This window comes from Hordeum vulgare, chromosome 6H (assembly GCF_904849725.1).
Source record: "Hordeum vulgare subsp. vulgare chromosome 6H, MorexV3_pseudomolecules_assembly, whole genome shotgun sequence".
Taxonomy (NCBI): domain Eukaryota; kingdom Viridiplantae; phylum Streptophyta; class Magnoliopsida; order Poales; family Poaceae; genus Hordeum; species Hordeum vulgare.
In genome coordinates this window covers 473157531-473229619 of record NC_058523.1, presented here as the reverse complement: position 1 = coordinate 473229619, position 72089 = coordinate 473157531, and the positions used below count along the sequence as shown (strand labels likewise).

At 44.5% G+C, this 72089-nt stretch overlaps 2 protein-coding genes across 3 annotated transcripts; one reads left to right on the top strand and one right to left on the bottom strand.

Moving 5' to 3' along the window:
* Nucleotides 1–44061: 44061 nt before the first annotated feature.
* Nucleotides 44062–46741, top strand: LOC123401009 (diacylglycerol O-acyltransferase 2D-like). Its single transcript, XM_045094725.1, has 9 exons — nucleotides 44062–44533; nucleotides 44635–44709; nucleotides 44804–44889; nucleotides 45057–45163; nucleotides 45281–45436; nucleotides 45530–45616; nucleotides 45783–45880; nucleotides 46008–46095; nucleotides 46351–46741. Exons 1-9 carry the CDS (start codon nucleotides 44334–44336, stop codon nucleotides 46450–46452), a joined length of 999 nt encoding a protein of 332 aa, XP_044950660.1. The 5' UTR covers nucleotides 44062–44333; the 3' UTR covers nucleotides 46453–46741.
* Nucleotides 46742–46928: 187 nt separating this feature from the next.
* LOC123401010 (RNA-binding protein 24-like) lies at nucleotides 46929–50914 on the bottom strand. Of its 2 annotated transcripts, none has more exons than XM_045094726.1 (8): nucleotides 50575–50914; nucleotides 50317–50440; nucleotides 49716–49848; nucleotides 48842–48884; nucleotides 48517–48757; nucleotides 48162–48282; nucleotides 47983–48075; nucleotides 46929–47768 (listed from the first exon to the last, which is right to left on the bottom strand). In XM_045094726.1, exons 1-6 carry the CDS (start codon nucleotides 50818–50820, stop codon nucleotides 48203–48205), a joined length of 867 nt encoding a protein of 288 aa, XP_044950661.1. In that variant the 5' UTR covers nucleotides 50821–50914; the 3' UTR covers nucleotides 46929–47768; nucleotides 47983–48075; nucleotides 48162–48202. The 2 variants fall into 2 exon arrangements, with proteins under 2 accessions (XP_044950661.1, XP_044950662.1); XM_045094727.1 differs by having other exon boundaries at nucleotides 48848–48884; nucleotides 50575–50913.
* Between the last annotated feature and the right edge of the window lie 21175 nt (nucleotides 50915–72089).

Sequence of the window (72089 nt, the reverse complement as noted above, 5' to 3'; positions counted from 1 at the left end):
TCAGCTCAAGGATGATGGGTCCGAATTTGTTGAAGAGGACTATCAGCGAGTCGTCAAGGACTCTCGGCTGGCTGCGACTCAACTTGCTGCAAGCCTTGACCTAATAAAATACCAGGCGGCTTATGATAGCAGAAACAAGAAGGTCAGCCCGCCAACCTTCGTGACGACCAGTCTAACTCCTTGGCGACCCAAGAATCCTTTCGACTTGGAAGCAGACCTGGCATCAATTCTGACTGATGAAGATGACTTTGCTGCTTTGGCCAAGTGCAATTGGGTATTGGGTGACTTGCAAATCGAAGTCGGCCAGAGCACACATCAGGATGATCCCGAGGCGTCAGCAAAGTAAATTTTATTGAGTTTGGCCTGAGAGCCATGTAATAGGTCCCTTTTCCATAAGTCAGTACTGTTTTTTATGATACCTCTTGCAAGAACCTTTATATCGCCCTTAAGGCGATTTGAAATATTTGACCCGCCTTTTATAAGAGTCTTTTATAGCGCTTAATTCGCCATGGATGAAACAATTCTTATCACCCTTCTGTCTTAAGCCTTGAGAATAGCATATGTGAAAGCAAACAAACTATAGATATTTTCAACAAGCATCAGAAAGAAAAGGCTTAAAACCTTCAGGGCTATGTCACAACGAAAAATAGCAGTAGTAATTTCGTCGGCTCATAAGGTCGGAACAGGGGGGAGGCGAGTCAAATAGCTCGTGACCCCACCCTAAATGCAAGTTTCGTCGGCTCATAAGGTCGCGACAGGGGGAGGCGAGTCAGAAAGCTCGTGCACCCACCCAAAATGCAGGTTTCGTTGGCTCATAAGGTCGCGACAGGGGGAGGCGAGTCAGAAAGCTCGTGCACCCACCCTAAATGCAGGTTTCGTCGGCTCATAAGGTCACGACAGCGGGAGGCGAGTCAGAAAGCTCGTGCACCCACCCTAAATGCAAGTTTCGTCGGCTCATAAGGTCGCGACAGGGGGAGGCGAGTCAGAAAGCTCGTGCACCCACCCTAAATGCAGGTTTCGTCGGCTCATAAGGTCGCGACAGGAGGAGGCGAGTCAGAAAGCTCATGCACCCACCCTAAATGCAGGTTTCGTCGGCTCATAAGGTCGCAACAGGGGGAGGCGAGTCAGAAAGCTCGTGCACCCACCCTAAATGCAAGTTTCGTGGGCTCATAAGGTCGCGACAGGGGGAGGCGAGTCAGAAAGCTCGTGCACCCACCCTAAATGCAGGTTTCGTCGGCTCATAAGGTCGCAACAGGGGGAGGCGAGTCAGAAAGCTCGTGCACCCACCCTAAATGCAGGTTTCGTCGGCTCATAAGGTCGCGACAGGGGGAGGCGAGTCAGAAAGCTCATGCACCCACCCTAAATGCAGGTTCCGTCGGCTCATAAGGTCGCTACAGGGGGAGGCGAGTCAGAAAGCTCGTGCACCCACCCTAAATGCAGGTTTCGTCGGCTCATAAGGTCGCGACAGGGGGAGGCGAGTCAGAAAGCTCGTGCACCCACCCTAAATGCAGATTCTATCGACTCATACGGCCGCAACAGGATGACACAATTTGCATTTTAATAAAGAAGCCCCCAAGTCGGGAAATATTTTATTACTTCATAATGAAACTGAAAAACTTACAAAGTGTAAAGCTTAAGAGCTTAAGTGTAGTAAGGTCGCAAATGGGCAATATTCCAGGGGCGAGTTGACTCAGCCTCCGTGGTCGGTCGATTAGGCCGAAGATCCACCAAATAGTAAGAGCCATTGCGGAGGTTCTTGCTGACGACGAACGGCCCTTCCCAAGGGGGTGACAACTTGTGCATGCCTGCTCGATCTTGTATTAGATGAAGCACTAAGTCGCCTTCCTGAAAGGTCCGACTCTTAACCCGGCGACTATGATAACGCCGCAGATCTTGCTGGTAGATAGCCGAACGGGCCGCAGCCAGGTCACGTGCCTCCTCCAAGGCATCCGAAGAATCTTGACGCGCCAGCTCATTATCTTGCTCCACATATGCGGCGACTCTAAGGGAGTCATGCCTTATGTCCGTAGGAAGAACAACCTCTGCTCCATAGACCAAAAAGAAAGGGGTGAATCCCGTGGACCGGTTCGGGGTAGTCTGAATACTCCACAGTACCGAAGGTAACTCTTCAACCCAACACCATGGAGTCCTTTCCAGGGGAACCATGAGTCGGGGCTTGATCCCTCGCAAGACCTCCTGATTCGCCCGTTCTGCTTGCCCGTTAGATTGCGGGTGAGCGACCGCAGAAATATCAAGTGGGATATGTTCTCGACGACAAAAATCCTGCTTCGCCCCTTGGGACAAGTTAGTACCATTATCAGTAATAATACTGTGCGGATATCCAAACCGGAAAATCAGCTTCTTCAAAAATTTGACCGCTGTCTCCGCATCGCAAGCTCCAACAGGTTCCGCCTCAACCCACTTGGTGAATTTATCAACCGCCACCAATAGGTGGGTCTTCTTGTTTGAGGACATTTTAAAGGGACCAACCATGTCCAGCCCCCAGACTGCAAAAGTCCAAGTAATGGGAATCATTCTCAATTCTTCAGCCGGTACATGAGCCTGCCTCCCATAACGTTGGCACCCTTCGCACCGACGAACTATGTCTTCTGCATCTGCATGAGTCGTCAGCCAAAAGAAACCATGACGAAAAGCCTTTGATACCAAAGAACGTGACCCGGCGTGATGTCCACAGTCTCCGGAATGAATGTCATTTAGGATCGCGCATCCTTCTTCGGGGGAGACACATCGCTGAAAAACCCCAGAAGCGCTCCGTTTATACAACTCGCCATTAATGATGACCATGGATTTGCTGCGCCGAACGATCTGGCAAGCCAAAACTTCGTCGGTGGGTAACTCGCCGCGAGTGAGATAAGCCAGATAAGGGAGAACCCAATCCGGAATGACATGGAGAGCTGCCACGAGCTGAGACTCGGGATCTGGTATCGCCAATTCCTCCTCTGAGGGTAAAACCACGGATGGTTTGTGCAAGATATCCAGAAAAACATTAGGGGGAACCGGTTTTCTCTGTGAGCCGAGTCGCGAGAGGGCATCAGCTGCCTCGTTGAGGCGCCGGTCAATATGGTCCACCTGATAGCCATGAAAATAACCCGCCACGTCAGACACAGCTCGTCTGTAAGCCGCCATCATGGGATCCCGAGAGTCCCAGGTACCCGAAACTTGTTGCGCCACCAAATCGGAGTCGCCAAAACACCTGACTCGTGTTAGGTTCATCTCTTTTGCGAGTCGCAAGCCATGAAGCAAAGCTTCATATTCCGCTGCATTTTTAGTGCAGGGAAACATGAGTCGGAGAACGTAACAGAACTTATCTCCTTGAGGGGATACTAACACCACACCAGCCCCCGAGCCTTCCAGCTGCCTAGATCCATCAAAGTAAATAGTCCAGTAGGTAAGGTCAGGCCGGTCTTCCGGAGCCTGTAGCTCGGTCCAGTCGTTAATGAAATCAACTAGTGCCTGGGATTTGATAGCTGTGTGGGGAGTATATTGTATGTGATGAGACCCAAGCTCTATCGCCCATTTGGCGATTCGCCCTGTTGCCTCCCGATTCTGGATAATGTCACCAAGGGGAGCCGAACTAACCACTGTGATCGGGTGCTCCTGGAAGTAATGCTTAAGTTTTCGACTCGCCATAAACACCCCATAAACCAGTTTTTGCCAATGCGGGTATCGCTGTTTGGAAAGAGCTAACACCTCGCTGATAAAATATACTAGGCGTTGCACTGGGTATTCCTTCCCTTCTTCCTTTCTTTCAACGACCACGGCCACACTTACTGCCTTGGAATTCGCCGCGATATATAGAAGCATAGGCTCCTTTTCAGTCGGGGCTGCCAGGACCGGCGGGTTAACCAATTGGCGTTTCAGGGCCTCAAGTGCCTGGTCTGCCTCATTTGTCCACGCGAATCGATCAGACTTCCTTAATAATTAATCAAGAGGAATCGCCTTTTCCCCTAGGCGACTCACAAAACGACTTAAAGCCGCAATGCGACCTGCCAGCCGTTGAACTTGATTAACATTCGCCGGCTTTCCAAGAGAGGTAACCGCTTCAATTTTGTCCGGGTTAGCCTCGATGCCGCGCTCCGATACCAAGAAACCCAGCAATTTTCCTGCAGGTACACCAAAAACGCAGTTGGTAGGATTTAACTTCATCTGATATACCCGTAAATTATCAAAAGTCTCCTTAAGGTCTTCCAATAGTGTCTCCCCCTGGCGGGTCTTGATCACAATATCGTCGACATAGGCATGGACGTTGCGACCAATTTGGTTACGAAGACAATTCTGGATACAGTGTTGATAAGTCGGCCCCGCGCTTTTGAGTCCGAAAGGCATGGACACATAGCAAAAGGCCCCAAAGGGGGTTATGAAGGCCGTCTTCTCCTGATCTTCCATGGCCATCTTGATCTGGTGATATCCTGAATAGGCGTCCAGAAAACACAATCGTTCGCATCCCGCCACCGAGTCAATGATTTGATCGATGTGGGGAAGAGCGAAGGGATCTTTGGGACAAGCTCTGTTGAGGTCTGTATAGTCAATGCACATATGGAAAGTGCCATTCTTCTTGAGTACCAACACCGGGTTAGCCAGCCATTTGGGGTGAAAAACTTCCACGATGAACCCGGCGGCTAAAAGGCGGGCGACTTCTTCTCCAATCGCCTTGCGTCGTTCCTCGTTGAATCTGCGAAGGTACTGCTGGACAGGTTTGCATTTTGGGTCAACGTTAAGATGGTGCTCAGCGAATTCTCTCGGTACACCAGGCATGTCAGAAGGTTTCCATGCGAAGATGTCCCGATTCTCACGGATGAATTCGATGAGCGCGCTTTCCTATTTGGGGTCCAGACCCGTCCCAATGGTGAACTGCTTGGATGAATCGCCAGGCGCGAAATCGATTGTCTTAGTGTCATCCGTCGGCTTGAACTTGAGGGGCGACTCAGAATCTGTAGTCGGCTTCTTGAGTGGTGACATGTCAGCCGGGTCAACATTGGCCCGATGGTGCTTGAGCTCTTCCGCCGCACAGGCGACTTCCGCATAAGCCGCGTCCCCTTCTTCACATTCCTTTGCGATCCTTCTATCTCCATCAACCGTGATGGGTCCTTTAGGACCAGGCATTTTGAGCTTGAGGTAGACATAGCACGGGCGGGCCATGAAGCAGGCGTAAGCCGGTCGCCTGAACAGCGCATGGTATGGGCTTTTCAGCTTGACCACCTCGAAGATTAGAGACTCCGACCTGTAATTCTGCGCAGTTCCAAACGCTACTGAGAGCCTGACCCGACCTATGGGATAAGCCGACTTGCCCGGGACAATTCTGTGGAAAACCGTGGTCGAAGGCATCAAGTCTTTCTCCAATAGATTCATCCTCTGGAAGGTGTCGAAGTATAGGATATCGATGCTGCTGCCACCATCCATTAATACCTTTGATAGGGTGTAACCCCCCACTTGGGGAGCCACGACCAATGCCAGGTCGCCCGGGTTATCTATTCTTGGCGGGTGATCCTCCCTGCTCCATGTTATGGTCTGCTCAGACCAGTGGAGATATCTGGGAATCGCCGGCTCAGTTATATTGTACGCCCAGTGACTTACCTTTTTATCATGCCTGCAAGCATTAGTGGTGAAAACGTGGTACTGCCCATTACTTAGCTGTTTGGGATTGCTGCGGAAGCCCCCATTGTCATCCTGGTCCTGTGGAGCCCCCTGTGGGGGCGGCTGCTGGAAAACTCCCGACGGGTTGTACCGCCGCTGGTGGTGCACCGGGTACTGGCCGCCGCCTGGTTGCGGGCCTCCCTGAGCCCCCTGTTCGGGAAAGCCGCCGAAGGGGTTCTGTCTTTGGTTGGACGCGGCAAGTTGGTCCTGGCGCCGGTTTGGATCTTCGTTTTGGCTCTTCTTGATTGCCTCCGCCCGAAATTCTCGCATCACGAAACAGTTTTCCCAAGAATGAACCGTCAGCCGTGCCGTGGTGCGGGCAAGGGCCCTTGAGTAACTCTTCATAGTTACGCGGCCTTTTCCCACTGAAGCCTCGGTTCTTCTTTTTGCCATCATTAGCATTGGTGTTGGCGACCAAGTCCGAGGGCTCCTCCTGCGGTCTACGCTTGCCATTGGTCCCCTGATTGTGACGGTTGCGCCCCTGGAAACGGGTATGATTTTTGAACGACTCGCCCTTTTTGGGCGAGTTAACCTTGCCATCCTCGCCGGGATCCTTAGTATCATCGGCCTCGGCATACCTAGTGAGGGTGTCCATTAGTTCGCCCATGTCTTGGACCTTCCGTTTGTGTCGCCCCAACTTCTGTACTAAGGGCTCGTAATGACAATTGTGCTCGAGGATGAGCACAGCTTGAGCCGCCGTAATACCATCTGACGAATAAATAATTTCTGCCACCCGCCGCGACCAATGGTGGGCCGATTCGTCCGGGCGCTGAACACAGTGTTGTAGATCGACAATCGTCATTGGACGTTTGCAGGTTCCCCGGAAGTTTTTGATGAAAAGCTCTTTTAACTCGGCCCAGGACTGGATGGAATTGGGAGGCAAGTTTTTCAACCAGGCGCGTGCCGACCCCTCGAGCATCATCATGAAGTATCGGGCGCAAACCGCCTCGTGCACGTCGAGCATGTCCATGGCAATCTCGTAACCCTCGATCCATGACGTTGGTTCGAGGTCTGGTGTATAATTAGGCACTTTCCTTGGTCCCTTAAAGTCCTTGGGCATCCTTTCGCTCCGAAGGGCCGAGGATAAGCATGGTACCCCAACTCGCCCTCCGCCCCCTACGAGGGGGGCCGGAGCGTCTTGGATATTCGGGAGATCTCGGCCCGGCGGGTTCCGCTCGGGCGGGTTGTCCTGCGGGAGGTGTCGCGGCCCACTGTTTACGGCAAGCTGGTCCTCCGGCCTGCTCCTAGTATAACTTGCCTGAGGGGTGGAGTGCAACCTCTCGAGGCTATGCGAGAATTGGGCGTTTTGAACCACCGCTGTTTTCAACATCTCGATGGTGTTCCTCGCTTCAATCTCAGCTGGGGTGTTGCCGTGAATCGGAAGGGACTCCAGGTGGCGAGTTGCGGCAAGCACGTTATCCACCGGGTTGGAGAACTGGCCTTGAGGGGTCCGGAAACGAGGAATTTGACCCTCAATCGGCTGAACCGGCGGGTTAGGTGGGCGGCCCGGTCCTCCTGCCGGGGCGGCTCCCATCCCGGGGGTTCGTGGAGTGTCGAACAGACGGGTCGGGTTGAGGTCATGGGGCAGGCGACCCTGGTGTCTCCGCTGATGGACGGCATCGGACGCGCGCTGCTGTCTTTCGAGCCGCCAATTGTCAGTGTTTAATCGCATCCTTTCGGCCGCAATTTGGGCTTGTCGAGTCTCGATCCTGGCGGACTCCATCTCAGCATCCTGGTGGGCCTTTGCCACCGCCTCTCTGATCTTTGCTAACTCTGCGTTTATCTCCTCTTGGTTCTCTGGTGTGAGGGGAGTCGCCATTAGTCTCGTGATTTCCGCCACTAAATCCACCAGGACTACGGATGCACTTCTGGATGTCCCGCCGGTCCCATCGCCTCCGGTAGGGTTTTGTGCGGGTTGAGTTGCCCCAGCCATGTAGATGGCGATCTGGCGGCGGGTTCGGTCATGGACTTCCGGATCCATGGCCATCGACAAGCCTCCGAGACCGTCCCCATGGAGAGACCGGATGGAATCTGAGTCGCCCATGGATGACTCGTCGTCAGAGTTGACCGGGGTAACTTCCTGAGTCGCCAAGTGTTCTGGTTCCTCAGATCCCTGCGTGAACCCCACAAAGACCGGGCGAGTTAAATTATGTGTTATGACTGGGCGGACGTACCTGGCCGGCTCGACGATGTCGGTGGAGATGTCCGGCTCAGGAACGGATGATCCGATCATGCCGACGAAGATGTTGATCTTGCTGAAGGGGACCCTGTAGCCAGATTCAATCGAATTCGCTTCAGGTCCCCATCGCTGGTTGTCGATGTAGGTTATCCCGCGGCGGCTCCGAGTCATGAGCGCCGTCGCATAACTCCCAAACCCTGGTAGGGCTCCCTTTGAGAACTCAACTCCACCGTGCGTAGGCCCCACGGTGGGCGCCAACTGTCGTGGTTTTTTCACGGCAGGTGTCCTCGTGAAAGGACTTAGTACTGGAGCCATCGCACCTTGGTGGCGACTCAAAGGGGTTAAACGGGAGAGACACGACGATTTACCCAGGTTCGGCCCCTCTGAGGAGGTAATAGCCTATGTCCTGCTTTGGTGTGTATTGATATGGATTCGATTACAAGGAAGGCATAACTCGCCTAAACCTAGCACTCGATGATTTCTAACCCGTTCTCTGTCCCCCAGGACCTTGCCTTTATATACAGGTCGACTCCCTAGGGTTTTGCAAGGATTCCTTCCTTCTTACAACTCGTGACCATTGCGATCTCTAAATCGCCATCTTCCAAAGATGGGAGACCCACCAAGAGCCATACTCGTCATGCGACCTTGATTCGACCAAAATGAGGCCCAACTAAACACTTAGATGAGTCGCCCAATGGATAACCCGGCCCAACTAGGGCGGGTCATCCACAGGTTACATCCCCAACAGCTTGTGTGTGATGTTGTATTACCGAGTGGGCCCCGAGATACCTCTCCGTCACACGGAGTGACAAATCCCAGTCTCGATCCATACTAACTCAACGAACACCTTCGGAGATACCTGTAGAGCATCTTTATAGTCACCCAGTTACGTTGCGATGTTTGATACACACAAAGCATTCCTCCGGTGTCAGTGAGTTATATGATCTCATGGTCATAGGAACAAATACTTGACACGCAGAAAACAGTAGCAACAAAATGACACGATCAACATGCTACGTCTATTAGTTTGGGTCTAGTCCATCACGTGATTCTTCTAATGACGTGATCCAGTTATCAACCAACAACACCTTGTACATAATCAGAAGACCCTGACTATCTTTGATCAACTGGCTAGCCAACTAGAGGCTTGCTAGGGACAGTGTTTTGTCTATGTATCCACACATGTATATAAGTCTTCATTCAATACAATTATAGCATGGATAATAAACGATTATCTTGATACATGAATTATAATAATAACTATATTTATTATTGCCTCTAGGGCATAATTCTAACAGAGGGGCCTTGCCTTGAGGCTCAAGGAGCCCCAATGGGGTCGGACGAAGGGGGGAGGAGGATTCCTCCTCCAATCCTAGTCCAACTAGGATTGGAAGGTGGAGTCCTTCCCTTCCTCCCCACTTCCCCTTTTTTCTCTTTGATTTCTTTTATTCCACCGCAGGGGACTTCTTGGGCTTTCCCACCAGCCCACTAAGGGCTGGTGCGGCAGCCCTAAGGCCTATGGACTTCTCCGGGGTGGGCTGCCCCCCCCCCCCCCCCGGTGAACATCCGGAACCCATTCGTCATTCCCAGTACATTCCCGGTAATTCCGAAAACCTTCCGGTAACCAAATGAGGTCATCCTATATATCAATCTTCGTCTCCGGACCATTCCGGAAATCCGCGTGACATTCATGATCTCATCCGGGACTCCGAACAACATTCGGTAACCAACCATATAACTCAAATACGCATAAAACAACTTCGAACCTTAAGTGTGCAGACCCTGCGGGTTCGAGAACTATGTAGACATGACCCGAGAGACTCCTCGGTGAATATCCAATAGCGGAACCTGGATGCCCATATTGGATCCTACATATTATACGAAGGTCTTATTGTTCGAACCTCAGTGCCAAGGATTCATATAATCCCGTATGTCATTCCCTTTGTCCTTCGGTATGTTACTTGCCCGAGATTCCGTCGTCAGTATCCGCATACCTATTTCAATCTCGTTTACTCGCAAGTCTCTTTACTCGTTCTGTAATACAAGATCCCGTAACCTACACTAAGTCACATTGCTTGCAAGGCTTGTGTGTGATGTTGTATTATCGAGTGGGCCCCGAGATACCTCTCCGTCACGCGGAGTGACAAATCCCAGTCTTGATCCATACTAACTCAATGGACACCTTCGGAGATACCTGTAGATCATATTTATAGTCACCCAATTACGTTGCGACGTTTGATGCACACAAGATATTCCCCCGGTGCCAGTGAGTTATATGATCTCATGGTCATAGGAACAAATACTTGACACGCAGAAAAACAGTCGCAACAAACTGACACGATCAACATGCTACGTTCATTTGTTTGGGTCTAGTCCATCACATGATTCTCCTAATGATGTGATCCCGTTATCAAGTAACAACACTTGCCCATTGTCAGCAAACCTTGACCATCTTTGATCAACGAGCTAGTCAACTAGAGGCTTACTAGGGACAGTGTTTTGTCTATGTATCCACACAAGTATTGTGTTTCCAATCAATACAATTATAGCATGGATAATAAACGATTATCATGACCAAAGAAATATAATAATAACTAATTTATTATTGCCTCTAGGGCATATTTCCAACAGTCTCCCACTTGCACTAGAGTCAATAATCTAGTTCACATAACCATATGATTTCAACGAATCCAACACCCATGTAGTTCTGGGGTCTGATCACGTCTTGCTCGTGAGAGAGGTTTTAGTGAACGGTTCTAAATCCTTCAGATCCATGCGTGCTTTACAAATCTTTATGTCATCTTATAGATGCTGCTACTATGTGCTATTCGGAAATACTCCAAATATCTACTCTACCATACGAATCTGTTTTACTACTCATAGTTATTCGGATTAGTGTCAAAGATTGCACCGTCGTAACCCTTTACGACGAACTCTTTAACCACCTCCATAATCGAGAAAAATTCCTTAGTCCATTTAGTTACTAAGGATAACTTTGACCACTGATCAGTGATTCAATCCTGGATCACTCTCTGTACCTCTCAACAGACTTTGAGGCAAGGCACACATCAGGTGCGGTACTCAGCATGGCATACTTCAGATTCTACGGCCAAGGCATAAAAGACGACCTTCGTCTATTCTCTTTATTCTGCCGGGGTCGGGTTTTGAGTCTCACTCAAATTCACACCTTACAACACAACCAAGAACTCCTTCTTTGCTGATCTATTTTGAACTCCTTCAAAAACTTGTCAAGGCATGCATCTTCTTGAAAACCTCTACTAAGCGTTTCGATCTATCTCCATAGATCTTGATGCTCAACGTTCAAGTAGCGCAATCCAGGTATTCCTTTGAAAAACTCCTTTCAAACAACCTTTTATGCTTTACAGAAATTCTACATTACTTCTGATCCACAATATGTCAACCACATATACTTATCAGAAATTCTATAGTGCTCCCACTCACTTCTTTGGAAATACAAGTTTCTCATAAACCTTGTACAAACCCAAAAGCTTCGATCAACTCATCAAAGCATATATTCCAACACCGAGATGCTTGCACCAGTCCATAGAAGGATCGCTGGAGCTTGCATACTTGTTAGCATCCTTAGGATCGACAAAACTTTCCGGTTGTATCGCATACAACCTTTCCGTCGAGGAAAACAATGTTTTGACATCCTATGTGCAATATTTCATAAATAATGCAGCAAGTTCTAAGATAATTCCAACAGACTTTTAGCATCGCTACGAGTGAGAAAGTCTCACCATAGTCAACTATTTGATCTTGTCGGAAACATCTTTGCGATAAGTCGAGCTTTTCTTAATAGTGACTTATCACCATCATCGTATGTCTTCCTTTTAAAGATCCATCTTTACTTAATAGTCTTACTACCATTAAGCAGTTCTTCCAAAGTCTACACTTTGTTTTATACATGGATTCTCTCTCGGATTTCATGGCCTCCGGCCATTTGTCAGAATCCGGGCCCACCATTGCTTCTCCATAACTCATAGGTTCATTGTTGTTCAACAACATGACCTCCAAGACAGGGTTTCCGTACCACTTTCTAGTAGTACGCGACCTTGTCGACCTACGAGGTCTGTAGTAACTTGATCTCATGCTCAATGATCACTATCATCAGCTTCCACTTCAATTGGCGTAGTCGCCACAGGAACAACTTCCTGCGCCGTGCTACAGACTAGTTGAAGTGATGGTTCAATAACCTCATCAAGTTCTATCACCCTCCCACTCAATTCTTTCGAGACAAACCTTTCCTCGAGAAAGGACCCGTTTCTAGAAACAAACACTTTGCTTCCGGATCTGAGATAGGAGATGTACCCAACTGTTTTGGATATCCTATGAAGATGCATTTATCCTCTTTGGGTTCGAGCTTATCAGACTGAAAAATTTTCACATAAGCGTCGCAGCCCCAAACTTTCAAGAAACAACAGCTTAGATTTCTCTAAACCACAGCCTATACTGTGTCATCTCAACGGATTTACGCGGTGCCCTATTTAAAGTGAATGTGTTTCTCTAATGCATAACCCATAAATGATAGTGGTAATTCGATAAGAGACATCATAGTATGTACCATATCAAATAGGTCGCGGTTATGACGTTCGGACACACCATCACATTATGGTGTTCTTGGTGGCATGAATTGCGAAACAACTTCCACATTGTCTTAAATGTGTACCAAAACTCGCAACTCAGATATTCATCTCTATGATCATATCGTAGACAACTTATCTTCTTGTTACGACGAACTTCACTCTGAAACAGAATTGAACTTTTCAATATTTCAAACTTGTGATTCATTAAGTAAACACTCCTGTATCTACTCAAACCGTCATTGAATTAAGAACTCAATGATATCCACTGTGTGCCTGAGCACTCATTGGACGACATACATCAAAATGTATCACTTCCAACAAGTTACTTTCTTGTTTCATCTCAATGAAAACAAGGCCTTGCTCATGTGGTATGATTTGCACGTCTCAAGTGATTCAAAATCAAGTGAGTTTAAAGATCCATTAGCATGGAACCTTTCATGCAATTTACACCAACATGACTCGGGCGGCAGTGCCGCAAGTAAGTGGTACTATCATCATTACCTTGTATCTTTTGGCACCAATATCATGAACATGTGTAACACTACGATCGAGATTTCAATAAACCATTGAAGGTGATTATTCAAGCAAATAGAGTAACCATTATTCTCTTTAAATGAATAATCGTATTGCAATAAACACGATCCAATCATGTTCATGCTTAACGCAAGCACCAAATAACAATTATTTAGGTTTAACACCAATCCCGATGGTAGAGGGAGCGTGCGACGTTTGATCATATCAACCTTGGAAACACTTCCAACACGTATCGTCACCTCGCCTTTAGCTAGTCTCCGTTTATTCCGTAGCTTTCATTTCGTGTTACTAATCACTTAGCAACCGAACCGGTATCCAATACCGTCGCGCTACTAGGAGTACTAGTAAAGTACACATCAACATCATGTATATCAAATATACTTCTTTTGACTTTGCCAGCCTTCTTATCTACCAAGCATCTAGGATAGCTCCGCCTCAGTGACCGTTCCCCTCATAACAGAAGCACTTAGTCTCGGGTTTGGGTTTAATCTTGGGTCTCTTCATTAGTGCAGCAACTGTTCTGCCGTTTCACGAAGTAACCCTTCTAGCCCTTGCCTTTCTTGAAACTTAGTGGTTTTTACTAACCATCAACTATTGATGCTCCTTCTTGATTTCTACTTTCGCAGTGTCAAACATCACGAATCGCTCAAAGATCATTGTATCTATCTTTGATATGTTATAGTTCATCACGAAGCTCTCACAGCTTAGTGGCAGTGACTTTGGAGAACCATCACTATCTCATCTCGAAGATTAACTCCCACTTGATTCAAGCGATCGTCGTACTCAAACAATCTGAGCACACGCTCAACGATTGAGCTTTTCTCCTTTACATTGTGGAAAAAGAATCTTGTCGGAGGTCTCATACCTCTTAACAAGGGCACAAGCATGAAATCACAATTTCATCTCTTTAGAACATCTCTTATGTTCCGTGACGTTTCAAAACATCTTCGGCGCCTTGCTTCTAAGCCATTAAGTATTGCGCACTGAACTATCACGTAGTCATCAGAAACGTGTATGTCGGATGTTCACAACATCCATAGACGATGCTCGAGGTGCAGCACACCGAGTGGTGCTTTAGGGACATAAGCCTTCTGCGCAGTAATCGAGGACAATCCTCAGTTTTACAGACTCAGTCCGTAAAGTTTGCTACTATCAACTTTCAACTAAATTTTCTCTAGGAACGTATAAAACAGTAGAGCTATAGCGCAAGCTACATCGTAATTCGCAAAGACCATTAGACTATTTTCATGACAATTAGTTCAATTAATCATATTACGTAAGAACTCCCACTCAAAAAGTACATCTCTCTAGTCATTTGAGTGGTACATGATCCAAATCCACTATCTCAAGTCCGATCATCACGTGATTCGAGAATAGTTTCAGTGGTAAGCATCTCTATGCTAATCATATCAACTATACGATTCATGCTCGACCTTTCAGTCTCATGTGTTCCGAGGCCATGTTTGTACATGCTACGCTCGTCAAGTTTAACCCGAGTGTTCGGCGTGTGCATGTAGCGACCCGACTCAAGACGAGTCAAGCCTCTGTGTTTCTGTGCCATCCCTGGATCAGTATGCTGGCACACACAGTACATCAATGTATATATCAAAGTGCAATCACATGTAAATAGCGTAAAACTGATATATACCTTAATTATTTCAGCGGAAGCGGTCAAGGGAGTGGAGTCCCAATAAACACCAACGGCAAGTTGAGTGTAGACCGTAACCCTGAATCGTACTCTTACTCGTCGAAGAAAAATATCTGCAACATAAGACGTTGCAGCCGTGTAGGTCAGCATATTGAATATGCCGGCAAGTCACATAAGAGAGGGGAGAAAAGTAATCATCTATACTATATACATATATGGCAGGTGGGGCTATAAGTTTTTAGCGAAAAGCAAGTTTTATCCTACATCAAGAGAGGGCTAAAAGCAAAATGTTACTACATTGTTGGTTGTTAACGAGATGGTTCCACCAACCAATTCTCGTACCCATGTTGTCAATAATACCCACATAAATATTATTATTTGTGTTGAGAATTTCAGATAACTTCAGTTCCTTTGGCTCAAGTTGTCCATGACCGTGGACACGGCTAATCGATTAGGTTTGAGTACTCTGCACAGTTTTGCACACGTTCCCCACAAGATTTGATCGCCTTCGAGTATGTCCTCACACTTCAGGGTGTTTGAAGACCGGATGATCAAAACATGGTCTTTCAACGGGTCCCTCTGAATCCCTGTCGGTGCCCATCCATTCCTACCGTTCGTCTACATCTGCTAGCACCGCCTGTCCAGAGTCGCCGCGTTGTCCAACCAAGCCAGAGCCCATAATGACTTGTGGCTGTGCAGGTAAGCCTTGGGTCTTGAAAATATCCGTCCATCTCTTTGAGCCTGGGTGAAGCTTTCCGCAGGATGACATGGCCTCTCCAGCATCCCGGGCATCCACTGGGTTTTCCAGGGAGCCGATCAACCGTCCTTCACCCAGTGTTGCATTGCGTCCGAGGTCTTGAAAATCTTGTCTTAGTCCGGTCTTGATTATTATATCAACCTCGCATCACTCGTGGTATACACTCAACCGATAACCCGTCTACACAAGCATAGCATTAAGAAATTGTCGTCCCGGGGCCAAGTATAGGGGTTGTTGTGTGCCTACCACATGATACTACAATCTATACTAAAATTTCCAAGTACCTACTCAGCATGCAATTGGGCATAGGATGGTAGAACTACGATGCATAAAATATAGGTGATAGTATGATCAAAGTGACTTGCCTGGTGATGTTGACGAAGAAGAATTTCTCGAGAAAATAACTTGATAGACTACTCGTCACTCTCCGATGAAATCTATATAACAAACATATCATTCACATAAGCACTCACACTAGCAATCATTCTAGCAATCAATTAACAAACAGCAATAAAAGTTGATGCAATCAAAAATCAATAAGAGAGAGCGGATAAAAATCCAAAGGAAACTTCAAAGAAGCTACGAAGCCTTCGACTACATCAAACACTATATAGTTTTTGTTCTAACTGAAAATAAAACACTAAAATAGAAAAAATAACAGAAAACAAAATATAAAATAACTAAGATAACAGAAGTAAAATTTACAAAACAATACTATTTTATAAGTATTTTCAAAATAGGAAATCAAACTAGCAATGCAATCAATTCGCAAGTTAGTATAGAACCAGAATTGATTCCATGCAAACAAATAAGAATAAATAAAATAAAATTTAGTTGTTGTTGAAAAGATACTGGTAAATATCAGAAAACAAAATATAACTTGACAAAAGAAATAGCAAGAAAACAAAAAAGACTAAAACAGAATCTGTTTTGCTTAAACCCATAAGTAAAATTATTTAAAAAATATTGAAACTTAAACTACTGAAAGATATGATCAATAGGAAGCAGCAGCAGAAAGAATCAAATTAAAAGCTACTTTTAAACTCCCGGAATAAGCAAAACAAGCTTTAATTCAAATCTGATCTAACTCAATTTTTATTAATCCAAACATAGAAAAATTATATATCTCCATAAACTGCATAAAATTTGTGATCCAACGCAAAAAGAATCACCTAATTCGGAGTTATAGACTAATAGATATGAATTTTCTAAGATTGCAATTTTCTGAAAAAAACTGCAATACGGGATTTCGTGAATCTCACCGGAGTTAGTCGCCGGAGTTGGAGAAGACGATGGGAAGGTGGCTCCGGTGGCCGGCCGAGGCAGCGGAGGGGTCCAGGCGGGGGAGGAGGGCTCCGGCCGAAGGTTGGTGGTGCCGGCGGGGCGTGGGGCGACGGGGGGAGGCAGCAGGACCTCCGGCGAGTTCCTGTTGAAGATGAACTCCGGCGAGGCGGGGGCTGCGGCTAGAGGCGAGGAGAGGTATGGTTCTTGGGGAAAATGGATAGAGGAGGGTGTGGGGGTTCTTATAGGGGCGACGGGAGGTGTTGGGAGGGAAAGAGCTTCGCGAATCCCGGAGGTGGGGATTCCTGTGTCCATGGAAGGAAAAATTTGTGTGACGTGAGAGAGACAAAGGAAGAAGATGATCTCCTGTTGGGCTAGAATAGAAAAGTGCTTAATGGGCCAGATCTTATTTCCATTTCAAAGTGATTCCTTTCCTATTTTTAAAACTAGGAAACTAAAATGATAAAAAGGAAAACAAATCAATTCGAAATAAAGAGTTTCTATATACTAAAATTATCAGAAAAATAAAATATAGATGATGGGCATTTTTCCACGGCAAAAATAAAAACTTCAGAAAAAAATTATTTTCACAAAATTGCCTAAAAGGTTTATTTTCTTTTGCAAATAATTTTCAAATGACCCTCTAAGTTTTAGGGTTCAAACAACTTTCAAAATGCCCGTGGGTTTGAGGGTCATGTTCCTCCTCTCTTTTCTGTTTGACAGAAAGTATTTCCCGGCATTTCTTGCACGAAGAAAACAAATAAAAATGCAAGAGAATTCAAATGCAAATATCTCCGTTCAAATTCTTTATAGTTGAAGAAGTCATGTCATCTTCTCTCGTTGCTTTTAAAAGATTGAATTTGAATTCACCGGAGAAGGGGAAAGTCATTTTATTCCCTCTCATTCAAAAGTTTCGAAGATTTTCAAATTTCACGAACTGTCACAACGGTGCATAGTCGGGGAGAACACAATTTCGTCTTGAAATTTTAGAGAGAGATCACCTCATAATGCTACCGTCGTTCTAATCAAGATAAGGTGCATAAAGGATTAACATCACATGCAATTCATAAGTGACATGATATGGCCATCATCATGTGCTTCTTGATCTCCATCACCAAAGCACCGGCACGACCTTCTTGTCACCGGCGTCACACCATGATCTCCATCATCATGATCTCCATCAACGTTTCGCCATCGGGATTGTCGTGATACTCATGCTATTACTACTAAAGCTACGTCCTAGCAATATAGTGAACGCATCTAAAAGCACAAACGTTAGTTTAAAGACAACCCTATGGCTCCTGTCGGTTGTCGTACCATCGACGTGCAAGTCGATATTAACTATTACAACATGATCATCTCATACATCCAATATATCACATCACGTCGTTGGCCATATCACATCATAAGCATACCCTGCAAAAACAAGTTAGACGTCCTCTAATTGTTGTTGCATGTTTTACGTGGTTGCCATGGGTATCTAGTAGGATCGCATCTTACTTACGCAAACACCACAACGGAGTTGTATGAATTGCTATTTAGCCTCTCTCCAAGGACCTCCTCGGTCAAATCTGATTCAACTAAAGTTGGAGAAACCGACACTCGCCAGTCATCTTTGAGCAACGAGGTTGCTCGTAGCGATGAAACCAGTCTCTCGTAAGCGTACGAGTAAGGTCGGTCCGAGCCGCTTCGATCCAACAATACCGCGGAATCAAGAAAAGACTAAGGAGGGCAGCAAATCGCACATCACCGCCCACAAAAACTTTTGTGTTCTACTCGAGATAACATCTACGCATGAACCTAGCTCATGATGCCACTGTTGGGGAACGTCGCATGGAAAACAAAATTTTCCTACGCACACGCAATACCTATCATGGTTATGTTCATCTACGAGAGGAGATTTCTGATCTACGTACCCTTGTAGATCGCACAGCGGAAGCGTTAAGAAACGCGGTTGATGTAGTGGAACGTCCTCACGTCCCTCGATCCGCCCCGCGAACCGTCCCAGGATCCGTCCCGTGATACGTCCCACGAACCATCTCGCGATCCGTTGCACGAACCGTCTTGCGATCCATCTCACGATCCGTTCCGATCTAGTGCCGAACAGACGGCACCTCCGCGTTCAGCACACGTACAACTCGACGATGATCTCGGCCTTCTTGATCCAGCAAGAGAGACGGAGAGGTAGATGAGTTCTCCAACAGCGTGACGGCGCTCCGGAGGTTGGTGGTGATCTAATCTCAGCAGGGCTCCGCCCGAGCTCCGCAGAAACGCGATCTAGAGGAAAAACCGTGGAGGTATGTGGTCGGGCTGCCGTGGAAAATTTGTCTCAAATAAGCCCTAAAACCTCCGTATATATAGGTGGGAGGGGAGGGGCCTTGCCTAGAGGCTCAAGGAGCCCCAATGGGGTCGGCCGAAGGGGGGGAGGAGGATTCCTCCTCCAATCTTAGTCCAACTAGGATTGGAAGGTGGAGTCCTTCCCTTCATTCCCACTTCCCCTTTTTTTCTCTTTGATTTCTTTTATTCCTGCGCAGGGGCCTTCTTGGGCTTGCCCACCAGCCCACTAAGGGCTGGTGCGGCACCCCTAAGGCCTATGGGCATCTCCGGGGTGGGCTGCCCCCCCCCCCGGTGAACATCTGGAACCCATTCGTCATTCCCGGTACATTCCCGGTAATTCCGAAAACCTTCCGGTAACCAAATGAGGTCATCCTATATATCAATATTTGTCTCCGGACCATTCCGGAAACCCTCGTAACGTCCGTGATCTCATCCGGGACTCCGAACAACATTCGGTAACCAACCATATAACTCAAATACGCATAAAACAACGTCGAACCTTAAGTGTGCAGACCCTACGGGTTCGAGAACTATGTAGGCATGACCCGAGAGACTCCTCGGTCAATATCCAATAGTGGGACCTGGATGCCCATATTGGATCCTACATATTCTACGAAGATCTTATTGTTTGAACCTAAGTGCCAAGGATTCATATAATCACGTATGCCATTCCCTTTGTCCTTCAGTATGTTACTTGCCCGAGATTCGATCGTCAGTATCCGCATACCTATTTCAATCTCGTTTACCGGCAAGTCTCTTTACTCGTTCCGTAATACAAGATCTCGTAACTTACACTAAGTCACATTGCTTGCAAGGCTTGTGTGTGATGTTGTATTACCGAGTGGGCCCCGAGATACCTCTCCGTCACACGGAGTGACAAATCCCAGTCTTGATCCATACTAACTCAACGGACACCTTCGGAGATACCTGTAGAGCATCTTCATAGTCACCCATTTACGTTGCAACGTTTGATGCACACAAGATATTCCTCCGAGGCCAGTGAGTTATATGATCTCATGGTCATAGGAACAAATACTTGACACGCAGAAAAACAGTAGCAACAAAATGACACGATCAACATGCTACATTCATTAGTTTGGGTCTAGTCCATCACATGATTCTCCTAATGATGTGATCCCATTATCAAGTAACAACACTTGCCCATGGTCAGGAAACCTTGACCATCTTTGATCAATGAGCTAGTCAACTAGAGGCTTACTAGGGACAGTGTTTTGTCTATGTATCCACACAAGTATTGTGTTTCCAATCAATACAATTATAGCATGGATAATAAATGATTATCATGAACAAAGAAATATAATAATAACTAATTTAGTATTGCCTCTAGGGCATATTTCCAACACATGATAGGTCTTCGTGCGTGTAGGAAAAATTTTGTTTCCCATGCGATGTTCCCCAATAGTGGCATCATGAGCTAGGTTCATGCGTAGATGTAATCTCGAGTAGAACAGAACGGGTTTTGTGGACGGTGATGTTCGATTTGCTGCCCTCCTTAGTCTTTTCTCAATTCGGCGGTATTGTTGGATTGAAGCGGCCCGGACCAACATTATTCGTACGCTTACGAAAGAGTGGTTTCATCGCTTGACATGCAACCTCGTTGCATAAAGATGACTGGCGGGTGTCGGTCTCTTCAACTTTAGTTGAATTGGTTTTGACCGAGGTGGTCCTTGGAGAGGTTAAATAGCAATTTGCACATCTCCGTTGTGGTTTTTGCGTAAGTAAGATGCGATCTACTAGATACCCATAGCAGCCACGTAAAACATGCAACAACAATTAGAGGACGTCTAACTTGTTTTTGAAGGGTATGCTTGTGATATGGTACGGCCAATGACGTGATGTCATATATTGGATGTATGAGATGATCATGTTGTAATAGTTAAATATTGACTTGCGCGTCGATGGTACGGCAACCGGCAGGAGGCATAGGGTTGCCTTTAAACTAACGTTTGTGTTTGCAGATGCGTTTACTATATTGCTAGGACGTAGCTTTAGTAGTAATAGCATAAGTAGCATGACAACCCCGATGGTGACACGTTGATGGAGATCATGGTGTGGTGCCGGTGACAAGAAGATCGTGCCGGTGCTTTGGTGATGGAGATCAAGAAGCACATGATGATGGCCATATCATGTCACTTATGAATTGCATGTGATGTTAATCCTTTTATGCACCTTATTTTTCTTAGAACGACGGTAGCATTATAACGTGATATCTCACTAAAATTTCAAGACGAAATTGTGTTCTCCCCGACTGTACACCGTTGCTACAGTTCGTCATTTTGAGACACCACGTGATGAACGGGTGTGATAGACTGAACGTTCACATACAACGGGTGCAAAACAGTTACGCACGCGGAACACTCGGGTTAAGCTTGACGAGCCTAGCATGTGCAGACATGGCCTCGTAACACATGAGACCGAAATGTCGAGCATGAATCATATAGTTGATATGATTAGCATAGGTATGCTTACCACTGAAACTATCCTCAACTAACGTGATGATCGGACTTGAGCTAGTGAAATTGGATCATGTACCACTCAAATGACTAGAGAGATGTACTTTTTGAGTGGGAGTTTAGCAAGTAATTTGATTAGTTAAACTCTAATTATCTTGAACATAGTCTAAGTCCACTTTGAAAATATTTGTGTTGTAGATCTATGGCTCACGCGACAGTCACCCTGAATTTTAATACGTTCCTAGAGAAAGCTAAGTTGAAAGATGATGGAAGCAACTTTGTAGACTCAGCTCGTAATCTTAAGTTGCTCCTGCAAGCTGGGAAGAAGGTTTATGCCCTTAATGTTGCGCTAGGAGATGAACCACCCGTCGCGGCTGACCAAGATGCTAAGAATGCATGGTTAGCACGCAAGGAGGACTACTCAGTAGTTCAATGTGCAGTCTTGTATGGCTTAGAGCCGGGACTTCAACATCGCTTTGAGCGTCATGGAGCATATGAGATGTTCCAGGAGTTGAAGTTTATCTTTCAGAAGAATGCCTGGATCGAGAGGTATGAGACCTCCTATAAATTCTATGCTTGCAAGATGGAGGAGAATTCGTCTGTCAGTGAACATGTGCTCAAAATGTCTGGGTACTCAAACCGTCTAGCTGAGCTGGGGATTGAACTCCCGCAAGAGGCTATCACTGACAGAATTCTTCAATCACTGCCACCAAGCTATAAGAGCTTTGTGTTGAACTATAACATGCAAGGGATGAACAAGTCACCCGGCGAGTTATTCGCGATGCTAAAAGTCGCAGAGTCAGAACTCCATAAAGAGCAGCAAGTGTTGATGGTGAATAAGACCACTAGTTTCAAGAGAAACAGCAAAGGAAAGAAGGGTAATTCAAAGAAGAGCGGCAAGCCTGTTGCCAATCCGACGAAGAAACCCAAAGCTGGACCTAAGCCTGAAACGGAGTGCTATTATTGCAAGGGTATGGGTCACTGAAAGCGCAACTGCCCCAAGTATCTGGCTGATAAGAAGGCGGCCAAGGAAAAATCAGGTATATTCGACATACATGTTATTGATGTGTACTTAACCAGCTCTCGTAGTAGTGCCCCGGTATTCGATACCGGTTCTGTTGCTCATATTTGCAACACGAAAAAGGAACTGCGGAATAAGCGAAGGCTGGCGAAGGATGAAGTGACGATGTGCGTGGGAAATGGTTCCAAGGTTGATGCAATCGCCGTCGGCACAGTTTCACTTCAGTTACCATCAGGATTAGTTATGAACTTAAATAAATGTTATTTAGTGCCTCCGTTAAGCATGAACATTATATCCGGATCTTGTTTATTGCGAGACGGTTACTCGTTTAAGTCAGTGAATAATGGTTGTTCTATTTCTATGAGTAATATCTTTTATGGTAATGCACCCAATGTGAGAGGATTGTTCATATTCAATCTTGATAGTGATAATACACATATACATAACACTGAGACCAAAAGAGTTAGAGTTAACAATGATAGCGCCATGTTTTTATGGCATTGCCGCTTAGGTCATATTGGTGTAAACGCATGAAAAAACTCCATACCGCTAGACTTTTGGGGTCACTTGACTTTGATTCACTTGACACGTGCGAACCATGCCTCATGGGCAAGATGACTAAGACTCCGTTCTCCGGAACAATGGAGCGTGCAAGTGACTTGTTGGAAATCATACATACCGATGTATGTGGTTCGATGAGTGTGGAGGCACGCGACGGATATCGTTATTTTCTCACCTTCACTAATGATTTGAGTAGATATGGTTATGTCTACTTGATGAAGCACAAGTCTGAGACGTTTGAAAAGTTCAAGCAATTTCAGAGTGAAGTTGAAAATCATCGTAACAAGAAGATCGAGTTCCTACGGTCTCATCGTGGATGTGAATATCTGAGTTTCGAGTTTGGTGCTCACTTAAGACAATGTGGAATTGTTTCATAGTTGACACCGCCTAGAACACCACAGCGTAATGATGTGTCTGGACGTTGTAATCGTACTTTATTAGAGATGGTGCGATCTATGATGTCTCTTATCGATTTGCCATTATCGTTTTGGGGTTATGCATTAGAGACAACTGCATTCACTTTAAATAGGGCACCATCAAAATCCGTTGAGACGACACCATATGAACTGTGGTATGGCAAAAGACCAAAGTTGTCATTTCTTAAAGTTTGGGGATGTGATGCTTATGTCAAAAAGCTTCAGCTTGAAAAGCTGGAACCCAAAGCGGAAAAGTGCGTCTTCATAGGTTACCCAAAAGAAACAATTGGGTATACCTTCTATCTCAAATCCGAGGGCAAAGTGTTTGTTGCTAAAAACGGAGCTTTTCTTGAGAAGGAGTTTCTCTCGAAAGAATTGAGTGGGAGGAAGATAGAACTTGATGAGGTTGTTGAACCTCTAATTCCTCTTGATGGTGGCGCAGGGCAAGGGGAAACATCTGTTGTTGCGGCGCCGGTTGAGGAACAAGTTGATGATGATGATCATGAAACTTTGGATCAAGTTACTGTCGGACCTCGCAGGTCGACAAGATCACGTACTGCTCCTGAGTGGTACGGTAATCTTGTCTTAACGATTATGTTGTTGGACAACAATGAACCTGCGAATTATGAGGAAGCAATGGTGGGCCCGGATTCCAACAAATGGATGGAGGCCATGAAGTCCAAGATAGGATCCATGTACGCGAATAAAGTGTGGACTTTAGAAGTACTACCTGAAGGCCACAAGGCTATTCAGAACAAATGGATCTATAAGAAGAAGATAGACGCAGACGGTAATGTGACCGTTTATAAAGTTCGACTTGTGGCAAAGCGTTTTTCACAAGTTCAAGGAATTTACTACGATGAGACTTTCTCACCAGTACTGATGCTTAAGTCTATCTGAAGCATGTTAGCAATAGCTGCCTTTTACGATTATGAAATCTGGCACATGGATGTCAAAGCAGCGTTCCTTAACGGTTTTATTAAGGAAGAGTTGTATATGATGCAACCCGACGGTTTTGTCGATCCAAAGAATGCTAACAAAGTATGCAAGCTCCAGCGATCCATTTACGAACTGGTGCAAGCATCTCGGAGTTGGAATAAACGCTTTGATGAGGTGATCAAAGCATTTGGGTTTATACAAGTGGTTGGTGAATCTTGTATTTATAAGAAAGTGAGTGGGAGCTCTGTAGCGTTTCTAATATTATATGTGGACGACATATTGCTGATTGGAAACAACGTGGAGATTTTGGAGAGCATAAAGGATTACTTGAATAAAAGTTTCTCTATGAAGGACCTAGGAGAAGCTTCTTACATTCTAGGCATTAAGATCTATAGGGATAGATCAAAACGCCTGATAGGACTTTCACAAAGCACATACCTTGATAAAGTTTTGAAGAGGTTCAAAATGGAACAGTCCAAGAAAGGGTTCTTGCCAGTATTACAAGGTATAAAATTGAGTAAGACTCAGTGCCCAGCAACTGCGGAAGATAGAGAACAAATGAGTTTCGTCCCCTATGATTCAGCCGTAGGTTCTATCATGTGTGCAATGTTTTGCACTAGACCAGACGTCAGCTTGGCCATAAGTATGGCACGCAGGTTTCAGAGTAATCGAAGAGTGGATCACTGGACGGCGGTCAAGAATATTCTGAAGTACCTGAAAAGGACTAAGGAAATGTTTCTCGTGTATGGAGGTGACTGATGACCCACAAGTATAGGGGATCAATCGTAGTCCTTTCGATAAGTAAGAGTGTCGAACCCAACGAGGAGCAGAAAGCTCTGATAAACGGATTTCAGCAAGGTAATAACTGCAAGCACTGAAAGTAGCGGTAACAAGTGATTGTGTAGCGAGGTGAAACGTAGCAAGCAAAGAGTAACAAGTAACAAGTAGTAGCAACGGTGCAGCAAGTGGCCCAATCCCTTTTGTAGCAAGGGACAAGCCTGAAGAAAGTCTTATAGGAGGAAAACGCTCCCGAGGACACACGGGAATTTCTGTCATGCTAGTTTCATCATGATCATATGATTCACGTTCGTTGCTTTGATAGTTTGATATGTGGGTGGACCGGCGCTTGGGTACTGCCCTTACTTGGACAAGCATCCCACTTATGATTAACCTCTCTCGCAAGCATCCGCAACTACAAAAGAAGAATTAAGACAATGTCTAACCATAGCATTAAACTAGTGGATCCAAATCAGCCCCTCACGAAGCAACGCATAGACTGGGGTTTAAGCTTCTGTCACTCCAGCAACCCATCATCTACTTACTACTTCCCAATGCCTTCCTCTAGACCCAAATATGGTGAAGTGTTATGTAGTCGACGTTCACATAACACCACTAGAGGAAAAACAACATACAGCATATCAAAATACCGAACGAATATCAAATTCACATGACTATTATCAGCATGACTTATCCCATGTCCTCAGGAACAAAAGTAACTACTCACAAGACATAATCATAATCATGACCATAGGTGTAATGAATAGCATCAAGGATCTGAACATAAACTCTTCCACCAAGTAATCCAACTAGCATCAACTACAAAGAGCAATCAACACTACTAGCAACCTTAAAAGTACCAATCGGAGTTGCGAGACGAAGATTGGTTACAAGAGATGAACTAGGGATTGGAGAGGAGATGGTGCTGATGAAGATGTTGATGAAGATGCCTCCCCTCCGACGAGAGGAGTGTTGGTGATGACGATGGCGACGATTCCCCCCTCCGGGAGGGAAGTTTCCCCTGCAGGATCGTCCTGCCGGAGCTCTAGATTGGATCTGCTCAAGTTCCGCCTCGTGGCGGCGGCGAAGCCACGAAAAAGCTCCCGATTGATTTTTTTTTTCCAGACCAGGACGCTTCATATAGCAAAATAGGGGGGCTAGTGGGCCTTCAGGCAGCCCACAAGCCTGCCCTGCGCCACCAGGGGGGTGGTGGCGGTGGGCAAGCTTGTGGGGCCCTGGTGGCCCCCCTCCTGTAGTTCTTTCGCCGAGTATTTTTAATATATTCCAGAAAAAATCCACGTAAATTTTCAGGGCATTTGGAGATGTGCAGAATAGTGGACTAGGATTTGCTCCTTTTCCACTCCAGAATTCCAGCTGCCTGAATTCTCCCTCTTCAAATAATCCTTGCAAAATAAGAGAGAAAAGGCATAAATATGGTACCACAAGTAATATAACAGCCCAGAAAGCAATAAATATCAACATGAAAGCATGATGCAAAATGGACGTATCAACTCCCCAAGCTTAGACCTCGCTTGTCCTCAAGCGAAAACCAAGTTCCATAAACATGTTTGGGGAAGAAGGTGTCGATAAAACATAGTACGGACATGAGGGCATCATGATCACACATAGAACAGCAATATATCATAAAGATTCTTATGGGAAAGTAACTATTCCTTCACAAAGCAAAGCATGAAGCAAAAACCTTACCGAGAAGTAACCAACAATAGTCCATAGTCATTGAAGCAATTGCAATTTATCACAACATCGGAAAGAGTCAAATAAGAGCTTGTAAGGCAAATCCACATACTCAATCATCTCTTTTGTTTTCTACAATTGTTACAACTCACGTGGTACTCATGGTGTCAAAGTTTCAGCTGGACACAGAGGAAGATAGGGGCTTATAGTTTGCCTCCCAACCATTTACCTCAACAGTAAAGTCAACAACAATAAAGCATAAGTACTCAACTCCAAGTTGATATATGAATATAGATCTTTCCCAATCATGTGACGGTAGCCAAGACAAAGGCAAAAAGGGAATTGGTGAAGATCACCATGACTCTTACAAGGGTAAAAAGTAAAGGTACAAGATAGGCCCTTCGCAGGGGGAAGTAGAGGTTGTCATGCGCTTTTGAGGTTTGGATGCATGTCCTCTTAGTGCGGAGGAACGTCACTTTATATTGCCTCCTGTGATAAAGAACTTTATTATGCAGTATGTCGCTTTTATGTCTTCCTCACCACAGGTTCGTACAAAGCTTATTTTCCACACACTAATAGACCATACATATTAGAGAGCAATTTTTATTGCTTGCACCTATGACAACTTACTTGAAGGATCTTATTCAATCCATAGGTAGGTATGGTGGACTCTCATGGCAAAACTAGGTTGGAGGTTTATGGATGCACAAGTAGTATCTCTACTTGGTGCGGGAGTTTTGGCTAATATGAGGTGGAAGCAATCTCACATGCTAAGGGATCTCTAATCATATAACATTGTTTGGAACCAAGCAAACACAATTCATTATGTTATCTTCCTTGTCCAACATCTACTCCTAAGCATGTAATAGTTTGGTGAGTGCTCACAATTGCAAAAAGTGTCTAAGATGATATATTTATACGTGAACCTCTCTTTCCTTATTACTTCTTATTAATTGCAACAATGACTAATGTCTATGTTGATTTATTCTCAACAAGTTTCAATCATCATACGTGTCATAAGTGAAGTTATCACTTTCCATAAGATCGTCTCATGATCTTTCATGCTATCGTTCTTTTCATACTTTTAATCATGGCACAAAGCAGAGCCCTTGACTAAGATGCTCTTTATTATATAGCTCGTAAGCTCGAATACATCGGGGGAGAGACAAAAGCAAAAGACTCAAACTAAAAACTAAAGACTTATTCCTCTAAAAGAAGAAATAGAAACTCGAAAGGAAATAACTAAAACAAAGGTAAAAGCAAAAGATATAAAGGTGATACGATACCAGGGCAACTCCCCCAAGCTTGGCAGAAACCAAGGGGATTGCCCATACCAATGCTTAGTTGTCTTCCTTTGGTGGTGATGGTGGTGGTGTTGTCGCCTTTGATTCCAAGAGAGCTAGCAATCTTTGATTTATACCTTTGAGATCTGGGACATGGTTTTCCAGCAAAACAACTTCACGAGAAAGCAAAACCTTAAGAGTTCAATCAAGGATGGAGACAACACGTGGAGGAAGGGTTGGAGAAAATCTACTCCTTCAACGTCTTCAATGTTGAACATAGGTTGAACTTCCTCCCTAGCTTGTGTTTTCTCCTTAGCTAGGTCCCTGGCTTCCGTGACTTCTACTCTTTTCAGATCAGCATCTACTTCCTCATGAACTTGGTGAAGATCATTCTCCCCAACAGATTCCTGAGACATCTTTGCTCTAAATCTGCGGCAGACAACAAGCTCAAAACGAAAACAGAGGAAAACTACGCGATACGGAGATAAAAACCTTCGGGCAACTATATATTGATTTTTTCTGGGCCAAAAGGAGTCCTCCGCAAGAAAACGGAGTCCGGGAGGCACACGAGGTGCCCACAAGCTTGCCCACCGCCACCAGGGGGTGGTGGCAGAGTGGGCCCTTGTGGCTGCCTCGTTTGCTCTCCGGACTGCTTTTTATTTTTCTAATTTTCCAAAAATTCCAAAACTGAGGAAATTTCCTATTGGAAAAGTATCGCAGTCCAATTTCTTGCCGAAACAGATACATCTTCGTTTTCAAGGTCTGAAACAGGCTGATAAACATCCCTTATGTACTCCTCTGGAGTTATGACATTGATGATATTGGTCTCAACATTTATGGGAGTACCAGAGATGTAATGCTTGATTCTTTTCCCATTTACCACTCTAGGAAAATTTCCTTCCGTGTTATTGATTTTGATGGCACCAGAACGATATACTTCCTCGACAACATAGGGACCTTCCCATTTAGAGAGAAGCTTGCCTGCAAAGAATCTCAAACGAGAATTGTGTAGCAAGACATAATCACCTACATTGAACTCTCATTTCTGTATTCGTTTGCCGTGCCATCTCTTAACCTTTTCCTTGAACAACCTGGCATTATCGTATGTGTGGGCTCTCCATTCATCTAACGAGCTGATATCAAACAACCGCTTCTCACCGGCAAGTTTGAAATCAAAGTTGAGCTCTTTGATTACCCAATAAGCTTTGTGTTCCAGCTCAAGAGGTAAATGACAAGCCTTACCGTAAACCATTTTATACGGTGACATGCCCATGGGATTCTTATAAGCAGTCCTATAAGCCCATAGTGCATCGTCAAGTTTGCTAGACCAGTTCTTTCGAGATCTATTTACGGTCTTTTGTAAGATCAACTTGATCTCCCTATTACTCAACTCCACTTGACCACTAGACTGAGGATGATAAGGAGATGCAACTCTATGGTTGACATCATACTTAGCTAGCATCTTGCGGAAAACACCATGAATGAAGTGTGAACCGCCATCAGTCATCAAGTATCTAGGGACTCCAAATCTTGGGAATATGACTTCTTTAAGCATCTTAATAGATGTGTGGTGATCAGCATTTTTAGTGGGGATAGCTTCTACCCACTTAGTAACGTAATCCACAGCAACTAAGATGTGAGTGTACCCATTGGAACTCGGGAAGGGTCCCATATAATCAAAGCCCCAGACATCAAATGGTTCAATGACAAGTGAATAGTTCATAGGCATTTCTTGACGCTTACTGATGTTCCCTATCCTTTGGCATTCGTCACAAGACAAGACAAACTTACGGGCATCCTTGAAGAGAGTGGGCCAATAGAAACTTGATTGCAATACCTTATGGGCAGCTCTATCTCCAGCATGGTGTCCTCCGTAAGCTTCAGAATGACACTTCTGCAGGATCCGTCCCTGTTCATGTTCAGGCACACAACGTCTAATAACACCATCTACTCCTTCCTTATAAAGGTGAGGATCATCCCAAAAGTTGTGTCTCAAAACAAAGAAGAATTTCTTCTTTTGTTGATAGGTGAAACTGGGTGGTATGTATTTGGCTACGATGTAGTTTGCATAATCGGCATACCACGATGCACTATGAGAAGTGCGGATGACGTTTAATTGCTCATCAAGAAAGCTGTCATCAATTGGTAGTGGGTCATCAAGGACATTCTCTGGCCTAGACAAGTTATCTGCTACAGGGTTATCACCACCCTTTCGGTCAACGACGTGCAAATCAAATTCCTGTAGCAGGAGAACCCATCTGATCAGCCTAGGCTTAGCGTCCTTCTTCTGCATAAGGTACTTAATAGCAGCATGATCAGAGTGAATAGTGACTTCAGAGTCAACTATGTAAGATCTGAACTTTTCACATGCAAACACGACTGCTAAAAATTCCTTCTCCGTAGTGGCATAGTTTCTTTGGGCACTGTCTAGAGTTTTACTAGCGTAGTGAATGACATTCAACTTCTTGTCAACTCTTTGTCCTAGAACAGCACCAACAACATAATCACTAGCATCACACATGATTTCAAAGGGCAAGTTCCAGTGAGCTGGTTGAACAATAGGTGCGGTTATCAAAGCCTTCTTAAGTATTTCAAAGGCTTCCTCACAATCCTCATCAAAAACAAAAGGAACATCCTTCTGCAAGAGGTTGGTAAGAGGCCTAGAAATCTTCGAAAAGTCTTTAATGAACCTTCTATAGAAACCAGCATGACCTAGGAAACTTCGTATACGCCTGATATCTATGGGGCAAGGCATTTTCTCAATTGGATCAACCTTAGCCTTATCAACTTCAATGCCTCTCTCAGAAATTTTGTGTCCTAAGATGATACCTTCAGTAACCATAAAGTGGCACTTCTCCCAATTGAAGACGAGGTTGGTTTCTTCGCATCTCTGTAAGACTCGATCAAGGTTGCTGAGGCAATCATCAAAGGAAGACCCGTAAATGGAGAAGTCATCCATGAAAACCTCGACAATATTTTCACAAAAGTCAGAGAATATAGCCATCATACATCTTTGGAAGGTGGCAGGTGCATTACATAAGCCAAAAGGCATACGTCTATAGGCAAAGGTACCGAAAGGGAAGGTGAAAGTGGTTTTCTCTTGATCAGATGGTGCAACAGGTATCTGTGAGAAACCTTAATAACCGTCTAGAAAGCAGAAGTGTGTGTGCTTTGATAGCCTTTCTAGCATTTGGTCAATGAACGGCAAAGGATAATGATCTTTCCTGGTTGCCTTGTTCAGTTTCCGAAAGTCTATCACCATTCTATAGCCGGTAATAATCCTTTGTGGGATTAGTTCATCCTTATCATTAGGAACGACGGTGATACCTCCCTTCTTAGGTACGCAATGTACTGGACTTACCCAATCACTATGAGCAACAGGATAAATGATTCCTGCTTCCAGAAGCTTTAATATTTCTTTTCTAACGACCTCTTTCATCTTAGGATTCAATCTCCTTTGATGAACAGCAACTTGTTTAAAGTCAGGATCAGTTTTAATCTTGTGCTGACATAGAGTAGGACTAATACCCTTAAGATCATCAAGAGTATATCCAATAGCAGCGTGGTGCTTCCTCATAGTTTTTAGTAACTTCTTCTCTTCACGCGCTGAGAGGAGAGCACTAATAATGACACGATATATCTCCTCATCAAGATAGGCATACTTAAGAGTATCAAGCAACTGTTTAAGCTCGAACACAGGATCACCCTTTGGTGGGGGAGGATCCCCAAGCAGTTCAACAGGCAGATTATTCTTGAGAATAGGATATTGTTCTAAGACAATTTTATCTATCTCATCTCTCTCCTCCATATGCATATCATTTTCATGCTCAAGCAGATATTGCTCTAAAGGATCCGTAGGAGGTACGGCAATAGAGGCAAGAGCAATGATTTCATCTCTACCACACAACTCTCTTTCATGGGGTTATCTTCCAAACTTGGAGAAGTTAAATTCATGAGACACACCCTCGAAACTTACCGTGGCAGTCTGCTTAATGCAATCAATGTGAGCATTGACAGTGTTGAGAAAGGGTCTACCAAATATGATGGGACAAAAGCTATCTTGTGCAGTACCAAGGACTAGAAATCAGTAGGATACTTCGTCTTACCACAGAGGACTTCTACGTCTCTCGCAATTCCGAGAGGGCAGATAGTGTCTCTATTAGCTAGCGTAATAGTGACATCAATGGGTTCTAACTCAGCAGGTGCAATCTCACTTTGATTTCATCATATAGAGAATGGGGTATTGCACTAACACTAGCTCCCATATCACATAAACCATGGTAACAGTGATCTCCTATCTTAACAGAAACAATGGGCAGGCCAACTACAGGTCCGTGCTTGTCTTTCGCGTGAGGTTTAGCAATTCTAGCGGAATCCTCACAGAATTTGATAACATGCCCATCTATGTCTTCGGCTAAGAGATCTTTGATAATATCAACACTAGGTTCAACTCTAATCTCCTCAGGGGGTGCAATTGGTCTAATGTATCCCCTACGTATCACAGTTGGAGCTTTAGAATAATCCTTCATCCTAGCAGGGTATGGTGGTTTCTCAGTATAAGCACAAGGAACAAAAGGATCACTAAAAGCTATGATTTTCTCCTCAACTAGATTGGTTTTGGCTATGTTGCTCTCTATAGGAGGATGATATTTAAACCACTTCTCTTTGGGAAGATCAACATGAGCAGCAAACGATTCACAAAGAGAAGCTACTATCTCAGAGTCAAGTCCATACTTAGCGCTAAAATCTCTAAAAGTGTTTGTCTCAACAAAAGATTTAATGCAATCAAACTGGAAATTCATACCTGAGTCCTTACCTTCCTCCAGCTCCCAATCTTCAGAGTTGCGTTTGATTCTCTCCAATAAATTCCACTTGTGATCAATATCCTTCTTCGTAAAAGAACCGGCACAAGAAGTGTCAAGCATGGTACGATCTTCATGAGAAAGCCGGGCATAAAAGTTTTGAGTGATGATTTATCTTGAGAGCTCATGATTGGGGCATGAATATAGCATTGATTTAAGCCTCCCCCAGGCTTGAGCTATGCTTTCCCTGTCACGAGGCCAAAAGTTATAAATAAAGTTCCAATCACGATGTACTAAATGCATAGGATAGAACTTTTGATGAAATTCCAATTTCAACCGATTGTAGCCCCATGATCCAGCATCATCACATAACCTATACCATGTCAACGCCTTATCCTTCAAAGATAAAGGAAAGACTTTCTTCTTTACCTCATCCTCGGGCAAACCTGCAAGCTTAAATAAACCACAAACTTCATCTACATAGATTAGATGAAAGTCTGGATGTGAAGATCCGTCTCCTGTAAAAGGATTAGCCAGCAGTTTCTCAAGCATACCCAAAGGAATTTTATAAAAGATATTTTCAGTATGTACCTCAGGTTGAGGAGCAACTCCTCGTGCTTCCGTTCGTGGTGAAGATACCCTGAACAAACTCCTCAAAGGAAGAGTTTCCATAGTGACAAGTGACAATAAATTTCAGCACAGTATATAAATGTTTCCTTACCAGTTTACACTTACCAAAGGCGCTTCACTCCCCGGCAACGGCGCCAGAAAAGAGTCTTGATGACCCACAAGTATAGGGGATCAATCGTAGTCCTTTAGATAATTAAGAGTGTCGAACCCCACGAGGAGAAGAAGGCTCTGATAAATGGATTTCAGCAAGGTAATAACTGCAAGCACTGAAAGTAGCGGTAACAAGTGATTGTGTAGCAAGGTGAACCGTAGCAAGCAAAGAGTAACAAGTAATAAGTAGTAGCAACAGTGCAGCAAGTGTCCCAATCCCTTTTGTAGCAAGGGACAAGCCTGAACAAAGTCTTATAGGAGGAAAAACGCTCCCGAGGACACATGGGAATTTATGTCATGCTAGTTTCATCATGTTCATATGATTCGCGTTCGATACTTTGATCGTTTGATATGTGGGTGGACCGGCGCTTGGGTACTGCCCTTACTTGGACAAGCATCCCACTTATGATTAACCTCTCTCGCAAGCATCTGCAACTACAAAAGAAGAATTAAGACAATGTCTAACCATAGCATTAAACTAGTGGATCCAAATCAGCCCCTCATGAAGCAACGCATAGGCTGGGGTTTAAGCTTCTGTCACTCCAGCAACCCATCATCTACTTACTACTTCCCAATGCCTTCCTCTAGGCCCAAATATGGTGAAGTGTTATGTAGTCGACGTTCACATAACACCACTAGAGGAAAACAACATACAGCATATCAAAATACCGAACGGATATCAAATTCACATGACTATTATCAGCATGACTTATCCCATGTCCTCAGGAACAAAAGTAACTACTCACAAGACATAATCATAATCATGACCAGAGGTGTAATGAATAGCATCAGGGATCTGAACATAAACTCTTCCACCAAGTAATCCAACTAGCATCAACTACAAAGAGTAATCAACACTACTAGCAACCTTACAAGTACCAATCGGAGTTGCGAGACGAAGATTGGTTACAAGAGATGAACTAGGGATTGGAGAGGAGATGGTGCTGATGAATATGTTGATGAAGATGCCTCCCCTTCGACGAGAGGAGTGTTGGTGATGACAATGGCGACGATCCCCCCCTCCGGGAGGGAAGTTTCCCCGGCAGGATCGTCCTGTCGGAGCTCTAGATTGGATCTGCTCAAGTTCCGCCTCGTGGCGGCGGCGAAACCACGAAAAAGCTCCCGATTGAATTTTTTTTCCAGACCAGGACGCTTCATATAGCAAAAGAGGGGGGCTAGTGGGCCTTCAGGCAGCCCACAAGCCTGCCATGCGCCACCAGGGGGTGGTGGCGTTGGGCAAGCTTGTGGGGCCCTGGTGGCCCCCCTCCGGCAGTTCTTTCGCCCAGTATTTTCAATATATTCTAGAAAAAATCCACGTAAATTTTCAGGGCATTTGGAGATGTGCAGAATAGTGGATTAGGATTTGCTCCTTTTCCACTCCAGAATTCCAGCTGCGTGAATTCTCCCTCTTCAAATAATCCTTGCAAAATAAGAGAGAAAAGGCATAAATATGGTACCACAAGTAATATAACAGCCCAAAAAGCAATAAATATCAACATGAAAGCATGATGCAAAATGGACGTATCAGTGACAAAGAGCTCGCCGTAAAGGGTTATGTCGACGCAAGTTTTGACACCGATCCGGATGACTCTAAGTCACAAACCGGATACGTATTTATTCTTAGTGGGGCTGTGGTAAGCTGGTGCAGTTCCAAGAAGAGCGTCGTAGCAGATTCTACATGTGAAGCGGAGTACATGGTTGCCTCGGAGGCCGCAAAGGAGGGTGTCTGGATGAAGCAGTTCATGACAGATCTTAGAGTTGTGCCAAGTGCACTAGATCCATTGACTCTGTTATGTGACAACACTGGTGCCATTGCCTTAACAAAGGAACCAAGGTTTCACAAGAAGACCAGGCACATCAAACGACGCTTCAACCTCATCCGCGACTACATCGAAGGACATGACGTGAATATTAGCAAAGTGCACATGGATCTGAATGTAGCAGACCCACTGACTAAACCTCTTCCACGGGCAAAACATGATCAACACCAGAACTGTATGGGTGTTCGATTTATTACAATGTAAAATCGCATGGCGATGTGAGGACTAGATTATCGACTCTAGTGCAAGTGGGAGACTGTTGGAAATATGCCCTAGAGGCAATGCTAAATAGTTATTATTATATTTCCTGTTTAAAGATAATCGTTTATTATCCATGCTATAATTGTATTGAATGAAAATAAAGATACATGTGTGAATACATAGACACAACAATGTCCCTAGCAAGCCTCTAGTTGGCTAGCCAGTTGATCAAGGATAGTCAAGGTTTTCTGACTATATGCAAAGTGTTGTTGCTTGATAACTGGATAACATCATTAGGAGAATCATGTGATGGACTGGACCCAAACTATGAACGTAGCATATTGATCGTGTTATTTTATTGCTATAGTTTTCTGCGTGTCAAGTATTTGTTCCTATGACCATGAGATCATATAACTCACTGGCACCGGAGGAATGCCTTGTGTGTATCAAACGTCACAACGTAACTGGGTGACTATAAAGGTGCTCTACAGGTATCTCCGAAGGTGTCCGTTGAGTTAGTATGGATCGAGACTGGGATTTGTCAATCTGTGTGACTGAGAGGTATCTCGGGGCCCACTCGGTAATACAACATCACACACAAGCCTTGCAAGCAATGTGACTAAGTGTAAGTCACGGGATCTTGTATTACGGAACGAGTAAAGAGACTTGCTGGTAACGAGATTGAAGTAGGTATGCGGATGCCGGCGATCGAATCTCGGGCAAGTAACATACCCAAGGACAAAGGGAATGACATACGGGATTATATGAATCCTTGACACTGAGGTCCAACCGATAAGATCTTCGGAGAATATGTAGGATCCAATATGGGCATCCAGGTCCCGCTATTGGATATTGACCGAGGAGTACCTCGGGGCATGTCTACATAGTTCTCGAACCCGCACGGTCTGCACACTTAAGGTTCGGTGATGTTTTAGTATAGTTGAGTTATATGCATGGTTACCGAATGTTGTTTGGAGTCCCGGATGAGGTCACGGACGTCACGAGGGTTTCCGGAATGGTCCGGAGACGAAGATTGATACATAGGATGACTTCATTTGGTTACCGGAAAGTTTTCGGGCATTACTGGGAATGTACCGGGAGTGACGAATGGGTTCCGGAAGTTCACCGGGAGGGGGGCAACCCTCCCGGGGGAAGCCCATAGGACTTATGGGTGGCGCACCAGCCCTTGGTGGGCTGGTGGGACAGCCCAATAAGGCCTATGCGCCATGTAAATAAAACCAAAGAAAGAAAAAAAAGGTGGGAAGGAAGGGAATGACTCCACTTTCCAATCCTATTTTGAGTAGGATTGGAGTAGGAGTCCTACTCCTCCTCTTGGTCGGCGCACCTTGAGGGCTTGGCCCTCAAGGCAAGTCCCTCCCCCTCCCTCCTATATATACTGGTGATTTACGGCTGATTTGAGACAACTTTGCCACGTGCAACTCAGATCTAGACACCATAGTTTTACCTCTAGATTGTATTTCTGCGAAGCTCGGGCGGAGCCCTGCAGGAGTAGATCCTTCACCACCACCGGAGCGTCGTCACGCTGCCGGAGAACTCATCTACTTATCCGTCTTGCTTGCTGGATCAAGAAGGCCGAGATCATCGTCGAGCTATACGTGTGCTGAACGCGGAGGTGCCGTTCGTTCGGCACTAGATCAGAGCGGATCGTGGGACAGTTCGTGGGACGGTTCGCGGGGCCGATCGAGGGACGTGAGGACGTTCCACTACATCAACCGTGTTTCTTAATTCTTCCTGTTGTGCGATCTACAAGGGTACGTAGATACAAATCTCCTCTCGTAGATGGACATCACCATGATAAGTCTTCGTGCGCGTAGGAAAATTTTTGTTTCCCATGCGACGTTCCCCAACAGTTAACTCATGCATTTTTTATATCAAATCAGCATGTTCTTTAGCGTCAAAATTGACCTTCTCCGAAGATGGAAGAGGTAACAAATCAATAGGTGCACGAGGTAAGAAACCATACACAACTTCAAAAGAGCACATCTTATTAGTAGAATGCAGCGATGATTATAAAGAAAATTCAATATGAGGCAAGCATTTTTCCCACATTTTCAAGTTTTTCTTCAAAACAGCCCTAAGCATAGTAGACAAAGATCTATTGACTACTTTAGTTTGTCAATCAGTTTGAGGTGACATGTAGTACTAAAAATAACTTTTGTCCCCAACTTAGCCCATAAACATCTCCAAAAGTGGCTAAGAAATTTAGCATCACGATCTGAAACAATTGTATTTGGCACACCATGCAAGCGAATAATTTAACGAAAGAACAAATCAGCCACATTAGGAGCATCATCATCTTTGTGACATGGTATAAAGTGTGCCATTTTTTAAATCTGTCCACTACAAAAAATATGATATCCCTCCCCTTCTTTGTTCGAGGTAAACCTAAAACAAAGTCCATAGATATATCCTCCCAAGGAACACTAGGTACATGCAAAGTCATATATAAACCATGAGGATTGAGTCGTGACTTAGCTTTTTGGCATGTAATTGAGCGAGCAACAAAACGCTCAATATCTCGTCACATCTTTGGCCAAAAGAAATGTGTAGCAAGTACATGCTCTGTCTTCTTTATGCCTAAGTGTCCCATCAATCCTCCTCCATGTGCCTCATGTAACAACAAAAGACGAACGGAGCTAGCTGGAATGCATAGCTTGTTAGCACGGAATACAAATCCATCATTAATGATGAACTTGTTCCATGTTCTTCCTTCTTTACAATTCTCCAACACATCTTTAAAATCGGCATCATGCACATATTGATTTTTGATGATCTCCAAACCAAATATTTTAAAGTCAAGTTGTGAAATCATGGTATAACGACGAGATAATGAATCAACAATAACCTTTTCTTTACCCTTATTGTGTTTAATGACATATGGGAAAGTCTCAATGAATTCAACCCATTTAGCATGTCTACGGTTCAGTTTTGCTTGACTTTTAATATGTTTCAGTGATTCATGATCAGAATGTATGAAAAATTCTTTGGGCCATAAATAATGGTGCCATGTTTACAAAGTCCGAGCATATAATTTCTTATCATAAGTAGAATAATTCAGACTAGGCCCACTCAATTTTTTAGAAAAGTATGCAACAGGTTTACCATCTTGTAATAATACACCTCCTAATCCAATTCCACTAGCATCACATTCAAGCTCGAAAGTCCTATTAAAATCAGGAAGTTGGAGTAAAGGAGCATGTGTTAACTTATCTTTCAAAACCGTGAAGGCTTCTTCTTGTGTGGTACCCCAACCATAAGGCACATCCTTGTTTGTAAGCTCATTGAGAGGTGCAGCAATGGTGCTGAAATCTCTCACAAAACGCCTATAAAACCCGGGGAGTCCAAGAAAACTCCTCACTTGTGTGACCGTTTTGGGCTGCGGTCAACTCTCAATAGCTTCAGTCTTGGCTTTATCTACTTCAATTCCCTATGGAGTAACAACATAGACAAGAAAAGATACTCGGTCGATGCAAAAGATGCACTTCCCAAGGTTACCAAACAAACGTGCATCACATAGAGCAATAAAAACAGCACGCAAATGGTCTAAGTGTTCCTCCAAAGTTCTACTACAAATCAGTATATCATCAAAGTAGACTACCACAAATCATCCAATGAAAGCACGTAAAACCTCATTCATTAATATCATGAAAGTGCTAGGTGCATTAGTTAATCCAAAAGGCATAACTAACCACTCATATCCAAACTTAGTTTTAAATGTTGTTTTCCATTCATCTCCCAATTTCATGCGAATTTGATGGTATCCACTATGCAAATCCACTTTGGAGAAATTTGTAGAGCCACTTAATTCATAAAGCCTATCATCTAGCCTAGGAATAGGATGACGATAACAAATAGTAATATTATTAATGCCTCTACAATCAACACACATGCGCGATGTACCATCCTTTTTGGCACTAGAATAATAGGAACGACATAAGGACTGAGAGATTCACGTATATGACCTTTTGTTAGGGCATATTTCTCCCTAAGTGGTTTTAGTGATTGATGACAATGCATGTCTGGACTAATCATGTGCATTGAGCATTTGAGATAATTCATGACTAGGCACAAGACGATTCGATGCCCCTCCGAGTCTTTCAAAGACGGTTGCTTTCTACGTTTCTCTTTGGTGGATTTGAGTCGTAGGAAAGCCATACTATTAAGGGGGGGTCCGCGTCGGAAAGGTTTGGGTGGAATCAACACGTACATATTTCTATTGCACCACCTTTCCTCTGCTTCTAATGGATCTCCAACCATGTTTTCCTTGTTTGTGCAAAAGGGTCAGCGGTAGTACCGCCCTCAGGACGGTAGTAGTTTTTTACTACCGCTCCATGGGCGGTAGTACCGCTCTCTGGGCGGTAGTACCGCTCTCTGGGCGGTAGTAGTTTTTTCTACTACCGCTCCCTCGGACTTCTTGCGCATCCTTTTGCCTCCACGGAGGTAGGCATGCTAGTATTTTATTACTACTGTGGTTGGTGAGCTGTCGAGCGGTAGTATTGCTCCTAGGAGCGGTAGTACCGCTTGGCTAGTGCAACAGGTAGGGGTAATGGTTGGATTGTTCCCCCCACTATATAAAGGTGTCTTCTTCCCTGAGAACCTCACCTCTTACCTCCCCAAGCTCCATTGTTGCTCCAAAAGCTTATTTTTGCCCGACCTCTCTCCCTAGCCAATAAAACTTGTTGATTTCCTAGGGATTGCTTGAGAGGGCCTTGATCTACACTTCCACCAAGAGATATTTGATTCCCCCACTAATCCCTTGCGGATCTTGTTACTCTTGGGTGTTTGAGCATACTAGATGGTTGAGGTCACCTGAGAGCCACATTCCGTTTTGATGAAGCTTCGTGGTCTTGTTGGGAGCCTCCAAGATTTGTGTGGAGATAGCCCGAACCTTGTTTGTAAAGGTTCGGTCACCGCCTTCAAGGGCACCAATGGTGGAATCATGGCATCTCACATTGTGTGAGGGCATGAGGAGAATACGGTGGCCCTAGTGGCTTCTTGGGGAGCATTGTGCCTCCACACCTCTCCAACGGAGACGTACTTCCTGTCAAAGGGAAGGAACTTCGGTAACACATCCTCGTCTCCACCGGTTCCACTTGCGGTTATCTCTTACCTTTACTTTGTACTTAGTTTTGTTGTGGTGTATTCCTTGCTTGCACTTGTTGTCCTTGTTGTTAGCATCATATAGGTTGCTAACCTAGTTGTTCATATAGAGTACCTATTGTTGATGACGCTAATTTGTTAAGACAAGCTAAAAATTGGTAGTTGCCTATTCACCCCCCCCCTCTAGTCAACCATATCGATCCTTTCACCTTTGTCGAGCACCTCCTGTACTTGACGCATAATCTCCTTCGTCTCATCTGGATTGGTATGGTATGATGCACGGTTGGGTAGGGATGCACCGGGAATTAAGTCAATCTAATGCTCAATCCCTCTAATAGGTGGTAATCCCGATGGCACGTCTTGTGGAAAGACGTGAGCAAACTCTTGCAAAATGTTAAGGACAACTTGATGCAAAGAGGGAGGCATGTCCTCGAATGAAAATAATACCTCTTTGCATACGAAAGCATAGCAAACAGATGTAGTAACATCCAAATCAGTAATATCAGATTTAGTGGCAAGTAAACAACCACTCTTCGGTATAATTTCAGATGCAACACTAGATGATGGTTTATTAGGCTTATTGTCTTGCTCAAATTCCTTTGCTACAATATGATTTGCACTCTTATGTACGTCCTCTTTTGCTTTACTAGCTGTAGCAATGGCATATTTCATAAGATGTTCAGGAGACATAGGAAGCAAAGTAATATTTTGATCCTTATGAACAAGAGCATATTGATTTGTCATACCATGGTGTACAGAATCTTTATCAAATTGCCATGGTCTACCAAGTAAAACGGAGCATGCTTGCATGGATACCACATCACAATCAACAAAATCAGAATATGTAGGAATGCTGAAATGCACACAAAAAGTACATGTTTCTTTAACCTTGGCATTGTTGTTGAACCACTGGATATAATAAGGATGAGGATGTGGTTTGGTGGTGAGAGACATCTTCTCCACCATCTCCATGCTAACTAAGTTGTTGCAACTCCCTCCATCAATGATTACGCGAACAGAACGTTCCTTCACAACTCCCTTTGTATGGAACAAGTTGTGCCACTAATTTTGCTCAGCCCGTGTTACCTGCACACTTAAAACACATTGAGCAACTAAGCTTTCCTACTTGTCAACGTAGTCAGCAGCCATGTATTGTGTCTCTTGTTCAGTATCATCTAGACCATGTTCTTTACTTGCAATAAGAGCTAGAGTCTCCTCATCATAATCACTAGCGGAGTCATATCCACGATCCTCAGTAACAATCATCACATGCTTGGATGGTCACTCTCTCGCATAATGACCTCCACCCTTGCAACGACGACGGATAACCTCATGTGTTTGCCGTGTGGATGCCATGGATGAAGAAGAGCTCTGTGCTGGCACGGAAGGTGCGCTCTTGGCGAAAGGTGGGGCAGGGGCCTGTTTCCTGGTATCTCTATTGGAATTGGTCGCTGAAGTAGGCGGTGCGGATGCAGGAGGACGCGTGGAAGTATATGAGGGTCGTGGTGTCCATGAGGAAGTGCGACCTGCACAAAATTTAGTTCTTGCCAATGCCCGTCGATCATGCACTTCACATTCAGCTTTGCAAGCAAGATGGAATAAACGAGTGATAGTGTTATAATCCTTATATTCTAGAATAGTCTGAATATCTCTATTTAATCCACCCATAAAACGTGCAAGCATAACTTCATTGTCCTCAACAATACCACATCCAATCATGCCAATTTTTAATTCCTGATAATGTTCTCCTACAGAATTTTTTTCCTTGTCTTAAAGGCTGTAATTTTTGAAGTAATTCACGCTGATAATATGGTAGAACCCAACGAGTACGCATAGCTGTTTTCAAAGCAGCCCAACTAGTTGGAATATTAGCATGATGTATTCGACAATGTTCAGACCACCAAACACTAGCAAAACTAGTGAATGAACAAACAACAGCAGCAACACGTCTATCTTCAGGAAATTGTAAGCACGTAACACGTTGCTCTATTTCTAACTCCCAAGTAAGATATATATCAGGAACATATCGACCATCAAATGTAGGAATATTCAATTTAAGTTTAGGAAGATGGTCATGATCCCGCACGTGAGGGGGTGGTGCAGCCCTACCAATGCGATTGTATCCATGTGGACGACTTGCGGCTTGTGGTGGTGGTTGTTGTCCTTGGTACTGACTTGGGGCAACCTCTTCCTCGTCATCGTAATCATCATCATAATCCTCTTTCTGCTCAGCCACAGAAACCTCAGTAGCAGCGGATGGAGCAGCAGCAGGAGCAACAACAACAGAATTCTGAACTTGGCCGAAAGGCACACGTCGCGCTCGCCCCACCATGTCCGGGTCTTGTTGTTGTCGTTGTTGTTGCGGTTGGAGAGCGACGGAAGCTGCAGCTGGTGGTGGTAGACGGACAAGCACCTCATTGAACTTGGCGTCCATCTTGGTGTCGAATGTCTTATCCAAATCGTCTAGCTTCTCAATGGCCTCTCCAAGGCTGGTCACGAAGTTGTGGGCCTGGTCAGCCATCATTTGCTGAAATTTATCATACAGTTCCCGGTTGATCAGGCTCTCCTAGTCGATCTCTTCATCTTGTGATCCTGGTGTGGTTAGCATCAATAGGAACACAGAAGAATATGAACCTACAGACTACTAGAAAGTGGTGGTGGTGGTGGTGGTGGTGTGTCACAAATCCGTCAACCAAATCTCAAATTCTTACCAGTTCTTACCCAGCAGCACGTGGTGATCGACAACCGGTGTAGTCAAAACTCTCAAGCTAGAATGATTGTCAGGTGGTGTCAAACACACTATGTAGATGTATGTGGAGCTGGGAAGACTTATAATACGGTAACAAAAAAGGTCAGCAATAATCAATTCAGATATGTAAAGTTGAAAGGACGTTAAACGACGGCACCGTGTTGGTCCTAGGCTAGGCTAGACCGTGCTTCTATTATCTTGTTTTTCGATTGCTTGTATGTGTATCATCTTTGTATATCGTTACAATTAATAAATACAGGTAATGTATGCCCACGGGCTTACATCTTAAGAAAATCCGCAAAAAAAGAGTAATGAAATGAGCGCCGGAACCATCTGGACGACGCAAAAGAGTCAAACTACCCCGAAGGGGACGCGCGGGACGAGGCAGGGACACACAGCTCGCACGCCACCCGGGCTGGGGAAAAACAAGAAGAGTCCGCGCGGATCCGCCCCGGCCGCGTGGGCGGGCACGCTACGATCCGACGGCTCGCGCCGAGGATCCGCACGGCACCTGCAAAGGCAACGCAAGTAATCTCAGGCTGGCAGGCGGCAGGAAAAAGGATCGAGGAGGAAGGAGGTGGACGACTCCGCCCGCACAGACCCCCGGGGCCACGGACAAAACCACCACCACCGGAGAAAAGGAAGGGGGCAACCGCGCGCGACGCACGCGGGAGAAGCCCTCCTCCTCCCGGCGGGATGGGCGCGGGGAATGGCCTGAGCAACGGCGCAGCCGCCGCGGCCGAGGCGGCGCCGGACGGGACCACGGTGTTCAGGGCCACGGCCTACTCGCCGCTGCGCACCACGCTAGCGCTGGCGCTCTGGCTGGGGGCCATCCACTTCAACGTCCTCCTCCTCCTCGCCTCCATCTTCCTCCTCCCCCGCCGCGTCGCCGCCATGTCCGTCCACTGATCCACTCCCCCCTCTCCTTCCGCTGTCTGCTGCTGCTCTCCTTGCCAGTTAATCGTAATCAGCCCTCGTGCTCCTTTCGATGGTGCAGGGTGCTCGGCACGCAGCTCTTCTTCATGCTCGTGCCCGTCAATGACAAGAGCAGGCCGGGACGCAAGATCGCCAGGTTCGCCTCCTCCCCCCTCCCCCTCTTTCGATTCCTCCTCGCCCGTGCATTGCCGTTTCTCCCCGGATCTCACATACGGCGGGCGACTCCGCAGATTCATAAGCAAGTACGTCGTCGGGTACTTCCCCGTCACTCTACATGTGGAGGACTACAAAGCATTTGACCCCAAAAGAGCTTACGGTGAGCTTCCTTCCCTGGAGTAGGCATGCTTGGATCAGCGTATCTACCCTTATTTGTTCGGTCTAAAGGAGTAGTAAAAGTTGAGCAGGAAAGAAGATTGGGACTCCCTTTCATGTGCAGAGCCGCTTAATTTGTGATTTCAATCTTGTTTTGCTTGCACCTTGCAGTGTTTGGTTATGAACCGCACTCTGTTCTGCCCATCGGCCTTGGGGCCCTCCTGGACCTTGTTGGATTCATGCCATTGCCAAAGACCAAGGTTCTTGCAAGCACCGCGGTGAGGAACCCCTCATTACCTTCCTGCGTGCGCATCTACGATATCTGACTGAATTCAATCATTCTGTAAGCTGTTGGTGGGTGTGCTCTTAATTGGTGGGTTTCTGGTCGGCGTTAGGTGTTCTACACTCCGTTCTTGAGGCAGATATGGACGTGGTTGGGTTTGGTTCCAGCGTCAAGAAAGAATTTCTACTCCTACCTTCGAGCTGGTTATACCTGCATCGTGGTGCCCGGAGGTGTACAGGAGATGCTTCACATGGATCACGATTCAGAGGTTTGTGGCGTTCTTCTTCTTGCATAGTCACTGATTACATGTTGTTATCAGTCAACGTATGCCGTAATGACCAGCAATTCTTGCAATTTTCAGGTTGCTTTTCTGAAATCAAGAAAAGGTTTTGTTAAGATCGCTATGGAGACAGGTTCTCCTTTAGTCCCTGTTTTCTGCTTCGGACAGGTAACGCCGCCTCTCCTGTGACCTGTCACATGATATGCAATACTCCTATTTCAGTATCCTTGATTTCATGCATGGGTGCATAATAAATGTTGATGGAAGTGGATTGGTTGCTGACTTGAACAGGCTACCTAACTTTGAAATGAATACTTGTGCTATTTTCTATTAGAGCCATGTGTACAAGTGGTGGAGACCAGGTGGCAAGTTGATTGTCAAGATTGCTAGAGCGATTAAATTTACTCCAATTGTTTTCTTTGGGAAATACGGGTAATGCTCTTGAGTGTGTATATCTTATTTTTAGTACATTTTCACTGATTTTACTCGTGTAAATGGAATTTAGATTCAGTATTCGTATTGGCATTCATGAGTTTACATGTGTAAATCTGTAATACAGGACTCCCATCCCTTTCGCAACACCGCTTCATCTGGTTGTTGGAAGACCAATTGAGGTTCAGAAAAATCCCCAGCCTACATATGATGAGGTGAGAATCATTCTGAGCGTTTTAGCATTCGACCAAAAAAAATAGCAAATATTAGATGTGATTTTGCTATTAAACAGAACTGGAAAATAGACAGTAAAGTATCAAAGGCCAAAATCTGGTATGCATTTTTTGTCATTCTGGACGAAAGCCTCAGTTACCCGTTAGTGACATCATTATCGGTTTCTTCGCAACTGCGGAAACAAGTTTTGGTACCATCTTCTTGTTTAAGATCCTAATATACCTTGGTTTTGACAGATAAACAAGGTACATGAACAATTTGTGGTTGCGATGCAAGAACTATTTGAAAAGTACAAGACGAAAGCTGGATATGACAAACTCAAATTGAGGGTTCTATGATGGCCGTCCAAACATCCAACCATAGGCTCTTGCAAAGTTGCATTTACTTAGTGCAGTAGCATTCAAACTGGAGTTTGTTTATGTCAAGCCATCGCCAGGATTCAGTAGCTCTGAATGTGTAGGAAATCCCAGCAGCTGGAATGGCATGCTCACCTGGCCTTGGAAAACACATAAGATGTAAAAATTGTATACATTTGCGTGCTCCAAAAGTGCTCACAAGCTAAGACACATAGGATGTAATGATTGTGTATTTGTTTGCTCATAAAGAACAAAGTAGCTTCTTCACAAAGGATCGAACTTGACAGCATGTGTACATGTCGCCAGGGTATTAACCCCAGCTAAAGGAGCGTACAACATGGACATTGTTCACAAATTCTTTTTCTTAAAGAGTTAACAGCACAGCTCAATTGTACCAACAATACAAGTTTTCATGCCACCAAGTTCATGAAAATCCATAATGAGAGGCACCGCATCACTGGGCTCACAGCAGATGGGATTTATTATTATTCAAGTACAACAAGACTCCGATCTTGGAACTACCAAGCTCAGAGCAACGTGAATGTAAACTACTACCTATGTAAAGATATATAAGAGTGTTTAGATCACTACTTTAGCCATCTAAATGCTCTTATATTACTTTACGGAGGGAGTAGAACAGTAGAACTTCTGGGACATATGTTACAAAACAACAACAGTACTTGATCTGACCGCCAGTTCTGTAATACACAGAGAAGCTCTAATGGGAAGTTGGTACCGGAGGCAGGACCATCTCCGGCCACCCTTTGGGTAAACTGAACATCCTGCTTATGACGCTCAAGCGGAGCATCATAAATCCATAATGTGGTTATCAATAGGCCTAGCGCAAAACCAGAGTGATAGATCATGACACTAACAGCACAGGCACAAAACTTGTGCTTGTGCAAGACTCAAACTTTGCGACACAAAAGCACACTCGGTGATTCTTCAGATGGATAGTCATCTGAGTGCAATCCTGACTCATCCCTGATTCTTCAGATGGATAATCAGCTGAGTGCCATCATGACTAATCCAAGAATCCCCACTTGGATCAGTCACCCTTACAGGATGCTGGACTCCATTCCAGCAGCCACTATATCTCCATGACTTTTCAGATACAGAACCAATAATGCCGTATCTAGACATCTAGCTTCACGCTCCACCAATGATCGCAGTCCCAACAGGACAGGATTTGAACCAAGCCAAACTGACAAGAGCAGCCGTTGCTCTTGAGACATTGCCCCACCCGTCGGGACACTTCATGGTCTCCAGGTACATGTGTCGACCATGATAAGGACAACCTGCAGAGATACATCCCAAATGTTACCATCAACGAGTAGGAATCAAGTTGCAGGAGCAAAACCAACATCAACAAAAGTAGAATATGTGTAACAGTTGTATCAGTGAACAGACAAAATCACCCAAGCATGTTCAAATGGGCCCAGTTAGGAGGACCATTATCAAAGTGCATTTAGGCACTAATCCATGAATGCAAGGTCTTGATACAATACATACCTTATGAATACAAGGATGATTTTTTCCAGGTAAGAACAAGTGCTGCAAATACAGCAGCGCTGTTCTTTTAGTCCTGCTGCAAACTAAAGTTACCTGATAGGAACAAAAAAAATCTAGTGTCAGTTACAGCTAGACAGTCAACAAGCAAACAAGATAATAAAAATCCAGGGAAAGCAAACCTCAAGGTATAAATGTTTGGGTGCATAGTTCAGCTTGCTTTTTAGTCTGAACCGCTAGCTTGTGTAAACTGAGGTGAGTGTGATGGAACAACGAAGTGTGGATGGGAGGGAACCGGTGCCGCTACAAAAGCCAAGTAAAACATAATTATTCATAAGGGCAAATAGCGAAAAGATTCAGGAAGAAAAATGGAAATTTACATTTATGTCAGCATAATAATTCAGAGTGGAAGCATATGTTGCTTAGTGAATGCAGTTGCATCTTGAAACCATGTCTGAGTTTACTTGGAAGGCTCTTTGTTTACGAGGAAAAAGAAGGCCCAACAAATACTGGAAATGTGATCTGGAGAAAGCTTACCTACTAAAAAGGGAGCCTGAATGGTGGGACGATTTGTTGGGGATGAATTAATTATGTTTGACCCAGTGAGATGCACAAATTGATTTCCTGGCATACTGTAACCATGCATCATCGGATAGCCATTGCCCCCACCAGAAATGGATGGGCTCAATTGGCTAAATTGTTGGTTAGCAGTATTTGCTGCAGCTGAGACTCCATAAATTGGAACATATTGCTGACCAACATACGGGTTTAATGTACCCTGCAAAGAGACATTTTTTTAGAATAAGTTAATCCTTAGCATGACCTATGTTCCACAAGAATATTGAAGTGCACATGTTCACACTTTAACCTGTGGATAGATGTATTCAGTCCCATATGTGGAGTAACTGCAAAAAAGAAGAATATGAACTGAATGTACTTCTTATGGCTTCCAAACAGTGATATTTTGCTCCATGAACACAAGCGATTGTGATGGTTTGATCATTTCAAAGGAACAGAGGAAATAGTGGGAGTGGGGACAGATGATAGATGGCTATAGAGTGACAAGCATATGCACAATCTACATAAAGTAGGCAAATCAAATGCATCTGGTCGTACTTTTGTGCCCAAGTGATACAAGGTGAAGGGGAATTGGGGAAAAAAACTAGACAAGAGTATCTTGCATAGTATGGTTGCATTCTAATTTGATCGTTCACATGTTCATTAAATCAAGTACTTCCTCTGTACAGTAATGTAAGACATTTTTGAACTGCAAAAACGTCTTATATTAGTGTACGGAGGTAGTACCTTTGTAGTTAAATCAGTAAAAGAATTGCAATCTACTCCCTCCGTTCCTAAATATGAGTCTTTTTAGAGATTCCACTATAGACTACATACAGAGCAAAATGAGTGAATCTACAGTCTAAAGTATGTCTATATACATCTGTATGTAGTCCGTGGTGGAATCGTTAAGAAGACTTATATTTAGGAACAGAGGGAGTATTTAAAGTTTGCAAATTCAAGGGGTAACAAAATATAAAACATGAAGAAATTATATTAAAAAATGGTGAAGAGCATTAAAGATGTGAACAGACAATCTAGGAACAAGATGGAACTTCTAAATACGCCGTCTTATATGCCAGTTTGATAGCATCATTAATAGATCGTCAACCCACTGAGTTTTCTTAAAGCTTGTGTTTCCAAAGAAGTTTTATTGTATGTTTTGGAAATCATTTTACCTGTATTGTGGAACCGGGAATCCCTGGTACTGGTAGTACCCAATCGGAAGTGGCCGTTGCTGACCGTAACCCCCGACATAAACGCCCCTTGGAACGGGAACACCAAAGTAGGAGCCAGCTGATCTTGGCCGCCCTATATAGAATGCATGTTTTAGAACACATGCATATAGAAAGGAAACTAGTATTACCACATAAGCAAGCTTTTGGTAAGAAAAACCCTAGCCCTTTCTTATCCATAGTTTAATTCTTGGTTTACTTTGCAACATGATAGGGGGTCAGCTGAATTATATTGCAACTTTTGTTAGGGAAGACTCGCGGTGGAACTAATTGATTTAGATTGCAACATGATGGGGGTTCGCTGAATTACTTTACAACTTTTGTTAGGGAAGAGTCACGGTAGAACTAATTGATTTAGATTGCAACATGATGGGGGTTAGCTGAATTATGTTACAACTTTTGTTAGGGAAGACTCGCGGTAGAACTAATTGATTTAGATTGCACAAGACAGCATTAATAAGCAACAACTATGCTACATTAACTTGCAAACAATAGAACTACTTGGATAAAGTGGTCTCAAAATGAGCGTAGAAGAGAATAATACCAAGGGGCGTGGAAGGCTGGGCGCGACCTAGCGATGCCAGATTACAATTAGCCCGCCTGCCGTCGATGACCGGCGACGGTTCCTCGCAGGCCTTGGTGGCCGCCTCAGGATCGCGGAACGTCACCTGCGGAGACGAGCATGAAATTCGTAAACCAGGCAGCACTGCTGCAGCGCTCCCACAAGAAAACTAGCTAGTGGAAGCAGAATTCAACAGCAGCGAAACAGAGGAGGAGGAGGAGAGGAGGGGCGGGCACTGACGAAGCCGTATCCTTTGGAGCGGCCGGAGTGGCGGTCGGTGATGACGACGGCCTCGAGGATGTCCCCGAAGCGCTCGTAGAAGCGGCGGAGCCTCTCGCTGGTGGTCTCCCAGGCGAGGCCTCCCACGAAGAGCTTGGTGTGGGTGGTGTCCCCGAAGGGGGAGGCGGGCAGGTGCAGCCCCGAGCTGGAGCTGGACGCCGACGCCGACCCGGACGCCGACCCCGCGTGGTGCTGGTGCAGAGCCATGCGGGGCGGATCGGCGGGGTTCCTCGGCGCGGGTCGGAGGGGATCTTCGCTCGCCGCGATTCCGGTGCCTCCTGGCGGCGGCGGCGAGGGAGGGGATTGGGGGCGGCGGAGGTGGGGGAGAATCGGGGGCGGAGTGGGAGAAAAAAGTGGGGGGCGACGAGGGGAAAGGGGGTTGTGATTGGGGCGGGGCGGGGGCGGGGTTTTGGTGACCGGTTGGCGCCTCCTGCTACTGCTACGGGGGCCCCACGAGACACGGAGATGAGCCAACGACTCGACTTTTTCGAATGGAAACCGCCGCCCGGCTGATCGCGAAATCCAGCTGGTCCGGAGATTATTGAAATGAAATCCGGGCCGCAACTTTGGGAGTAAGAGTCTCGTGGTCGTGGATACAATTTTCTGCTCCCGAGCTCAAATGAGCTCATGTAGGCAGTAAAACTTTAGATTTTTTTTTAAAAAACTGATATTTTATGATAAACATTAAAAACAATACGTGCTTGCAAAAGATCGTCATAGAACCACATTTCTACAAGGTGTGACGAAAATAAAACAAAATTGGTATTCTGAAAATGCTATTTTTAAAAGTATTTTCAAGCACTGTATTTGTTTTTTTTGTCACGCCTTATAAGGAGGTGATTTCATGACAAACTTTTGCAAGCACTTCAAACTTTTCGTCAATGTTTATTACAAAAAAATATTGATCTTTTTCCAGTTTTACTGTTTACCGGAGTTGAGTTGAGTTTGAGAGTAGAAGAACACTTCCTGATAATAGATGATTTTTTTAGCATTTTATTAATATCGATACTGCTTTACAGTTTTAGCACAACTTTGTAAGTAATATGGATTAAGGCATCTTCAACGATGATCCTTGAACCGGCCGCAAAAATCCGAACCGTAAAAGTTATCAAACGCGGGCATGTATTGATCCGTATAGGAGGCCGCACGTGTTCTATTCCGCAAGCAGGAGACAAATAAGTGGGGCTTTGTGGGCGTCGAGACCTCTTTCAAGCCCGTGTCTGACCACCCTAGCTCAACCCAACCCAATCCCCCCCCCACCACCACCCATCCTCAAGCGTCACATTCATGTCGTCCAGAGCGTGCAGTGGTCGGCATTGATTTCCATGATTTGACCGGACAGGGAGGTGGTGCGGATGGACGCGACCTCTTGGGCATCGCCCAGCCTGGTCGCGGCTATTTAAGCCTTGCGCCGGCGACAAACAGATTTGAACTCCCCTCCCGAGCATTGCACTGTCCTCCTCCCCCTCACTGAGCCCTTCCTCATATTTGAGCCCAACGGCGATGTCGAAGTCCTAGTTCTCTGCGCCGGCAGGCGGCGCTGGTGGAAGTTCTTCGTTAGGTGGATCGTGGCATTGCCCTCGTTCACTAGGACCATTTGCATCCACGACGTTTCCCCCAACAAGGAGATAGTCATCTCCTCCGGCTACGAGGACGACCAGCATTGGCCTTGTCTTCCCTCGGAGAAGGTTCTAACGGATGAAGAATTCGTCGTTAGATGGGCCCAGCAGCACCATCATTGGTGTGCATGAAGGAGGAGCCCCCATCCCCATCGCGGGTCACCATTAAGCGGGAGCCGACATCCCAACTCCGACAAGTGAAGGAGGAGTCAGCGTCCCTACCACACAATCGTGACCTCCATATCAATGGTCGTGAAGCAGGAGCGAGCGCCCCCAGCGCCTCCGCCGCGTGAAGGACAAGCCGGCGTCGCCCCCACCGCACAATCGGTACACGCGGATCGACGGGCCCTCCTCGCCACCACGACGCCACCGCCACCCGAGGAGATATTGCCCGTGATGGCCAAGGCGCGTGGCCGCATCCTTCACTACCTTGGAGGTGGCGGTTATGATGGTGTCTCCAACTCTCGGCATGTGGTATCCGAGGTCGGGCGTGGTATGTGAGGCCCAGCACTCGGCATGACAGCACGCGAGATACGACTGGTGCAATGTCGGTCACCACTCCATCTTCACCAAGGCGGACGTGTCACGGAAATGGGTCCGCAAGGACCCTGACCTCGCCGCGGCGTGGGCGCTCGACCGCTCCATCACCACCGCAAAAGCGGTCGCTATGTGTTGTCGCCGCCTTGACAGCCTCGCCAATATCGACGAGGACTGATCGCGTAGCGACTCCTCTGCCAATGCTGGCAGGGGCAAGGCCACTGCCGATGCCTTTGGGAGTGGACCAGGTGGCCCTTCGCATGGCGCAACAAGAGGCGGAGCAGCTCCTCTATGAGTGTGAGGCAGCCGCCGAACAAGGCTTCCGTGGCCCTCTGGCATCCTTGCACTGCTGAAGGGACGACAATGGCACGAACGTTGATGATGGTGTGGAAGGGCGGGGAGATCGCGCTTACGAGGTGATCAACCGATATAAGGTTTAGTGTTTTATAGTTTTTAGTAACACGGTTGAAATATTGTCCGTTTATGTAAATTATATCCGAACTTGATTGAAATCTCGCCGGTTTGAACAAATTTCGTGTGGTTAGTTCAAATTATTGGCCAAATGTATTCGGACAGTGTTGGATGATGGATGATGTCCCACAAGCGTATGGGATCGCAGCAGTTTTCGAGGGTAGAGTATTCAACCCAAATTTGTTGGTTCACACAAGGGAAGCGAAAGAATATTCTTGAGTATTAGCAGCTGAGTGCGTCAGATTCAACCACACCTAAATGATTAGTGTCTGCAAGCAAAGTATCAGTAGCAAGGTAGTATGATAGCAACGGTGCCAGAAACGATCTGTTGACACGACAGACTATTCCTAATTGTTGTATCAATGGCGCCAGCACATTGACGGGGGATTATTCTTGAGAAGAATGCTTCCACGGCTACGGCTCCAGAAAAGTCTTGCAACAAGTAACAACGAAGTAGCAATGAACAACAGTAGCAGCAGCAGCAAAGTAACAAGTAACAGCGGCAACAAAGTGGCCCAATCCCTTTTGTAGCAAGGGACAAGCCTAGACAAAGTAACATAGCGAGAACCAGTAGTAAAAGACTCGTAGGCAGTGGATCAGTGATGGATGAGTATGACGGATGTGATTCATCATGTAACAACTATAACACGGAGAGATATGTAACTAGCTCCCGTTCGTCAATCTAATGTAGGCATGTATTCCGTATGTAGTCATACATGCTTAGGGGAAAGAACTTGCATGACATCTATTGTCCATCCCTCCCGTGGCAGCGGGGTCCTAATGGAAACTACGGGATATTAAGGTTCTCCTTTTATTAAAGAACCGGACCAACGCATTAACACGCGGTGAATACATGAACTCCTCATACTATGGTCATCTCTGGGAGTGGTTCCGCCTATTGTCACTCCAGGGTTGCCGGGTCATAACACATAGTAGGTGACTACAACTTGCAAGATAGGATCTAAAACACACATATATTGGCGACAACATAATAGGTTCAGATCTGAAATCATGGCACTCGGGTCCTAGTGACAAGCATTAAGCATAGCCAAGTAGTAGCAACATCAATCTAGAACATAGTGGATACTAGGGATCAATCCCCGTCAAAAACTAACTTGATTACATGATAGATCTCATCCAACTCATCACCGTCCAGCAAGCCTACGATGAGATTACTCACGAACGATGAAGAACATCATGGAATTGTCGATGGAGAAAGGTTGATGATGACGATGGCGATGATTTCCCCTCTCCGGAGCCCGAAACGGACTCCAGATCTGCCCTCCAGATGAAGAACAGGATGTGGCGGCGCAACCGTATCGCAAAACGCGATGAAACCTTCTCTCTGATTTTTTTCCGGGCGAGACGGAAGATGTAGAGATGAGTTTGGGGGCGGTGGTGCCACGTGGGCCCCACAAGCCTGCACGGCGCGACCATAGGGGGTGGCCGCGGACTCCGGTGGATCTTTGCGCAGGTATTTTTATTTTATTCCAAAAAAATCTCCGTAAATTTTCAGGATATTCCGAGAACTTTTATTTCTGCACAAAAACAACACCATGGCAATTCTGCTAAAAACAGCGTGAGTCCGGGTTAGTTCCATTCAAATCATGCAAATTAGAGTCCAAAACAAGGGCAAAAGAGTTTGGAAAAGTAGATATGACGGAGACGTATCAATGGCCTCCTGCATCTATGTACGCGGACTGGTTCCTCCATCCACATACGCATACGGGAGAAAAATTGCTAGTCGTCATTGAAGATGCCCTTAGAAGGATGTAACAGCTGAGACCGACGCTCCAGAAGATTCCCCTTTTATTCCGTTCTCGTTGTGTGATTCGTTTGGTAGCTGCATTCATCATCGCATCATGCGCATCATCTGCATTGCATCGACATTCTGTTACCACCAGTTTTCAAAACATGCATCCGTTATTAGTTGTCGTTTCTCTCCGTTTTGTCGTTTTCCATTTTTAGTCCAACCACACACGCACGCGCCCGTGACATTGTTTTGTCTTGTTTTTAAAAGTGTGTATTAAAATTTCTCATATTGGGTTTAAACTTAGCGTGTAGTCTTATTTTAATGTAGGTAGGCCGCCTGCCAAATTTTGTCGCAATCGGAGCTCGTTTGATACTCGAACGGTCGACCGTAGCGGCACCGTCATCGGTTATTTATCGGACGTTTCCGGTGTTTAAAATCTTGTCATGGGCTGCCATTTTCCTCTCTTCTCAAGCCTATGGACATCTATCACAGCCTCTAAGCCCACCTAGCCATTCCCGCGATCGGTGCCACCTGATCACGATCAGAAGGTCCACATGCCCCTAAAGCTACCACAGTTGTTATATTTAGTCTACCCTTAGTCCATTTTGGACAAACCCTAACCTAGTCAGACCAACTCCCTCCGCTTCCGTGTAGCGCCGCCAACTCCTGCCTCCCTCGGTTTCATCGCCAACCAACCAGCCAACCCTGATCCAACCAACCCGGCGCATCCCCCTCATTCATCCAGCAGCTCGCAGCGCTCGTCCCCAGCCATTGCCTTGATCTGGATCGGAGGAGGCGGGCTGAGGCCTCCCCGAGGCCTCCACCCACCAAAGCTCTCCTCTACAGCCCGCAAAGCCCCTGCACCATCTGGAGCTCCGGCGAGCCGCCCACTGATACGTCTCCAACGTATCTATAATTTCTGATGGTTACATGCTATTATCTTGTCAACTTTGGATGTTTTGTATGCATTTTATATCTTTTTTGGGACTAACCTATTAACTCAGTGCCAAGTGCGAGTTCCTGCTTTCTCCGTGTTTTTGACCCTTTTCAGAAAAGAATATTAAACGGAGTCCAAACGGAATAAAATCGTCGGAATGATTTTTCCGTAACAGAAGATACGCAGGGAACTTGAGAACCAAGGCAAAGGACTCCGGGGGAGGCCACAAGCCCCCTAGGCGCGGCCTGGGGGGAGTCACGCCTAGCAGGCTTGTGGGCCCCCTGGCTCCTTTGCCCTACTTCTTCCGCCTATAAATTCCCTAAAAATCTGAAACCACGGGAGAGAGCCACGAAAATACTTTTCCGCCGCCTCAAGCTTCTGTCTTCGCAAGATCCCATCTGGGGACCGTTCTGGTGCCCTGCCGGAGGGGGGATTCGGACAGGGAGGGCTTCTTCATCAACACCATTGCCTCTCCGATGATGCGTGAGTAGTTCACCACAGACCTTCGGGTCCATAGCTAGTAGCTAGATGGCTTCTTCTCTCTCTTGGATCTTCAATACAAAGTTATCCATGATCTTCATGGAGATCTATCCGATGTAATCTTATTTTGCGGTGTGACAGCCCGAGGCCGACGCCCAGAAGATTCCCCCTTTATTCCGTTTCCGTCGTGTGGCTATTTTATTTTGTTGGTTGCATCGTCATTTAGTTTGCATCATCGCGTCATGCATGGCATCATGTCATCTGTGCTTGTCTGGTGTGGCCAGTTGCACCTCGTTGTTTGAGTGTGAGCGCATGTGTGTATGTGCCTTAGGGCCTTGCAACGTGATTGGGTGCAACAAGTTCAAGCTCGTAACCCTGTTGCACCGAGGACCTAAAAACCTTGTCGCCCCCTCTCCCCTCTTATTTCGTTTTTGCGGTTGCTAAAGTTTCCCGTTTTAAACCCCTATTTAAAAGGGTTCGTCTTCTTCTTTTCAATAAAACTCCTTTTATTAAATGCGGGGGCAACCCTTGGGTTTTCTTTATTTCTCTCCTTTGGTTTTATTTAAAAAACCGTCTCCTTTTCTTTTCTCTTTTAAAGGCTTTTATTTTATTCTCTAAATAAAAGAGGGTTTATTTAAATCTTCAAAGGGGTTTGATTTTTATTCTTTTGTAAAGGGTTTTATTTTTTATTTTTTCAAAAGGTTTTATTTTTTTATTCGTTTTAAAAAGGCCCAATCTATTTTAAAAGTTGGGGTATAATTTTCAAAGGAGCAAAACATTTTTTTATTATTTTTGTTAAAAGCTCTTCTTTGTTTGAAAAATTTCTGTTAAAAAGGTTTTAAAAAAACCAGAGAGAGAGGAGGAGCCTGCCCAGGCCGAGCCGGCAAGGCCCAGGCCGAGCCGGCAAGGCCCAGGCAGCTCCCCCCGTGCCCTAGCGTCGGTCCCCCTCGTCCTCCTCGCGGCTCCCTCTCTGCCCCGATCCCCTTCTCCCCCTCTCGCGCAGCGCCATCTTCCCCGATCCCCTCGCCCTAGGTCGTCGCCCGCGCCTCCCCGTCGCCGGTCGCCGCGCCATGGTCTCTTCCCGAGCTGGCCGTCAGGCCCCGCGTGCCTCCGGCAGCCCCGCGCTGCGCCTCCCCGCGTGCTGCTCCGCCTCGCTGGTGTGCCTCGCCGCCTCCCCATGCCGGTTATCCGCATCCACCTCGCGCCGCCGGCCTCAGCTGCCCCGCCGCCGGATCCCTCCGCCTCACCGGCCTCTCCCCGCTGCTCTGGCCTTCCGCGCCGCGCCGCCCCGAGCCGCCCTCGCCCACGCGCCGCCATGCGTCCGCCGGCGACCTAGCCTGCCTAGCCCGCCATGGCGTCTCCTTTCCCCGTTGTGAGAAGTTCCTCCCGATCTGATCCCCTTTATTTTCTAGATCCGTCACGATATGCGCTATTTAGAGTATCCATTTAGTTTCCAGTACCAATCATATGCTATAGCATAGTGGTTAGCGCTAGCTAGTTGTGCCATGGGATCGAGGGATCAAATCCCCATCCATGCATGTTATATTTTTAGGATTTGTGCCTCTCCATGCGCTCAGCTTCTGCCATATTTATTTTTCTGTTGTTTTGTCAATTTTGACACAACCACTTAATTAGTCTGGAGGTAGGGCTAATAATGTCCATCCAAGGGATCTAGGGTTCAAATCCTAGCAATTCCATTTTTTTTATATTTTGGACAGACTCAAATGCCCTTTTGTAAAATTCATATAAATTGAACCGTGCACCGGATTAAAATGTTTTCAACACGTAAGTTGCTTAGAATTTTCTGTAGTTTCACAAAAACCAACTCTCATGCATAATTAGATCTGTTTAGTGTGCTGTTTGCATCAGTTTGCGTCTCGACGTGTTGAAAACGGTTTAGGTCGTAACTATTTGACCGTAGCTCCGTTCGAGATGAGCCATATATGTAATTGATCTAGAACGATGTGTAGTTCCACGTGAACCACTTTGTTTTGCCGTTTAACAAACCTAAAATGTGATGAGGACAAATCTGGACAGAATTAAGATTTAACACGTCGGGTCATTTTGGAGATGCTATATTTCGTTTCCGGTCTCATTTAAAATGCCTAGCTAGGTAGATTAATTTGTGCTTCACCCTCGTGCCATGTTTAACAACATTTAATATAGTCGTGTACCTGAACGGGAGTGAACTAAATAATTAAACGTGGAGTTTCGTCGATATGCAACTCGTTGCATATCGAGCTTCACTTAATGTGTAGTGTTTGATTGTTGTGATTGTCATGCCTTGCAATAGACCGTTCATGCATCATATGTGTCTTGCATCGTGTGGTGGATATCGTGTGTTGATGCTTGTTTCTGGTTTGCTTCGTCTTGATAGAGTTCCGCAAGCATGTCGGATTGTGCGGACCCGTACGACTACATCGGTTCGTCTGCTTCACGGAGTCGTTTTTCTTCTCAACGGGATCTCAGGCAAGATGACCATTTCCCCAGATACCATTACTATCATTGCCATGCTAGTTATTTCGATGCTATCGATTATGTCTCGTTGCCTACCACATGTTAAATTCCAGCCTCTCAACAATGCCATGATTACCTTCAACCAGTTTGACCTAGCAAACCACTATTTGGCTATGTTACTGCTTGCTTAACCTTGTTGTTAGCGTTGCTAGTTGTAGGTGCAGATGCTTCCATGTGATAACATGGGTTCCTTGTCATATCACCATATTAATGCTATTTAATTTAATGGACCTATATACTTGGTAAAAGGTGGAAGGCTCGGCCTTTCTAACCTGGTGTTTTGTTCCACCTTTGCCCCCTTAGTTTCGGCTAACGGTGTTATGTTCCATAAATGAGCGCTCCTAACACGATCGGGGTTGTTATGGGGACCCCCTTGATAATTCGTTTTAGATTAAAGCTGGTCTGGCAGGGCCCAACTTTGGTACTACATTTGCCTAATAACTAATGAACTGCATAGGGAGTAATTAACCCGAGGATAATTTAATCAACCCCCGGGCCAGTGCTCCTCATGAGTGTTGGCCCCACCTGAGCGATGTCCGGCGCCCCTCTGGTCACTCGGAGGTTTAGCGATCCCGACGTCTAGCTCATCCGTCGTGTCCTGAGAACGAGGTACGCGACTCCTATCGGGATCGTCGACACGTCGGGCGGCCTTGCTGGATTAGTTTTACCTTTGACGAGATATCTTCTGCATCGGGATTCCGGTGATGCTTTGGGTAATCTCAGAGTTGAGGTTTTCCACTAGGGAATCCGACGAGATCGCGAGCTTCGTGATTGAGGATTTCTATGCGGCTTGTGGTAATTTGTGATGGACTAGTTGGAGCACCCATGCAGGGTTAAATATTTTTAGAAAGCCATGCCCGCGGTTATGTGGCAACGTGGAAACTTTGTTTAACACTGGTTCTAGATAACTTGAAGTTAACTTAATTAAAACTTGCCAACTGTGTGCGTAACCGTGATTGTCTCTTTCGTGAGTTCCTTCTTCGATCGAGGACATGGTGGGGTTATGTCTGACGTAGGTAGGTGTTCAGGATCATTCATTTGATCATCAGTAGTTCACGTCTGTTATGCGTAGATCTTCCCCCTCTTATTTCTTGTACTCTAAGTTAGCCACCATATATATATGCTTAGTCGCTGCTGCAACCTCACCACTTAACCATGCCTCACCCATTAAGCTTTTCTAGTCTTGATACCTTTGGAAATGAGATTGCTGAGTCCCCTGTGGCTCACAAATTACTACAACACCAGTTGCAGGTACAGGTAAAGGTTACTTGACACGAGCGCGTTGATTGTTCATTTGGAGTTGCTTCTTCTTCTTCTTCTTCTTCATCGATCTAGGATGTGTTCCAGGCCGGCAGCCTAGGATAGCAAGGATGGACGTCGTTCTTATTTTCTCGTTTGTTTTCGTCCGTAGTTGGACCCTGCTCTTACTCTTGATGGTTATGTAATGTACTTACGTGACTCTGATGTAGCTTGTGGCGAGTGTAAGCCAACTCTATATATATCTGTTCTTTTCAGTACATGTACTTGTAACGATATCCATTCTTGCGACACGGCGAGATGCGCTTCTATCCCTGACGAGGCCCTCGTGCCAAATTGAGGATAGGGTCGCATCTTGGGCGTGACATGTGGTGTGTTTGTCGAGATCCGATGAATTGTGGATTTATCATCAGATTATCTATGAATATTATTTGAGTCTCCTCTGATCTCTTATATGCATGATTTTGTATCCTTGTAATTCTCTTCGAGTTGTGGGTTTTGTTTGGCCAACTTGATCTATAATTCTTGCAATGGGAGAAGTGCTTGGTTTTGGGTTCATACTGTGCGGTGTCCTCACCCAGTGAAATAAGGGGTAGCGAGGCACGCATTGTGTTGTTGCCATAAAGGGTAAAAAGATGGGGTTTATATCTATTGCATGAATTTATCCCTCTACATCATGTCATCTTGCTTAAGGCGTTACTCTGTTTGTTATGAACTCAATACACTAGATGCATGCTGGATAGCGGTCGATGTGTGGAGTAATAGTAGTAGATGCAGACAGTATCGGTCTACTTGTCTCGTACATGATGCCTATATGTATGATCATTGCCTTACATATCGTCATGACTTTGCGCGGTTCTATCAATTGCTCGACGGTAATTTGTTCACCCATCGTAATATTTGCTATCATGAGAGAAGCCTCTAGTGAACAATATGGCCCCCGGGTCTACTTCACTTCATATTTTCAGCTCTACGCTTTCACTTTGTTGCACTTTCCGCCTTCAGATCTCACCTTGCAATCAATCGTGAAGGGATTGACAACCCTTTTATAGCGTTGGGTGCAAGTTTGTTTGTTTTTGCGCAGGTACTTTGGAGACTTGCCTTGATACTCCTACTGGATTGATACCTTGGTTCTCAAACTGAGGGAAATACTTACTGCTACTGTGCTGCATCACCCTTTCCTCTTCAAGGGAAAAAACCAACGCAAGCTTAAGAGGTAGCAAGAAGAATTTCTGGCGCCGTTGCCGGGGAGGATCAAGTCAAGAATAGTCTCCCGTCAAGGTGCCAATTTCTGGCGCCGTTGCCGGGGAGTATCAAGTCAAGAATAGTCTTCCTTCAACATGTCAATTTCTGGCACCGGGGACTATTCTAAGTGAAGCTTATCCAAGTAACTGTCGCAAACTCATCTCTTGCATTTACTTTGTTGCCTCTCGTTTTCCTCTCCCCCAGTTCTGAAAAACAAAAATTTACAAAAATATTTGCCTTTTTCGTTCGCCCTTTTCTTTCGCTTGCTTTCTTTTCGTTTGTGTGCTTGTCTTCTTGTTGAAGTCACTGATACATCTCCGTCGTATCCATAATTTTTGATTGTTTCATGCCAATATTCTACAACTTTCATATACTTTTGGCAACTTTTTATACTATTTTTGGGACTAACATATTGATCAAGTGCCCAGTGCCAGTTCCTGTTTGTTGCATGTTTTTTGTTCCGCAGAATATCCATACCAAACGAAGTCCAAACGCAATAAAAATTTGCGGGGATTTTTTTGGAATATTTATGATTTTTGGGAAGAAGAATCAACGCGAGACGGTGCACGGAGTACCTACAAGCCCACCAGCCGCGGCCAGGGGTGGGCCCGCGACTGGCAGGCTAGTGGCCACTCCTTAAGATGGTTGGTGCCCTTCTTCCCTTCTTTCTCTGCAAGAAAGATAATATCCGGAAGAAAAATCGTGTTAAAATTTCAGCCCAATCGGAGTTACGGATCTCCGGGAATTTAAGAAACGGTGAAACGCAGAATCTGGGAGCGCAGAAACAGAAGGACACGGAGAGAGAGATCCAATCTCGGAGGGGCTCTTGCCCCTCCGCCACCATGGAGACCATGGACCATAGGGGAAACCCTTCTCCCATCTAGGGAGGAGGTCAAGGAAGAAGAAGAAGGAGGGGGGCTCTCTCCCCCTCTCTCCCGGCGGCGCCGGAACGCCGCCCGGGACATCATCGTGTGACGGCGATCTACACCAACACCTCCGTCATCTTCACCAACATCTCCATCATCTTCCCCCATCTATATTCAGCGGTTCACTCTCCCGCAACCCGCTGTACCCTCTACTTCAACATGGTGCTTTATGCTACATATTATTATCCAATGATGTGTTGCTATCCTATGATGTTTGAGTAGATTATCGTTGTCCTATTGGTGATTGATGAATTGCTATGATTGGTTTAATTTGCTTGTGGTTATGTTGCTGTCCTTTGGTGCCCATCATATGATCGCGCGCGTGGATCACACCATAGGGTTAGTTGTATGTTGATAGGACTATGTATTGGCAGGCTAGGGTGACAGAAGCTTCAAACCTAGCATAGAAATTGATGCATATGGGATTGAAGGGGGACCAATATATCTTATTGCTATGGTTGGGTTTTACCTTAATGAACGTTAGTGTTGCGGACGCTTGCTAATAGTTCCAATCATAAGTGCATAGAATTCCAAGTAAGGGATGACATGCTAGCAGAGGCCTCTCCCACATGATACTTGATATCGATCTAGTAACGTAGTCAATTGCTTAGGGACAATTCCGCAACTCCTACCACCACTTTTCCACAATCGTTAGACACTCGCAGTTGTTTCTTTATCTAACCAGCCCCTAGTTTTATTTACGTGTTCTTTACTTTCTTGTTAGCCTATCCTATCACTCCTACAAAGTACTTCTAGTTTCATACTTGTTCTAGGTAAAGCGAACGTAAAGTGTGCGTAGAGTTGTATCGGTGGTCGATAGAACTTGAGGGAATATTTGTCCTACCTTTAGCTCCTCATTGGGTTCGACACTCTTACTTATCGAGAAAGGCTACAATTGATCCCCTATACTTATGGGTTATCAAGACCTTTTTCTGGCGCCGTTGCCGGGGAGCAATAGCGTGGGGTGAATATCCTCGTGTGTGCTTGTTTTCTTTATCACTAAGTAGATTTATTTGCTGTTATAAGTTGTTCTCTATCTTTAGTTTTGGATATGGAACACGAAATACCAAAAAAATTAGGTGTACTTGCTACTCATGGAGATGGGGAACCTCCTAAAACCCTCGAGGCTCGTTATGTGGAAAATATTATGCACTTCTTTAATAATCCTGAGAAAGCCCCATTAAATTATATAATGGGATACACGTTGGATCAACGTGAATACTTTACGGATTATCGCTTGACTCAAAAAGGGAAACTTTTATGGGATCAAATCCATTTGTTGAAATGGTATGCTTGGGAACTATGCAAGAGATATGGTGTTACTTGTTGCTCTAGGATGAAGGCTCCACACCTTCCCTTTTCTTGTAAATTTAATGATCATAGAACCTTGGCTTCTTATGCTAATGGTATATATGATTACTATGATGTGGAGCAAGTAGAAGAGTTTGTTGCTTTTATGGGTGCTTATGAAATTGAGGCTGTGTTTAAAGGGTGTGATGATAATGATGATGCTCCTTACCGATCTGAAAATTTGGTCATGCTTCCTTATTGTTATACTAATTATGAATATAATGCCCATATTGAATGATTTAAGGAGAAATTCTATGCTGCCTAAGAAGAGACTATTATTTTGCAGGAAACTATGGTAGAAGAAAATGCTGAAATTGTGAGCTCATTAGATGAAAAAGATGAAGAGGAGAGCGAAGAACAAAAGGAGGAAGAGCGGACTAGCTACCCGTGTCCACCTTCTAATGAGAGTAACTCTTCTACTCATACATTATTTAATTTCCCTTCGTTCTTACCGAAGGATGAATGCTATGATCCCTTGGATTCGTTTGAAATATCCCTTTTTGATGAACTTGATGCATGCTATGCTTGTGGTCATGTTGCCAATATGAATGATGCTTATGAAGATGAGATAGCTATAGTCCCTTATGTTAAACATGATGATTTTGATGAATATAATATGCATGTGCTTGCTGATCCTACTTGCAGTTATTATGAGAGAGGAACTACATCTCCACCTCTCTATGTTTCCAATACGATAAAATTGCAAGAAACTGCTTATGCTATGTATTGGCCTTTACTTGGTGTGCATGAATTGTTCTTTTATGACATGCCAATGCATAGGAAGAGAGTTAGACTTCGTCATTGCTTGATATATGTTACCTTGTGCTCACTACTAAATTTCAAATCATTGCTAATTAAAATTGGCTTTGATATACCTTCGGATCCGGGTGGATCCATTACTTGAGCACTTTATGCCTAGCTTAATGGCTTTAAAGAAAGCGCTGCCTGGGAGACAACCCGGAAGTTTTAGAGAGTCATTTATTTCTGTTGAGTGCTTTTATTTAGTTTAAAAACAAAAAAATATAGAGGGGAACTTAAAACTTTTCAAAAAGAGAAGCGATTGAAAGGTGATGCATTGCGGAAGTGAGGGTCGACCTTGAACACTTGTGTTCATGCTCATGGAAACAATGTAGAATTTTTTATGGAAGTTTCTCACAAAAATAATTATCCCCTTGTACAATTCCTTTGTATTTTTTAAAATAATGTGCCAAGTAAAGCCTGCACGATTAGTTTGGGTGATAGTTGTTTGATCACGCTGAGAAAAGACATAAACTTTCTTCTCACGAAATTAATTTTCATTTTTATTCTGGAAGAGATTTTGAGTTGATTCGTTTTTCTGATGATTGATATGTAAATTTTCCAGACGTTCGTAATTTTTTAGAATTTTTGAGATATCAGAAGTATGCAGAATATACAGATTGCTACAGACTGTTTTGTTTTGACAGATTCTGTTTTCTATGCATTGTTCTCTTATTTTGATGAATCTATTGGTAGTATCGGGGGGTATGAACCATGGTGAAGTTGGATTACAGTATATATAATGCTAATATGAATTTAGAATGAGTTAACAACAGTACTTGAAGTGGTGATTTATTTTATTATACTAACGGATCTCATGAAGTTTTGTTGAGTTTTGTGTGATTGAAGTTTTCAAGTTTTGGGTGAGAGCACGATGGATGAAGGAATATGGAGAGGCAAGAGCCTAAGCTTGGGGATGCCCGAGGCACCCCAAGGTAATATTCAAGGAAGACTCAAGCGTCTAAGCTTGGGGATGCCCCGGAAGGCATCCCCTCTTTCGTCTACAATCTATCGGTAATTTTACTCGAAGCTATATTTTAATTCGTCACATGATATGTGCAAATGCTTGGAGCGTCTTTTGTGTTTAATTTTCCTTTTTCTTTTATGCACCATGCTGGTATGAGATAGTCCTTGGTTGGCTTTATAGAATGCTTCTTGTGCTTCACTTATATCTTTTGAAGTTTGGATTGCATGTTTCCCTACACATAGAAAACCGCCATTTGTAGAATGCTCTTTTGCTTCACTTATATTTGTTAGAGCGGGACATATCTTTTGTAGAAAGAATTAAACTCTCATGCTTCACTTATAACTATTTATAGAGTTAACATGAGTTGGTCATTCACATGGTTAGTCATAAAATCCTACATAAAACTTGTAGATCACTGAATATGATATGTTTGATTCCTTGCAACAGTTTTACGACATGAATATGTGATATTAGAGTCATGCTAGTGAGTAATTGTGTATTTTTAGAAATACTTGTGTTAAGGTTTGTGATTCACATAGCATGCACGTATGGTGAACCGTTATGTGATGAAGTCGGAGCATGATTTATTTATTGATTGTCATCCTTTGTGTGGAGGTCGGGATCGCGCGATGGTTAACTCCTACCAACCTTTCCCTTAGGAGCATGCATGTAGTACCTTGTTTCGATGACTAATAGACTTTTGCAATAAGTATGTGAGTTCTTTATGACTAATGTTGAGTCCATGGATTATACGCACTCTCACCATTCCACCATTTCTAGCCTCTCTAGTACCGCGCAACTTTCGCCGGTGCATTACACCCACCATATAGCCTCCCTCAAAACAGCCACCATACCTACCTATTATGGCATTTTCATAGCCATTCTGAGATATATTGCCATTGCATGATCGTAAGATAGCTAGCATGATGTTTCCATGGCTTGTCCGTTTTTTGATGTCATTGCTATGCTAGATCATTGTCACGGTACACTACCGAAGGCATTTCATATAGAGTCATCATTGCTCTAAGTATTGAGTTGTAAGTGTGATGATCATTATTAATGGAGCATTGTCCCATGTGAGGAAATAAAAGAGGCCAGCGAAGCCCATTTACAAAAAAGAGGCCAAAGATGCCCACCAAAATAAAAAAATAATAAAAAAAGAGGCCAAAGAGCCCACAAAAAAATGAGAGAAAAGAGAGAAGGGACAATTGCTACTATCCTCTTTCCACACTTGTGCTTCAAATAGCACCATGATCTTCATGACAGAGAGTCTCCTATGTTGTCACTTCCATATACTAGTGGGAAATTTTCATTATATAACTTGGCTTGTATATTCCAATGATGGGCTTCCTCAAAATTGCCCTAGGTCTTCGTGAGCAAGCAAGTTGGATGCACACCCACTAGTTTCTTTTGTGAGCTTTCATACACTTATAAGCTCTAGTGCATTCATTGCGTGGCAATCCCTACTCACTCACATTGATATCTATTGATGGGCATCTCCATAGCCCGTTGATACGCCTAGTTGATGTGAGCCTATCTCCTCCTTTTTTGTCTTCTCCATGACCACCATATTCTATTCCACCTATAGTGCTATGTCCATGGCTCACGCTCATGTATTGCGTGAAAGTTGAAAAGGTTTGAGAACACTAAAGTATGAAACAATTTCTTGGCTAAAACCGGGGTTGTGCATGATTTAAATACGTTGTGTGGGGAAGATGGAGCATAGTCAGACTATATGATTTTGTAGGGATAACTTTCTTTGGCCATGATATTTGGAGAAGACATGATTGCTTTGTTAGTATGCTTGAATTATTATTGTCTTTATGTCAAATGATAGACTATTGCTTCGAGTCACTTGTCTTTTAGTATTCATGCCATGATTAGATTATATGATCAAGATTATGCTAGGTAGCATTCCACATCAAAAATTATCTTTTTATCATTTACCTACTCGAGGACGAGCAGGAATTAAGCTTGGGTATGCTGATACGTCTCCGTCGTATCTATAATTTTTGATTGTTTCATGCCAATATTCTACAACTTTCATATACTTTTGGCAACTTTTTATACTATTTTTGAGACTAACATATTGATCCAGTGCCCAGTGCCAGTTCCTGTTTGTTGCATGTTTTTGTTTCAAAGAATATCCATACCAAACGAAGTCCAAACGCAATAAAAATTTATGTGGATTTTTTTTGGAATATTTATGATTTTTGGGAAGAAGAATCAATGTGAGACGATGCACGGAGTGCCCACAAGCCCACCAGCCACGGCGAGGGGGTGGGCCCGCGGCTGGCAGGCTTGTGGCCACTCCTTAAGGCAGTTGTGCCCTACTTTGGCCGCAAGAAAGATAATATCCGAAATAAAATCGTGGTAAAAGTTCAGCCCAATCGGAGTTACGGATCTCCGGGAATTTAAGAAACGGTGAAACGCAGAATGTGGGAGCGCAGAAAGAGAAGGACACACAGAGAGAGATCCAATCTCGGAGGGGCTCTCACCCCTCCGCCACCATGGAGACCATGGACCAGAGGGGAAACCCTTCTCCCATCTAGGAAGGAGGTCAAGTAAGAAGAAGAAGGAGGGGTCTCTCTCCCACTCTCTCCTGGCGGCACCGGAACGCCGCCCGGACATCATCGTGTGACAGCGATCTACACCAACACCTCCGTCATCTTCACCAACATCTCCATCATCTTCCCCCATCTATATTCAGTGGTTCACTCTCCCGCAACCCGCTGTACCCTCTACTTGAACATGGTGCTTTATGCTACATATTATTATCCAATGATGTGTTGCTATCCTATGATGTTTGAGTAGATTATCGTTGTCCTATTGGTGATTGATGAATTGCTATGATTGGTTTAATTTGCTTGTGGTTATGTTGCTGTCCTTTGGTGCCCATCATATGATCGCGCGCGTGGATCACACCATAGGGTTAGTTGTATGTTGATAGGACTATGTATTGGCAGGATAGAGTGACAGAAGCTTCAAACCTAGCATAGAAATTGATGCATATGGGATTGAAGGGGACCAATATATCTTATTGCTATGGTTGGGTTTTACCTTAATGAACGTTAGTAGTTGCGGACGCTTGCTAATAGTTCCAATCATAAGTGCATAGAATTCCAAGTAAGGGATGACATGCTAGCAGAGGCCTCTCCCACATGATACTTGCTATCGATCTAGTAACGTAGTCAATTGCTTAGGGACAATTCCGCAACTCCTACCACCACTTTTCCACAATCGTTAGACACTCGTAGTTGTTTCTTTATCTAACCAGCCCCTAGTTTTATTTACGTGTTCTTTAATTTCTTGCAAGCTTATCCTATCACTCCTACAAAGTACTTCTAGTTTCATACTTGTTCTAGGTAAAGCGAACGTAAAGTGTGCGTAGAGTTGTATCGGTGGTCGATAGAACTTGAGGGAATATTTGTCCTACCTTTAGTTCCTCGTTGGGTTCGACACTCTTAATTATCGAGAAAGGCTACAATTGATCCCCTATACTTGTGGGCTATCAGTCACCATAACTGAAAACACTAAACTTTGTGACTTCTCGAATACTAATAATAATGATTTTATTAGTACTCCGATTGCTCCCGCCACTAGTGCAGAATCATATGAAATCAATGCTGCTTTGCTGAATATTGTTATGAAAGAGCAATTTTCTGGCCTTCCTAGTGAAGATGCCGCATCCCATCTTAATACCTTCATTGAGTTATGTGATATGCAAAAGAAGAAAGATGTGGATAATGATGTGATTAAATTGAAGCTATTTCCGTTCTCATTGCGAGATCGAGCAACAATTTGGTTTTCACCTTTGCCCAAAAATAGTATTGATTCTTGGAACAAGTGTAAAGATGCTTATATATCCAAGTATTTTCCACCGGCTAAGATTATCTCTCTCCGTAATGATATCATGAATTTTAAGCAACTAGATCATGAACATGTTGCACAATCTTGGGAGAGAATGAAATTGATGATTAAAAATTGTCCCGCTCATGGCTTGAGTCTTTGGATGATTATACAAATCTTCTATGCTGGTTTGAATTTTGCTTCTAGAAATATCTTGGATTCCGCCTCCGGTGGAACTTTCATGGAAATCACATTAGGAGAAGCCACAAAACTCCTAGACAATATCATGACAAACTATTCTCAAGGGCACACTGAAAGGTCACCTACTAGTAAAAAAGTGCATGCTATATAAGAAATTAACTCTTTGAGTGCTAAGATGGATGAGTTAATGAAATTGTTTGCTAGTAAAGGTGCTCCTTTATATCCAAATGATATGCCCTTGTCTTCCTTGATTGAGAGTAGCAATGAGAGCTTGGATGTTAATTTTGTTGGTAGGAATAATTTTGGCAACAACAATGCTTATAGAGGAAACTTTATTCCTAGGCCTTTTCCTAGTAATCGCTCTAATAACTTTGGCAATTCCTACAACAATGCTCATGGAAATTACAATAAATTACCCTCTGATCTAGAGAGTAATATTAAAGAGTTTATCAACTCGCAAAAGATTTTCAATGCGTCCATAGAAGAAAAACTGCTCAAAATTGATGACTTGGCTAGGACCATTGATAGAATGTCTCTTGATATTGATGCTTTGAAATTGAGATGTGCTCCTCCCAAGATCAATATGGATGAAACTTTGAAAGGTATGCGTGTTTCCATGAATGAGAGTAAAGAAAGAACCGCCCAAATTCGTGCTAGACATGAATGGCTTAAAAAGGTGTGTTCTCGTGATGAGAATCACGAAGATATTAAAGTGCTTGGTGTGACTCCCATTGAATCCGTGTTTTCTAATGTCAAACATAATGATGATGGGGCTGGATATGAATCCACTTTGGTTGAGAAACGCCCCAATGATTCGGAGTCTATCTATCTTGATACTAAAAGCATTGAAAGTGGAGTATAGGATATCAAAACTTTGAGTAGTAATGAAATTACTACTTTGGATTTCAATGAATTCAATTATGATAGTTTCTCTTTGATTTAATGTATTTCCTTGATGCAATCCATGCTAAACTCTCCACATGCTTATAGCCAAAACAAAGCCTTGACCGATCATATCGTCAATGCTATGATGAAATCTCTTGAAGAGAAACTTGAGTTGGAAGTTTCTATTCCTAGAAAACTTCATGATGAGTGGGAACCTACTATCAAAATCAAGATTAAAAACTATGAATGCAATGCTTTGTGTGATTTGGGTGCTAGTGTTTCCGCTATTCCAAAGTCTTTATGTGATGTTCTAGGCTTCAATGAGATTGATGAGTGCTCTCTTAATTTGTATCTTGCGGATTCTACTGTTAAGAAACCTATGGGAAGGATGAATGATGTTATTATTATTTCAAATAGGAACTATGTACCCGTATATTTCATTGTGCTTGATATTGATTGCAATCTGACATGTCCTATCATTCTTGGTAGACCTTTCCTAAGGACTATTGGTGCTGTCATCGATATGAAGGAAGGGAATATTAGATTTCAATTTCAATTAAACAAGGGCATGGAATATTTTACTAGAAAGAAAATAAGATTGCCTTATGTATCCATGATGAGGGCTACTTATGGTTTGAGCACCAAAGACAACGATACGTGATTCTATCGCCTTATGCCTAGCTAAGGGCGTTCAACAATAGCGCTTGTTGGGAGGCAACCCAATGAATTTATCTTTGCTTTTTTGCTTTCTGTTTTGTTGTGTCCACACCATCATAATTCTGTTATGATTGTGTTCTTTGTGTTTCTTTTTGTGTTTGTGCCAAGTAAAACCTTTATGACTAGTTTTGGTGATGGTTGTTTGATCTTGCTGAAGAAGATAGAAACTTTGCGCTCACTAAATTATTTTTAATTCCTATCCAGAAATAGCTATTGAGTTAATTCTTTTTTATGCTGGTTGATATGACAATTTCCCCAATTGTCATTATTTTTCAGAATTTTTGAGATACCAGAACTATACGAAGTATACACATTGCTACAGACTGGTCTGTTTTTGACAGTTTTGTTTTTGTTGTGTTGATTGCTTATTTTGATGAACTATGGATAGTATCGGGGGGTACTAGCCATGGAAAAGTGATAATACAGTAATCTAACACCAATATAAACAGAAATCAAGTTTTCTACAGTACCTAAAGAGTTGGTAGTTTGTTTTCTTATGCTAATGATATCACGAGTTTCTGTTTAAGTTTTGTGTTGTGAAGTTTTCAAGTTTTGGGTGATGTTCTCATGGACAATGGGATAAAGAGTGGAAAGAGCTCAAGCTTGGGGATGCCCAAGTCATCCCAAGCCAAATTCAAGGACACCAAAAATCCTAAGCTTGGGGATGCCCCGGGAAGGCATCCCCTCTTTCGTCTTCATTCCATCGATAACGTTACTTGGAGCTACATTTTTATTCACCACATGATATGTGTTTTGCTTGGAGCGTCGTGTATTATAGGAGTCTTTTCTTTTTGTTGTGTCACAATCATCCTTGCTGCACACCTTTTTGAGAGAGACATGCACTCATCGTGATTTTGATAGAATACTCATTGAGCTTTGCTTATATCTTTTGAGTTAGGCAATTTAGCTCGCATGTGCTTCACTTATATCTTTTGAGCTAGATAACTTTGCTCTAGTGCTTCACTTA

Coding starts and splice junctions, on each gene's coding strand:
- LOC123401009 (XM_045094725.1), top strand. CDS start 44,334: ATGGGCGCGGGGAATGGCCTGAGCAACGGCGCAGCCGCCGCGGCCGAG. Junction 44,710..44,803: donor CCGGGACGCAAGATCGCCAG/GTTCGCCTCCTC, acceptor GCGACTCCGCAG/ATTCATAAGCAAGTACGTCG. Junction 45,164..45,280: donor AGGTTCTTGCAAGCACCGCG/GTGAGGAACCCC, acceptor GGTCGGCGTTAG/GTGTTCTACACTCCGTTCTT.
- LOC123401010 (XM_045094726.1), bottom strand. CDS start 50,820: ATGGCTCTGCACCAGCACCACGCGGGGTCGGCGTCCGGGTCGGCGTCG. Junction 49,849..50,316: donor CCAGCCTTCCACGCCCCTTG/GTATTATTCTCT, acceptor CATTCTATATAG/GGCGGCCAAGATCAGCTGGC. Junction 48,885..49,715: donor TTCCCGGTTCCACAATACAG/GTAAAATGATTT, acceptor TCTTTTTTGCAG/TTACTCCACATATGGGACTG.